Consider the following 72,089-nt stretch of genomic DNA (forward strand, 5'->3'; position numbering starts at 1 on the left):
CGCATCGGCTGACCAATTCCGGATCCAGAGGTGCCGCCTGGCGGCTACAGAGGATGAAATCCCCTTGGCTGTGGTCCGGACTAGGTCTGATGCAGCATCCGTGAGGAACGAGAGAGCAGACTCCATGTCTGCTGCTGGAGCGTTGTTCCTGACCTGTGACAACAGGAACGCGTCACCACAGTGCAGCAGGTTGCGATCCGCAAAGATAGAGCTGCCACCTCAAAGGTCTGTTTCAGGATGGCGTCCAGTCGCAAGCCTCCTTGAGGGCCACCCCCCACTCAACTGGAATGGTAGTGCGCTTGACCACAGCGCTAATCAAGGCGTCCACCTGAGGGCACGCCAGCAGGTCCTGGATAGCCGGTGCCAGGGGGTACATACCTGTCAGGGCCCGACCCCCTTTGAATGCAGCCGCCGGTGCCTCCCATTCTAAGTTGTTGTGCGGCTTGTAAAAATGGAAAATGGCGGGCGGTAAGATGAAGACCTTCCAGCAGGGGGTTCTGCGCAGAGGGTACTGTAGCGCTAGGATCTGTAACATCCAACTCCGCCAGGCACTGAGATACCAGGTCGGAGAGATCCTCCTTAGGGAAGAACCGCCTCATGGTTCTGTATCGCTCAATCCCGGAGGGAAGATCCCCCTCGTCCGGGGGTTCAGACTCGTCCAGTGAAACATCAGGGTCCGCCTGAACCGGACTGTCTGGAGGCGAGAGATCCTGCCCATGATAAGGGCGTGAAGGTCCAGGAACAGGATCCGCTGGAGCCGCAACCGCCGCAGCCTCAGCCGCAGCAGGAACAGCAGGGCCTGGACGGGAAGCTGTTTGCATCTGGACAAAAGCATGAAGTCCCTTAAAGAGATCCACCCAGGAAATGGAAGCAGTCTCTAATCGCCGGGGTACTAGGTCCCCCGGGATTCCAGGTTGGTCGAGACTGCCCGCTAAATCCGGGGTAGCCCCCGGGGAACTGTCAGCAAACCTCGGGTGAGACCGGTCCTGTCCCGAGGCTCCCACGGCCTCCTCACATTGGGCACAAAGGGAGTCTGGCTCTTCACTGTGCGTGGCTCTAAGCTGGCATGCGGAGCAGAGGCGAGGGCTTTAATGCCGGAGGCAGGAGGCGCCTCCGCTGAAGACGCTGAGGCGTTCTGTTCCATTGAAATATATGCGCAGAATAATAAGCGGCAGCAATATACGCTTAATATAACAGGCGCACAGTAATATGCGACAGCAATATACGCTTAATACAACAGGCGCTCAGTAGAACAGGCGCTTAATACTATGCGATAGCAATATACGCTGAACAGAACAGGCGCTTAATACAACAGGCGCATAATAATATACGGCAGTAATATATGCTCAATGGTATGCAATATGCTCTCAGCAATAAGCGGCAGCCATATACGCACAATGGTATGCAATCAATAATATGCGCTTAGTCATAGACAGGCGCCTATCATGGGCGCTCAATACCTGAGCAAGACCAACAAAATGGCGCCCTCCACGGCGTGCTGCCTACAAGCCACGCCGCCGATCCTCGATCTTCGGAGACCAAAAGTAAGAGATGTACGCCTTACCTGATCCTCGGCGCTTCCCGGCTGGAACCCAGGCGGTCTCCGGCTGCGGGGGTAGAGATCAAGTACCTTCACCGCCGCGTTTGAGGATATGCACCCACTGCCTCGTCCACGCCGGGACCGAGGCGCCTCGCTCGCCACGCCCGAGCCCTTCTCGCTCGGGGGCTATGTCCCTGCCGCGATTCGGCCACCGGACCGAGGTCTTACACGTCCGGGGGGATCACGGAAATCACCCCGGGAAGCTCAACTGGTGGAGGGACCGAGTGGTATCACCGCAGGAGCGCGGGGCTCGATGTTGCAGTAGAAATTAAGTAAGTAGAAGTAGATTGGAAACACGCTCAGCGAGCGTGCAGGCGCTCCAAACTGCTTTGAAGAGATGGAAATTACTGAGTTGCTACGCTTCCTGTGGGGGTATATGCACCCGTGCTGACGTCAGATCCGTCTCCAACTGCTAGCACGCGGATACTATCCCATTCGTTCTGAGTCCATCTGGCTACACGCCAGGAAACTTCAGTTTGCATTGGAACAAAGGTGTGAATCCCCTTGAAAAGTTCCACCCATGAGAGCGACGCAGGGTCCAAGCCGAGTGGCGCTGGTTCTTTGGGAGTCCCCGGCTGAGGAGGTGTCCCTCTGGGATTTACTAGGTCCGGGGCGTCGCCTGAGGAGCTGGTACTCGGCCCTGGGTGCACAAGGCATGGGCCTGGGTCTCCCAGGGCGTCCTCACACTGGGAACATAGGGCGTCGGCCGCCTCGCTCTGTGCGGCCCTAATGTGGCCTGCAGGGCAGAGATCTAGCGCTTTTAGCTCGGTTTCTGGTGGTGCCATAGTTGACTGCACGTAAATCTGAAGCGCTCGGGCCGTGTGGAAGATATGCGCATGGCTGTGCAACCCAAGAATTATTTATGCGCACAGCTCGCGGCGCGCGTAATCTGTGCGCCTCGCCTTTGCGCGTGTAGCTTATGTGCCCAAGGGATATGTGCGTGTACGTACGCGCACAAGTAGATTTGTGCGCCTAAAACCAACTTTGTGCGTTCGGTTGTGCGGCGAACAGAGCGGCGAATGAGGACAAGATGGCAACGGCGACCACACGGGCAAGATGGCGACCACCTCTGAGGGTCTCCACGTGGCAGACCCTTGGGCTAACCGGGGTCTGTCCCTGCTAGGGTGGATCAACCCGGTGGCGCTGGTCTCGTTGCTGACCTGCGCTTCTCCTCAATCCTCGGAGACCGGGTAACAAATGAGGATTTCTACCTTACCTTGTCTTCGGCACTTCCCGGCTTCGTTCCGGGCGGTCTCTGGCTGTGGGGGGAGAGGGTAAATACCTTCACTGCCGCGCTCGAGGATGCACCCGCTGCCTCTCAGCCGCGCCCGGGAAACCAGAGGCAAGGTTCCCCCCGCGATTCGGCCGCCGGACCGAGGCTCACTCACCTCCGAGGGACCACGGAAATCACCCCGGGAATCTCAACTGGGGGAGGGACCTGAGGGTATCACCTCAGGAGAGCGGGGCTCGTCTTCCGTAAGTATCTTTTCTTCTTAAAATTTGGATTTCTTTGTAGTTTAGTTCTAGCGCTCTGAGAGCGTGCAGACAGTCCCTAACTGCTTTGGAGACGGAAAATACTGAGGATCTGCACTTCCTGCAGGGGTATATGTAATAGGGGCTGACGTCAGATTGAAATCTGATCCGTCTCCAACTGCTAGCAGGATTACACTATATCCATTGGTCCTGAGTCCATCTGCAACACGCTAGGAAATCAAAATTTAAACACGGGCCGATACAGTACATTAGACGTGCATTTTCCGTTACCCCTTATACAGTAAGGGGCGGAAAACGTGCGTCCAACCTGCCGAACCTAATAGCGCCCTCAACATGCAAATGCATGTTGAGGGCGCTATTAGTCATTCCCGCACGATTCAGAAAGCTAAATGTGCAGCCAAGCCGCACATTTTGCTTTCAGAAATTAATTTCTTCGGGCACCAGGAAAGTGCACAGAAAAGCAGTAAAAACTGCTTTTCTGTGCACCCTGTGACTTAATATTATGGCGATATTAAGTCGGAGGTCCCGAAGGGTAAAAAAAGGAAAAAAAAAATTTGAAGCCGGCCCGCGGCTGTCGGGCCAAAAACTGGACACTCAATTTTGCCGGCGTCCGGTTTCTGAGTCCGTGGCTGTCAGCGGGCTCGAGAACAGACGCCGGCAAAATTGAGCGTCGGCTGTCAAACCCACTGACAGCCACCACTCCTGTCAAAAAGGAGGCGCTAGGAACGCACTAGTGTCCCTAGTGCCTCCTTTCGCCCGTTTCTATCACCAGGCCTAATTTAAGTACTGTATCACGCGCACAGGAGAGTGTCCTGAGCGTACGCCGAGAGAGCGGGCGTTTGCCCGCTCTCCTGCGGACTTTACTAAATCGGCCTGTTAGAGAGGTAGTATAGTTAGATAGTTCAAGCTAGTCCGGGCTAGAGATAGTATAATAAAAATTAAAATATAGATTACCTTTGTATAAAATCAGAAGTGTGAAATAGTTATGCTAACAGCTCTTGATTGGCTTTTTAAACAAGCCTAAGTTTTAATCCCCTTTTCAAATGATTTGATGTCAGCTTCTAATTTTAAATCCTGCGGAAGAGAGTTCCATAGTAGGGGTCCAGCAATACAGATAGTTCTTTCTCTTACATTATTTAGGTGGGCAATTTTGGGGGAAGGAATCTTGAGGCGCGAAAATTTCCCCAATTGCACTGCCAATAATACAGTGCACAAAGCTTCCATACAGAAATGAGTTACCCGCAAATGTCGATTGACTCCTTTGGGCCGAAAGGATCCCTCCTTTCTTGGTACGCCCAAAATAAATGGAATAGCGGTCCATGTTTTCTTGCAATTTGGGAACAATAATTACAGCCTTCAAGCCCAACAGCCTCCTTAAGTTAGTCTCCACTGCCACCCTCTCCCATAGGGAGTTGCAAGGAGAAACCATAAAGGCCTCTGGAGGAAAGCAAAGAAACACCAAAGTAAAGCCTTCTCTTATCACTTCCCAATGGCCCGATGTGATCTGGATCTACCTCTAAAATAAGCGAGATAGATGTCCGCCTATCTCTGCCCCAGCAGGTGAGACTGCAGATCTTCACTGTGAAGATCAAGGTGCACCGTTCCCGGAACCCGCATTCTTCCCAGGCTTTCTGGGCCAAAAGGTCAAGACTCTGAAAAGTCGCTCCCCTATAAAGAGGAATACACCTGTAGTCTCTAGTGTGGCCTCTTGCCCCAAAGGGACACGCTGCCTGCTTAACACTCTCTGGCAATATGAAGGTCCTGGGACTCCTCTAATCTAAATGCCATTTTCTCCAACTCACTGCAATAAAAGAGAACCCTTAAAGGGTAACGTCACAAGAGTGGACTTAGAAATTGTGTCTGCCGACTAATTTCCCAGTAACAGCTCATGCCTAGCCAATGTTACGGAAGCCATCCTTCTGGCAGTAGTGCAAACAAGGTCCCAGCCCGCATCAACTAAGGCAGCAGCTCCCAGTTTCATCACCACTTTGCTATTCGACTCTGCTTCATCAGTCTCCCAAGAGAAATGCAGACTAGCCTGAACCACCGGGGAACAACAAGAGGCAAATTGCAAATTCATCACAATGGCCTCAAAGGTTAAAGATTGTTTTAATTCTACTATCCTGAGCATCCTTTAGAGTTGCCATTCCTACCACCGGAATGGTGATCGGCTTGGAACGAAGGGGAACAGACCCACCAAAGTGTGCCCCCCTTCAAAATTCGCTTCTGGAGCACTCCATTCAAGGTCAATCAACTCTTGAGTTGCATCCAGGAGGGGAAGAAAAATAACGCTCCGTGTAGGGTGACCCAAAAGATCATCCCCAGCCACACCAAACGTCTTCAGATTCTGAGAAAACGGACTCAGCATCTCATCACTATGAAAGGATCGAAGAAGAGAGTTTTATATGTCTCTAATCCGGGGGAATTTCCCCTTCCTCTAGAGGGGAGAAAACCAATCCTCAGAGTCATCCTTATCCACATCCTCTTGAATACAATCAGGGACCACTGTGACAGACAAATGGGGACCTCAAGTATGCAACCCTGATTTCAAAGGTATCGCCTTTTCTGTTGGACGTCCCTGCAGAAAGGTCTGTAAGTCCGTGGAAAAAATTTGTACCCAGGAAAAGGTCGATGGGTCCATACCAGGCCCCATAGGCCTTAATTTGACAACCTCTGACTGAGCATGCCCTGGGTGTATCCTAGGGTTAACTGCTCTTCCTTTGGGGAATCCAGGAGCACTTTCTTCTGATTACACTGGCAGAGGGAAGATCAGACCTGAGGAGGGCTTTTGTCCTTTTGCTCCTCAGGGGAAATAGACCTTTGCAGAGGTTGTTGTCCCTAAGCCATTCTCCTTCTGCACCTCTACTTCCATCTGCTGGAGGTAGAGACTACTGAGTATAATCCTGTAGCATCAGCCTATATAGGGCCATGACATCAGAAAAGGAATCTGGCACTCTGCTTCCATCTGCTGGTAGGAGGGGAAAATCCTGCTTATGATGACTGATCTGGCAGGGCATAGAGGAATGATGAAGTTACATGAGCGTAAATGTTAGAAACGAGAGCTAGTCTGTGTGCTGGTGGCTGGGGCAGCAAGGGATGGGTCCTCTGAGCTCCAGAGACTGTGAGTTTAAATCTAGCTTAGGGAGGGGAGTGAAAAGTAGGTACTAGTCAAGCTTTTTGTAGATGTGAATCGGTTATTTACACTTTCGAAAAATAGAAGGACTAGGGGGCATTCCATGAAGTTAGCAAGTAGCACATTTAAGACTAATCGGAGAAAATTATTTTTCATTCAACGCACAATAAAGCTCTGGAATTTGTTGCCAGAGGACGTGGTTAGTGCAGTTAGTGTAGCTGGGTTCAAAAAAGGTTTGGATAAGTTCTTGGAGGAGAAGTCCATTACCTGCTATTAATCAAGTTTACTTAGGGAATAGCCACTGCTATTAATTGCATCAGTAGCATGGGATCTTCTTAGGGTTTGGGTAATTGCAGGTTCTTGTGGCCTGGTTTGGCCACTGTTGGAAACAGGATGCTGGGCTTGATGGCCCCTTGGTCTGACCCGGCATGGCATGTTCTTATGAAGATGGGGACACCCCTGTTGACTCACCTTCAGCTCCAGTCCTCCCTGTCTGAGGGGATGGAACATGGTAAAATCAGTAGGAGGCAAATCAGCTCAAGCATCCAGACAGTGCAGGCACAGATTCGCAGAAATCCCTAGCTGTAATGCCCTTACATGGGAAGCAGCACAGATCGCCAAGCGCTTAGACGTCTTTGTCAGCGGCACCTACCACCACGTTTTTCTTGTGCGTCCAAATAAAATACTCACCCTAGAATGTGCGCACTGAAGTATGCACTCAAGTCAGCTCTCCGTACACACTCAAGCAGGCTCAGTGCGTGGCTCAGTTACAAAAACACAGGCTGTGGCCTTGTGCGCACGAGTAGGCTCGCATGTGCCCGTCAATGTTACTACATCATCGCGCGGCGAGAATGCACAGAGTCAAGTGTGCAAAAACACTGCCATAGCTTATCACGCGGCTCATAGTGTCCAAGCCTGAGAGTGGGAGCTGGGCAAAGGCTGCTCAACCCATCAAGCCTGCGCCACCTCCGCACCTAACTAAACTCCCCAGAGAAGTGAACGAGAAGAAGGGAAAAGACGCCAACCACTCACGTCAAGGGAAGACTCTGATCCAAACTTACCTTCTCCCCCTCCTATGCCCACGGGAGTGGGAGGGGGTGAGACTGAGCAGGCACTGCAGGCAGCACAGGTGCAGAGCAATGTGAATTCTCCTCTGCTGTGTCCTGTGCTTTAGTCCCACTCCCTCCCACCCTGTCCCCTTATTCAACAGGAGTGAGAAGCTGGACCAGATTCAGATAAGGCCACAGGCTGGGATCCCAGGACTCAGGATTCAGCTGAGGGCAGAGCGGGGAAGAGGAAGGAGGCATCCTAGAGCCTAATCAGGGAGCTGTTAAGAGACTGATGGGGAGGGAAAGGAGGAAAATACTGAAAGGGATGAGGTGAAGAAAGGGGTGAATACTGATGATACAAGAAGAGGACACGGGAGAAGATAAATATTTTTGGAGATGAGGAAGGGGGTTGAATGCTGGGGGAGTATGAGAAGGTGAGGGGGATCCAGTATCCTCCCCCTTCTCCCTGAAATCAGCAATGCACATCTGGATTGTTGTGATAAGAGCCAGGGTATGGGGGTGCATGAGAGCCTTGTGGGAGGGGTAGACGTGTGTGGGAAGAAGAGGGGCTGAGTGTGGCCCCAGGAGACGGAGTGCACAAAAGTATTGGTGGTAACAGAGGTGTAGCCTAGGGAAGGTCTTGGTGGGCCAGGGCCAACCCACTTTTCCATCAGATCCATCCAATTTTCTTTGTGCATTTGCAAGTTTCCCTTAGGGCCAATTGGAAACAGTCAGCAGCTCCTCACAATCAGGCCGATACAGTAAAGCGCGGCCGCGGTTACCCTGTTTCTAACCTACTTTCTACTCACAATTTGGCTGCGTAAGTCTAACCCGCGATTCACTATCCGTTTTTATCAATCTTCACCGCTGCTTTAAATCGACGCGTATCCCTTTCCGCCCGTGGCATGTATATGAGATGTAAACGATCGGATTAGCTGTTCCCTCCCATACAGTAACGTGCGGCCCGATTATCACCTTTTTAACCAACTGTTTTGCCGCGTCTTTAACCCGCTAATTTACCGCCTACCCTGACCCTGGCGTTAGAGGGATGTGACAGCAACAGGCAGGCTCCGGTCAAATAAGTGGGTGGGTTGGAGCAAACGAGTAACATGGTGCGGCCTGGTCCTCCTACGCTCGGGCATCGGGGATTGCCAGTCCTCTCTCCCCCTCTCCCGAAGCAAGGCGCAGGGCGAAAATCGACTCAACATGTTATTAAAGCAAATAGAAATTGTAACAAAAGTAAACTTACTGCATGCTTCCAGCAGCCCCAGTCCTCTCTCCCCTCCTCCCGAGGCGCCCACCGCGGCTCCCCTGCCTCCCGGCTTCCAGCAGCCCCACCGGCGAAGGTGCATGAATGCACGTCCGATTTGGGAGCTCAAGCAGCGAAGGCGCATGAGCGCACGCCGTGACCTCGGACGTCCAAAATGGACGTGCATTCATGCACCTTCGCCGGCGGGGCTGCTGGAAGCCGGGAGGCAGGGGAGCCGTGGTGGGCGCCTCGGGAGGAGGGGAGAGAGGACTGAGGCTGCTGGAAGCATGCAGTAAGTTTACTTTTGTTACAATTTCTATTTGCTTTAATAACACGTTGAGTCGATTTTCGCTCTGCGCCTTGCTTCGGGAGAGGGGGAGAGAGGACTGGCAATCCCCGATGCCCGAGCGTAGGAGAACCATCCACTTCCTAGTACCTGTCATTTCACTTGTCATTTGAAATGACAGGTACCAGCGCACCCAGGATCCTGTATAGCGCTCTATAGAGTAAAATGGATTGCGCTTCATGGACGCGCTTTGGACGCGGCTTGCATTTGCATGCCATTTAAATACTGTATCGAGCGGTAGGTGATCCGAACTGTGCGCGCGGCAAACGAGCGGGCGCCCGGCACTGCCGCACTTTCTTACGCGCCCTTACTGTATCGGCCTGAATGTAGGAAGACTTCTTCCAGCAGAGGTGGAAGCTCTGGAAAGAATTTGCAAGGTAATTTGCAAGAAGGAGGCTGCGTGGTGGCAGGAAGATCACCAGCGCAGTGCCAGCAGCCTAAGCCTGGGTTAGAAGCATTGGGGAGAAATGATCAGCATCAAGCCTGGTGGAGGATGGAGTCTGACAGAGAGAGGCTGCTGGAGCTGGGGCATGGAGGGATGGGGGATGAATGTGAGGAAGCTGGGAAGGGCTTGGGGACAGGCTGGGTTGTAAAGAACGTCAGCTTAAAACATGCGTCTGTACGATGATGGCACTGTCTGTATGTGCTGCTGATAGGTACTGCAGGAGATCTCCATCCCAGGGCAAGTCTGACTCACTCATCCGGGGGTACCTGAGGGCTGCTAGATTCCCTCAGCTTGTTCACATCAGCTAATGCCAGTACAGTGACCGCTGCCATCCAGTCTGCCTTCTCCTAGGTTAGAGGTCAAGATTTCTGGAACACTGGATGTCTGGGTCTAGCCCTCACCCTAGACCTGATCCTGCTGATCCTCCACTAGGACTCCTGCCCCACTTCAGTAGCCCTGGATCATAATTCCCTCCCTAACATATAAAGCTTATGCTTACAAAGGAAAATAATCATGAAAGAGACTGCAAATAAATAAAGAACAAACTACACCCAGGAAGAGTTATCTGGGTTACTACAGGACAGGGATTTCTCCAACCAGACTAACTTTACCCAGGTAGCACTGAACATCAAGTCTCTCCAGCTAAACTTTACCCTACCCAGAGCACCTCCACCAGTTAAATTTTCTACAAATAATGAGCTATGAGCAACCCAAACAAAGTTTCACAGGAGAGTAGGGGGAGAAATTTGTATTTCCAGTTTTGTAAAGGCAACTAAAAAGTTACCCAGACAAGACTTTGGGAGCATCAAACTCTCAGTGTAAAAAGGCAAAGGTGAGAGGAGGAGGCAGAGGGGGAAGATAAAGAAATCACAGGAAGCAGAAACTGAGGAAGTCCTTAAGCAGGAGGAGCTGCTGCTGTATGAGGGGGAGAAGCAGGAAGAAGAGCCTGAGCGGATGCAGAGAAAAAGGAGCCCAAAGAATGGATTCAGTGAGAGGCTGGGGGGATGGGAACAGTCCCAGGCTGCATCCCCTGCCCCCCTCCTACCTGCTGAGCAGAAATCCCTGCAGCCATTCTCCTGCCCTTCTCAATCATCAGCTTCTCCCTTAATGGCTGAAGGTAGAGGAGGAAGGAAGAGGAGGAGAGCAAAGTAAGAAGTGCAAGTAAGAGGAAGGGGAAGCCGAGGCTGATGAATCAGCGAATTACAGCAAACCATACCCTGGGACTACACTTCCCACAATTCCCAGCCTCGGCTTCCCCTTCCTCTTACTTGCACTTCTTACTTTGCTCTCCTCTTCCTTCCTCCTCTACCTTCAGCCATTAAGGGAGAAGCTGATGATTGAGAAGGGCAGGAGAATGGCTGCAGGGATTTCTGCTCAGCAGGTAGGAGGGGGCAGGAGATGCAGCCTGGGACTGTTCCCATCCCCCCAGCCACTCACTGAATCCATTCTTTGGGCTCCTTATTCTCTGCATCCGCTCAGGCTCTTCTTCCTGCTTCTGTCCCTCATACAGCAGCAGCTCCTTCTGCTTAAGGAGCCTCTCAGTTTCTGCTTCCTGTGATTTCTTTATCTTCCCCCTCTGCCTCCTCCGCTCACCTTTGCCTTTTTACACTGAGAGTTTGATGCTCCCAAAGTCTTGTCTGGGTAACTTTTTAGTTGCCTTTACAAATCTGGAGATATGAATTTCTCCCCCCTCTCTCCTGTGAAACTTTGGGTTGCTCATAGCTCATTATTTGTAGAAAATTTAGCTGGTGGAGGTGCTCTGGGTAGGGTAAAGTTTAGCTGGAGAGACTTGATGTTCAGTGCTACCTGGGTAAAGTTAATCCGATTAGAGAAATCCCTGTCCTGTAGTAACCCAGATAACTTTTTCCTGGGTGTAGTTTGTTCTTTATTTATTTGCAGTCTCTTTCATGATTATTTTCCTTTGTAAGCATAAGCTTTATATGTTAGGGAGGGAATTATGATCCAGGGCAACTGAAGTGGGGCAGGAGTCCTAGTGGAGGATCAGCAGGATCAGGTCTAGGGTGAGGGCTAGACCCAGCCATCCAGTGTTCCAGAAATCTTGACCTCTAACCTAGGAGAAGGCAGACTGGATGGCAGCGGTCACTGTACTGGCATTAGCTGATGTGAACAAGCTGAGGGAATCTAGCAGCCCTCAGATACCCCCGGATGAGTGAGTCAGACTTGCCCTGGGATGGAGATCTCCTGCAGTACCTATCAGCAGCACATACAGACAGTGCCATCATCGTACAGACGCATGTTTTAAGCTGACGTTCTTTACAACCCAGCCTGTCCCCAAGCCCTTCCCAGCTACCTCACATTCATCCCCCACCACCAAGCTCCAGCAGCCTCTCTGTCAGACTCCATCCTCCACCAGGCTTGATGCTGATCATTTCTCCCCAATGCCTCTAACCCAGGCTTAGGCTGCTGGCACTGCGCTGGTGATCTTCCTGCCACCACGCAGCCTCCTTCTTGCAAATTAATTATATAAAAATTATTATATTGCAAATTCTTTCCACAGCTTCCACCTCTGCTGGAAGAAGTCTTCCTACATTCGGGCCAATACAGTAAACCACGCTTTCCCGGCGCACACACAGGCCACTTTCCTGTGTGCGCGATTCAGTAACCTAATTTATTTAAATTAGGGCCCACGGTAAAAAGAGGCGCTAGGGACACTAGTGCGTCCCTAGCGCCTCTTTTTTGACTGAAGCGGCGGCTGTCAGCGAGTTTGACAGCCGACGCTCAATTTTGCATTCGGTTTTCAAGCCGCAGGCCCATTTTAAATTTTTTATTTTTTTTTATTTTTAAGTTTTTTTAACTTTTGGGGCCTGCGACTTAATATCGCCATGATATTAAGTCGGAGGGTGCACAGAAAAGCAGTTTTTACTGCTTTTCTGTACACTTCTCCGGTGCTGGCAGAAATTAACGCCTACCTTTGGGTAGGCGCTAATTTCTTAAAGTAAAATATGTGGCTTGGCTGCACATTTTACTTACTGTATTGCGCGGGAATGACTAATAGGGCCATCAACATGCATTTGCATGTTGCGGGCGCTAATAGTCTCGGGGGGTAAAGCTAGCGTGTCGAAAACGCGCGTCCAAATGCTGGTTAACAGTGCGCTCCACCGGAGGGTTCTCATGCACTCCCATACCCTGGCTCTTATCACAACAATCCAGATGTGCATTGCTGATTTCAGGGAGAAGGGGGAGGATACTGGATTCCCCTCACCTTCTCATACTCCCCCAGCATTCAACCCCCTCCTCATCTCCAAAAATATTTATCTTCTCCCATGTCCTCTTCTTGTATCATCAGTATTCACCCCTTTCTTCACCTCATCCCTTTCAGTATTTTCCTCCTTTCCCTCCCCATCAATCTCTTAACAGCTCCCTGATTAGGCTCTAGGATGCCTCCTTCCTCTTCCCCGCTCTGCCCTAAGCTGAATCCTGAGTCCTGGGATCCCAGCCTGTGGCCTTATCTGAATCTGGTCCAGCTTCTCACTCCTGTTGAATAAGGGGACAGGGTGGGAGGGAGTGGGACTAAAGCACAGGACACAGCAGAGGAGAATTCACATTGCTCTGCACCTGTGCTGCCTGCAGTGCCTGCTCAGTCTCACCCCCTCCCACTCCCGTGGGCATAGGAGGGGGAGAAGGTAAGTTTGGATCAGAGACTGCAGAAAAGAAAACACCTGCTCTGCTCCCTTTTCAGCCCCTCCTCCTTCTGCACTCAGGCCAATCCACACAGGTGGGTAGTGCACCTCTACCAGCAGATGGCGATGGAGTAAAGCTGACATCCTGGACGTATAGCCCTGCCCTGACATCAGCTCTCCAGCATTCTCTGTCTCCAGCAGATGGTGGACATGCATTTCCCTACTGGGACTGCTTGTAGTAAAAAATAAGGAAAATTTAAGAAGAAAAGGACTTTGACAGCACCGCTTGTTCTCATGAGGTGATAACGATGGGTTCCTCCCTCATTTGAGCGCCTTTAGTCCTGCAGCTTTGTCAGGTGTGGACTAAAAAAAAAAAAAGGCGAAGCAGTTGAAGGATGTGGGAGACTCAGCAGTGAAGGCCTTTGCCCTCTCTCCTTGTATCTGGAGACCCAGTTGTTCTCTCAGCTAGGGAGGGCTGAGTTCAGGTAAAAACAAAAAAAAAAGAGAGAGTGGAAAGATGGTAGGGGGTTATATTTCTCTGTCTTCCTTACCAGGTCTTTCCTTGACGTGAGTGGTTGGCGTCTTTTCCCTTCTTCTCGTTCACTTCTCTGGGGAGTTTAGTTAGGTGCGGAGGTGGCGCAGGCTTGATGGGATGAGCAGCCTTTGCCCAGGTCCCACTCTCAGGCTTGGACACTATGAGCCGCGTGATAAGCTATGGCAGTGTTTTTGCACCCTTGACTCTGTGCATTCTCGCCGCGCGATGATGTAGTAACATAGACGGGCACATGCGAGCCTACTGGTGCGCACAAGGCCACAGCCTGTGTTTTTGTAACTGAGCCACGCACTGAGCCTGCTTGAGTGTGTACGGAGAGCTGACTTGAGTGCATACTTCAGTGCGCACATTCTAGGGTGAGTATTTTATTTGGACGCACAAGAAAAACGTGGTGGTAGGTGCCGCTGACAAAGACGTCTAAGCGCTTGGCGATCTGTGCTGCTTCCCATGTAAGGGCATTACAGCTAGGGATTTCTGCGAATCTGTGCCTGCACTGTCTGGATGCTTGAGCTGATTTGCCTCCTACTGATTTTGCCGACTCTGGTCCATCCCCTCAGACAGGGAGGACTGGAGCTGAAGGCAATTCAGCAGGGGTGTCCCCATCTTCATAAGAACTTGCCATGTTTGATCAGACCAAGGGTCCAACAAGCCAGGCATCCTGTTTCCAACAGAGTCCAAAGCAGGCCACAAGAACCTGGCAATTACCCAAACACCAAGAAGATCCCATGCTACTGATGCAATTAATAGCAGTGGCTATTCCCTAAGTAAACTTGATTAATAGCAGTCAATGGACTTCTCCTCCAAAAACTTATCCAAACCTTTTTTGAACCCAGCTACACTAACTGCACTAACCACATCCTCTGGCAACAAATTCCAGAGCTTTATTGTGCGTTGAGTGAAAGAATTTTCTCCGATTAGTCTTAAATGTGCTACTTGCTAACTTCATGGAATGCCCCCTAGTCCTTCTATTATTTGAAAGTGTAAATAACCAATTCACATCTACAAAAAGCTTGACTAGTACCTACTCCTTCCCTAAGCTAGATTCAAACTCACAGTCTCTGGAGCTCAGAGGACCCATCCCTTGCTGCCCCAGCCACCAGCACACAGACTAGCTCTCATTTCTAACATTTACGCTCATGTAACTTCATCATTCCTCTATGCCCTGCCAGATCAGTCATCATAAGCAGGATTTTCCCCTCCTACCAGCAGATGGAAGCAGAGTGCCAGATTCCTTTTCTGATGTCATGGCCCTATATAGGCCGATGCAGCAGGACTATACTCTGTAGTCTCTAGCACCGGCAGATGGAAGTAGCCGTGCAACAGGAGAATGGCTTAGGGACAACAACCTCTGCAAAGGTCTATTTCCCCTGAGGAACGAAAGGACAAAAGCTCTCCTCAGGTCAGATCTTCCCTCCACCAGTGTAATCAGGAGACAGTGCTCCTGGATTCCCCAAAGGAAGAGCAGTTAATCCTAGGATACACCCAGGGCATGCTCGGTCAAAGGTTGTCAGATTAAGGTCTATGGGGCCTGGTATGGACCCATCGTCCTCTTCCTGGGTACGAATTTTTTCCACGGACTTACAGACCTTTCTGCAGGGATGTCCAACAGAAAAGGCGATACCTTTGAAATCAGGGTTGCATACTTGAGGTCCCCATTTGTCTGCCACAGTGGTCCCTGATTGTGTTCAAGAGGATTTATTTATTTTTATTTATTTTGGGTTTTTATATACCGGCATTCGGGAACGCAGTCCCATCATGCTGGTTCACATAGAACAGGGGTGCATCATAAACATAAACTAAAAACAGTGGTGCGGAAAATGCAGTTACATATAACAGGGAGATTGGAACTTGGCAGAGAAAGAAGAGAAAGGACAGGTTATTAATTCAAACATGTAAACAATAATGGAGATGGTTAATCATGGTGTAATTGGAGATAAGGATTGGCGAGGATGAGATATATTAGTTTGAGTCCGGGAATGCTTGTATGAATATCCATGTCTTTAGTCTTTTTTGAAGGTTGAGATGCATGTTTCCAGTCTGATGTTAGAGGGGATAGAGTTCCATAACGGTGGAATGGCTGTAGAGAATGCCCGATCTCTTAGCGTGATGTGTCTGGTGGATTTGGGCGGTGGTACCTGTAGTGATCCTTTGTATGCATCTCTTGTCGGTCTTGACGAGTTATGTAGTTGGAGAGGGATCTGTAGGTCAATGGGAGCCAGTAGATGGATATTTTTGTATGTGGTAAGAATGGCCTTGTATATTATTCTAAAGTGTATGGGTAACCAGTGGAGGTTCTTTAAGATGGGGGTTATGTGATCCCTTCTCCTGGAGTTTGTCAGTATTCGTGCAGCTGCATTTTGTACCATCTGCAGCGGTTTGGTGTAAGAGGCGGGAAGACCAAGTAGGATGCTGTTACAATAGTCCAGTTTTGAAAAAATGATTGCTTGCAGTATGGTTCTGAAATCTTGGGCATGGAAAAGAGGTCTAATTCTTTTCAGCACCTGTAGTTGGTAGAAACAGTCTTTGGTTGTTTTGTTGATAGTAGCTTTGAAATTCAGACGATTGTCAATTAGGACTCCTAGGTCTCTCACTTGTGTAATTGTTGGTGTGTCTTGCTGTGTTGGGATGATGGTGCTGTTCTCAGAGGTGATGAGTAGGAGTTCTGTTTTGCCTGAATTTAGTACCAGGTTCAGGCTGGTGAGGAGGAGTTGAATTTTTTGAAGGCATGTGTTCCAGTAAGACAGCGTTTTTGCGAGGGAATCCTTAATGGGGATCAGGACCTGTATATCATCAGCGTACAGGAAATGTTTGAGGTTGAGGTCGGTGAGAAGTTGGCATAACGGTGTGAGGTAAATGTTAAATAAAGTAGGAGACAGGGAAGAGCCCTGTGGGACTCCTACTGATGAAGGGTGTTGTGAGGATTCTTTGTTCTGTAGCTTGACCTTGTATCCTCTATTGCTGAGAAATGATATGAACCAGGAGAGTGCTGTGCCTGATATACCTAAGGAGGATGTAGATAAGGATGTAGGATAAGGATGGATATACCTAAGGATAAGGATAAGGATATACCTAAGGATAAGGATAGGATATACCTAAGGAGGATGTAGATAAGGATGTAGATAAGGATGACTTTGAGGATTGGTTTTCTCCCCTCTAGAGAAAGGGGAAATTCCCCCGGATTAGAGCCATATAAAACTCTATTCTACCCTCCTTGCTGTGACTGATGAGAGACCTTATCCTCATATGGGAGCCTGGGAACAAGATCTGGGACTAACGTTAACTAAAAAAGACTGGCTTCATATATATAATCAAGCCCATCGGTGTTCAGTTTCAGCTCTCTACCAGGAAAATTGCTATAAAATGATAACACGCTGGTACCTCACTCCTCACCTTTTGCACCGACGGTACCCTCACTTGGATGCCCAGTGTTGGCGGGGCTGTGGCCACCCGGGGACTTTCTTTCACATCTGGTGGCAATGCCCGAAAGTAATGGGTCTCTGGACTGCTGTGGCAGCCTGGTTGGAGAGTATCTTGGGTGTGTCTGGAATATATGGGGCTAGCTTTATGCTTATTCACCATCCACCCGTCACCCTGCGAAAGAATCACATACTCTTCTGCAATCAAGTCTTTATTGCAACCAGATTGACAATTGCACAAGTATGGAAACAGGCAGCAGTACCCTCGCTGACGGTGGTACAGCATAAAGTTCATCTTTCTTGCAAGCTTGCGGCGATCATGGCGGATCTTCACGCGGACATCTCCAAGTTCCAGGATGTTTGGTCTCCTTATCTACATTGGGAACAGCAACAAACCTTCCCTTAATTTGGGTGGTGGCCTGAGCCCAACAGGTTCTACTCGCAGGATACCACTTGTTTTTCCTTTTTCATTTTTCATTTTCCTTTTTTTGATGTTATCACTTTTCACTGTAATGTCACTAACTCTGGACCTTGAACCCTGTTATTTTCAGAGCACATGGATGTAGGGGGGGGGGAGAGTCTCTCACTCTCCTTGGGAGGGGGGGAAAGTGGCACTGTTTCTGTATTTTATATGCTAAGCTATTGTGACCTATTGTGCTGCTTATATTGTATTCTCTTGATAACCTAATAAAATTATTAGTTACAAAAAAAAAAACCCTCTATTCTTCGATCCTTTCATAGTGATGAGATGCTGAGTCTGTTTTCTCAGTATCTGAAGACGTTTGGTGTGACTGGGGATGATCTTTTGGGTCACCCTACACGGAGTGTTATTTTTCTTCCCCTCCTGGATGCAATTCAAGAGTTGATTTCCCTTGAATGGAGTGCTCCAGAAGCAAATTTTGAAGGGGGGCACACTTTGGTGGGTCTGTTCCCCTTCGTTCCAAGCGGATCACCATTCTGGTGGAAGGAAGGGCAAATCTAAAGGATGCTTAGGATAGTAGAATTAAAACTATCCTTAAGTAGACCTTTGAGGCCATTGTGATGAATTTGCAATTTGCCTCTTGTTGTTGTTCTCTGGTGGTTCGGGCTAGTCAACATTTCTCTTGGGAGACTGATGAAGCAGAGTCGAATAGCAAAGTGGTGATGAAACCGGGAGCTGCTGTCTTAGTTGATGCGGGCTGGGACCTTGTTCGCACTACTGCCAGAAGGGTGGCTTCCATAACATTGGCTAGGCATGAGCTGTGACTGGGAAATTAGTCAGCAGACACAATTTCTAAGTCTACTCTCATTAAGTTACCCTTTAAGGGTTCTCTTTTATTGCAGTGAGTTGGAGAAAATGGCATTTAGATCAGAGGAGTCCTAGGACTTCATATTGCCAGAGAGTATCAAGCAGGCAGCGTGTCCCTTTGGGGCAAGAGGCCACGCTAGAGACTACAGGTGTATTCCTCTTTATAGGGGAGCGACTTTTCAGAGTCTTGACCTTTTGGCCCAGAAAGCCTGGGAAGAATGCGGGCTCCAGGAACGGTGCACCTTGATATTCACAGTGAAGATCTGCAGTCTCACTTGCTGGGGCAGAGATAGGTGGACGTCTATCTCGCTTATTTTTGAGGTAGATCCAGATCACTTTGGGCCATTGGGAAGTGATAAGAGAAGGCTATACTTTGGTGTTTCTTTGCTTTCCTCCAGAGGCCTTTATGGTTTCTCCTTGCAACTCCCTATGGGAGAGGGTGGCAGTGGAGACTAACTTAAGGAGGCTGTTGGACTTGAAGGCTGTAATTATTGTTCCCAAATTGCAAGAAAACGTGGCCCACTATCCCATTTATTTTGGGCGTACCCAGAAAGGAGGGATCCTTTCGGCCCAAAGGAGTCAATCGACATTTGCGGGTAACTCATTTCTGTATGGAAACTTTGTGCTCTGTATTATTGGCAGTGCAATCGGGGAAATTTTCGCGTCTCTAGATTCCTTCCCCCAAAATTGCCCACCTAAATAATGTAAGAGAAAGAACTATCTCTATTGCTGGACCCCTACTATGGAACTCTCTTCCGCAGGAATTAAGATTAGAAGCTGACATCAAATCATTTAAAAAGGGGATTAAAACTTGGCTTTTTAAACAAGCCTACCAAGATCTGTTAGCATAACTATCTCACACTTCTGATTTTATACCAATGTAATGTATATTTTTATTTTTATTATACTATCTCTACCCTAACTATACTACCTCTCTAAGTGTTTACATTTTGATTATTTAGCCTACTATTTAGTTTGCTATGTTACATTGTTTCATAATATAAATAATTATTTACTTCCATTCTTCTTTGGAAATGCAAATAATTTGAAATGATTATTTGCTAACTACTGTAAACCGATTTGATATGCTTGCATGAAAAGTCGGTATATAAGACTTATTAAAATAAAATAAATAAATACATCTGCTGCAGGTATTTCTGCATATTCCTATTTGCAGGGAACATCAGTGGTTCTTGAAGTTGCCATTCTAGGACGTTATGATCAGTGACAGGCCTTGTTCCTTGGACTGGCCATGGCACCCAGATTCTCTAAGGTCATGGTGCTAGCAGCGTCCTTAGCAAAAACGGCATCCTGGTTCACCTATATCTGGGTGATTGGTTGATTCAGGCCAGAAGCATGGGAGAGAGTCACCTGGCTCCTTGCAAGTTAGTCTCTGCTACAAGAAGGCTGGGTGGTGAACTTGGCTGAAAGCGGTTGTTACACCCTTCTCAGACATTGGAGTAGCCCGATATTTGTTGTGATACGAAGCCGGGCAGAGTATTTCTGCCAAAGAGTCGTATTAGAAGTCAATTGCTCGAGTTTAAACCCAGAAAAGGGCCTTTCGTCCAACAGAGTGCTTTTTGTTTCTTCAGAATCTGGGTTTGATGGCAGCCACCTTTGAGGTTGTCCCCTGGGTGAGAGAGCACATGAGGCCTCTTCAAAGCACGTTGCTTTCTGGTGGAGTCTGCAGTCTCAGGACTGCATGGTGAGGCTTCGCTTTCCATCTGAAGGAGGGATATTCCTGTGAAACGCTAGAAGGGTTAGTGCTAATGACAGATGCAAGCCTTCAAGGTTGGGGGGCTCACTGTCAGGAGTTGTGGGTGCAAGGTCGCTGGAACACCGAGGATCATCAGTGGAGCATCAATAGTTTGGAAGCTCGTGCAGTTCGACTGCCATGCCAAATGTCCTTCGAGTGTTTAGAGACTCATGCGGGCAGCATAATTTCGGACAATGTGGCAACTGTGGATTTCATTCATTATCAGTCTAGAACCAAACCTCACAATTGACAGAGGAGATAGATGTTGCTCTGCCATAGCATGAGCACATCTTTTAGAAATATTAGCCTGCCAGATTACTGGAAAGGGCAATGTAAGGGCCGTCTTGCTCAGGGTTCCAAAGTTCTTTAGACGAAGAAGGGATCTGAAAGTTGTTGGATCGATGCTCTTATTCAGGCATGACTGCGGGACAGTTTTCACATCATGGCCAATAATGGGCATGATTGTTTGAAAGATTGCGATAGAAACCCTGCTTCTGGTGGCAACGGATTTGGCCCGATAGCTGTGGTATGCTGATCTGCAGTGGCTGCTGGTGGGCAGGCCTCTTAGGCTACCTCCCGGGAAGGATGTATGGCTGTAGGGACCCATTCTACATGACAATCTGCGTCGATTTTCTCTTACACTTTGGCCCTTGAGAAGACTCAGGTTATTGAGTTAATCAGTTAAAATTAAAAAGTTAATCAGTTAAAATTAAAATCAGGTTATTGAGTTATCAGTTAAAATTAGCAATTCTCAAACCTCTACTGAAAAAACCGAACGCCTCACCGATGGACCCAGCTAACTTCCGGCCCATCGCAAACCTACCCCTGATAGCCAAACTGATGGAAAAAGCGGTCAATAAGCAACTATCAGAATACCTCGAAGAACACAACATACTAAACACCGAGTCACTTCTGCTTTCTCTCACAGACACCATCCTATTAAACCTAGAGAAAAAACAATCATACCTACTGATACTTTTAGACTTATCCTCAGCTTTTGATACTGTAAATCACACAATACTCATAGACCAACTATCAAACATAGGCATCAAAGGTACAGCACTCAGCTGGTTTAAATCCTTCTTGAGCAACAGGTTCTACAAAGTCAGGATAAACAACAAGGAATCTCAGCCGGTCCTTTCAGACCAAGGTGTACCTCAAGGCTCCTCACTCTCACCAACTCTCTTCAATATCTACCTCCTCCCTCTCTGCCAACTACTCTCCAACCTCAAGCTCACCTACTACCTCTTTGCGGATGACATACAGATTCTCATCCCAATCACTGATTCACTCCAAAGAACATCATCCACTGGAAGGACTGCCTACAATCAATCAAGCACCTACTTTCCAGCCTCAACCTAGTCCTGAATGCCAACAAAACAGAGATGCTACTTATTTCCCATAACTCTCGGATCAACACTGCAATTCCTACGCTATCCACCACCTCAAACATGGATTTCGCCCCAGATGTCAGAGACCTAGGAACCTGGCTGGACAACCAACTAAACCGAAAAAAAATTATAAACACCACCACTAAAGACTGCTTTTATAAATTACAAGTCCTTAAAAAGCTAAAACTTCTCCTTCACTTTAACGACTTTCGCCTAGTTCTACAATCCATCATCTTAACAAAACTCGACTACTGCAACTCCATCTTACTCTGACATCCCCACTAATAGCATCTTAACAAAACTCGACTACTGCAACTCCATCTTACTCAGACTCCCCATTAATAGCATCAAACCCCTACAGATGGTTCAGAACGCCGCTGTCAGAATTCTCACAAACACCAATAAAAGAGATCATATCACCCCTATTCTCCGCAATCTACACTGGCTACCCATCAAATACAGGATTCTTTTCAAAACCCTCACCACAAAGCGATACACAACATTGCGCCCATCACATTAGACACAACTTCGAGCACACACATCTTCTAGACCCATCAGAAGCGCCTGTAAAGGCTCACTTTATGCACCTCCAGCAAAGTCACTATTAAGAAAGAGAGCACTATCAACTGCAGGTCCTCACCAATGGTACTCACTTCCCCCAGACCTACGCCTTGAACCTAGCCTACTGGAGTTTAAAAAAAAATAAAAAACCTGGCTCTTCAGCCAAGCGTTCCCAGACACGTGATGTAACCAGGTTGTCTAAATTTGATATATAATCATTCAAGCCCTCTAATGCCAACTCTTGACAGGCGGTACCTCCCCCTCCCCCCCTTGCCGTCCGCCTATTCATCTCTCCTTCCTCCCCCCCCCCCCCATCTACCTGGCTTCCCATTCCCCCTACCCCTTTGTTCAATTATCTACAAGTTAAACCTCTAGCGAGCTTCTTTTCAATCTCAAAAAAAAAAAAATGTACTTAAGCATGCACCTATAACCCTAGGCAATCTTCGGCCTAATTATTAATTGTTATCAATGTAATCATCATTATTATTGTTTTATTTTGAGACCCACTGTTAAATCGTTATATGTATAGTTTTTGGAGACTCATGGCATACTGTTTCATGTTCATGTTTATGTTAATTGCCTTGTTTTATGTAAAAAGCCCTGGTCAGGTAAGTCCCGGGCGAGCTGCCGTTCTTTGTAAACCGGATTGATTTGTATCTCATACAGGAATTTCGGTATATAAAAATTAAAAATAAATAATAAATAAATAAATATTGAAGCATGGTTATTCTGCTGCAGTGCTTTCACGTTGCATCAGGCTAAAATAAAAAAATATGTATATTTCTATATCTCGGGCTTATGTGAGAGTTGGGTGAGTTTTTGAGGCCTTGTGTGAGGAGCGAGGTTCTCAGCCTCTCAAAGTGGAAATTTGATTAATTTTGGAATTTTTCAGGACAGATTGCTTAAAGGCTTGGCCCTTAACTCCTTGAAGGTTCAAGTGGCAGCACTCACCTGTTATAGGAGGCGAGTTCTTGGTGGGTTTTTGTCTCCCCGTCCGGATGTTTCTCGGTTTGTGAAGGAAGTTACCCTTACCCCTGCATTAGAGGCAGGGGTAAGGGTAGGCGGCAAACTTTCCCCCAGCCCCCGCTCACCTGCCCTGGCTGCGTCCATGGGTGCCGGTCTCCGGGGCAGCCCCAATCCTCTCTACCCTCCTCCCGAAACAACTTTAACCAAAAGAAAACCTAAAATCCCCTCTTCCCGAAGCAAGGCGCAGGGCGAAAAGCGACACGACATGTAAAGTGTAACCAAAGTTAACTTACTTTCCTTGCAGCCCTCTCTGCCCTCCTCCGGAGACGCGCACAGCGGCTCCCCTGCCTCCCGGGGGCAGCCTGTGACGAAAGCAGCCCCGCCGGCGAAGATGGATGCCCGTAGTGCACTGGCGCTCAAGCCAGCATGAGCATGAACGCGCGTGCGTGACATCACTGCGTACATTCATACGCTTTCGCTGGCTTGAGCGCCCAAATGGACGGGCCCCCAAGCCAGCGAAAGCGTATAAACGCATGCCCGTTCATGCTCATGCTGGCTTGAGCGCCCGTGCACTATGGGCATCCATCTTCGCCGGTGGGGCCGCTTTCACCGCCAGCTGCCCCCGGGAGGCAGGGGAGCCACGGTGCGCGTCTCCGGAGGAGGGCAGAGAGGGCTGCAAGAAAAGTAAGTTAACTTTGGTTACACTTTACATGTCGTGTCGCTTTTCGCCCTGCGCCTTGCTTCGGGAGGAGGGGATTTTAGGTTTTCTTTTGGTTAAAGTTGGGATCCACTTCCTGGTACCTGTCATTTCAAATGTCATTTGAAATGACAGGTACCAGCGCACCCAGGATACTGTATAGGCGCTTTATAGCGCCTATACAGTAAAATGGAATGCGCTTCATGGACGCGCGTTGGACGCGGCTTGCATTTGCATGCCATTTAAATACAGTATCGAGCGGTAGGTGATATAGACTGTGCATGCGGAAAACGCGGGTGCACCCGGCACTAACGCACCTCTTTCTACCGCTCCTTACTGTATCGGCCTGTATGTGATAAAATTCAATTCAAATAAAATAAAATTTCTTTTCCTCTAAGGAAGGCAGGCTGATCCACAATCCACCCTCAGCTGCCATCTTGCTTTCAGTTTGTCTTCTAGGTACGGATGACGCTGAGTATTATATCTGTTACTCCTTTCAGGATTGGTAAGTGTCATCACCAGCTCCTTAGCTTAGTAAATGTTAGCTCTTTTGACTGAGGTCAGAGTTCTCAGTTGGTTGGAAGTATGAGCAGTTTGTCCACAGTTTGGCTTTTCCAGAGAATACTTGCGGGCTGATGTCGGGACAGGCCTGTATGTCCTTCACATCAGCTTTTACTCTGTCTCCACCTGCTGGTAGAGGTGCATAACCCATTTTTGTAGATTGACCTGGCTGAATGCAGAAGAAAGGAAATTATCAGGTAAGTATTAATTTCTCCTTTCCTTTTCCCTGCAGATAAGGAAACCAGATTTGGGGCATGATCCCTATGTGCCCATGGTTTACAACACCCCTGAATACAGAATTCGTACATCACAATGGGAGATATGTCACTACCCAGGACACCAAACTCTTCCTGCCCTGTTAGGATTTAGCACAGTGAGTCCTCCTGATGGAATAGAACCAGATGTTCCTGATGTTCTGGATAATGCTCTTATAGCTTCCTTTTTATTATAATGTGATTTATCCACACAATGACATTTCATTTTCTCTGTCTCTGGTATTAGAGAATATTTTTCAGTTTGATTTGAAAGCCCTGGGGTCTATGGAGGAAACTGATTCTAGGGGCAATAAATCTGGCATTTCCTGGGGAAGAAGGTCCTGGTGCCCTCTTTTCAATGATAAAATGTTAGGAGAATAAATCCAGCTGAGATCTAATGCACCCTGAGCCCCTCCACGTGTCTGAGTGTTTCTGATTTGTGTTTCAGGTGCGGGTGACGTTTGAGGACATCGCTGTCTCTTTCTCCCAGGAGGAGTGGGGGTATTTAGATGAAGGGCAGAAGGAGCTTTACAGGGAGGTGATGAAGGAGAATTATGAGACCCTCATCTCCCTAGGTAAAAATTGCATTATCTGCATGTTTAGTGGACTCGAGGGCTGATTTACTGAAGGTCGTTTGTGACTTTCCTCCTGACTCCAGCTCCAGCATTGCTCTGTCTCTGAGCTGGCACCTGAGATTGGTTGTTTGTCTCTTTTCACGTGAGACCGGCCCCTTGTGAATCAGTCTAGGAATTTATCTCAGATGTCTTACATGAGGCACTTGCTGGGGAGCATCCACAAAGATTCTCATGGGACTTGATTGAGCCCTCAGCAGGAGGCCCAGGCTACTGATCCCACCTGCCCGGATACAGAACTGAATGGGCCAAATTTTAAAAGCGTTACTGGCACTAAAAGATGAATACGTGGCCGCACGTGAGCGACATTTATTTATTTATTTGAGTTTTTTTCTATACCGGCATTCGTGATAAGTATCACATCATGCCGGTTTACAATAAACAGGGGGGTGTGATAATAGGTTACAATAAAAAAGAACAAATAACAAGTGCTGAGCGAAAATAATTGCAGTTAGAATAAAACAGGGAAATGTACAACTAGGAGCAGAGAAAGGTGATAGGAATTTAAAAGAATACATTTACCAAACTTTAACAAAAAACATTTACAGAATTTATGGCAATTGCTGGGTTGTGTCATTTGCAATGTTATAATTTCATGAATTTCATGAATGTTATGAATTTTGTAATTTCATCAGTGTTATGATTTCATGAATGTTATGATTTCATGAATTTCATGAATGTTATAATTTCATGAATTTCATAAAGACATGAATTTCAAAAGCTGCTAATTACTTGCTTGTGCTAAAAAAGGGGCGGGTCCAGCAGTTCAGTGTGTAAATCCGGCAGCCGCTGCTCGTGGCGCACTGTTAGCTGCGTATATTTTCTGCTGCTCCTGAAGAGGTATAAGTCTGCAGAAATCACTTTTTAGGACTAACACGATAGGGTGAGGGGTCTTGCTCAACTGGGGGGGGAGTACAGGATGAAGAACTAGAAGGGTCTGGATGACCATGAGATAGACTGGGCAAACTGGTGGGCTAATGGGTAAAACTGGGAATGGCTTTAGCCTGAGCGTGCTTTAAAATCCTCTTCCCTGTACACGTTAAAGCAGACAAATTCTTAAGGAAGAAATGTGCTTTACATCTGCTCGAGTACACATGCTAGGCGTATTTACATCATACACATGTACTTGTGCACGTGATTTAAAACTCCAGCGTAACTTTGCTCGCTCGCTCCCACGTGCACTTACGGTCGCGTGCATTCTTGTTTTACAATTAGCTGAACATGAACAACAGGATACAAGAGGCCTGAGCTTGCTTCATGACTGTCATTACCCCGTGACATACTTAGCCATGCGCTGATATAATAGGGAGGTTTCAGCTTGTCTGCATACTTCTAGCTGTCTCATGGCCATTTTTCCCTTCTCTCCTACCTACTGATCCATTCTCCTTCCTCTTCTTGATGATAACCCTACCCAATCTCATTCCCCACTTCTGTCCCTTGGGAAGATCAGGTGCCTGTCAGCCTCCCATATTCTCCAGCTCCTCGGCCATTCTGTCTTCTGCCTTGTCCATTGCTTTACAAAGTTTTCTTCCTCTCATTAAGCCATCACCTCTCACCCTAAGAGTCTTTACTGTCATCAGACCTGCTCTTCCCTGGATATCAATCTCAGTCCTGTCCCCCTGTGGTAACTCTCATCCAACCCCCAGTCTCCTCCCTATTCTCTTCCTCTCAGGTTTTATCTATGGAGTATCCGCTCTGTTCCCAGCAAGCTCGCCTACATTCCTGACCTCTTATCTCTCATTCTCTACTTCTTCTGTGTTTATCCCGCTGTTATTTTTTATATTCTGTTACAGTTTTCATCTCCAATACTTCCGTGAGGTAATTCCAGGCATCCACCACACTTTCTGTGAACAAAAAATATCTCTTGATATTATTCCTAGTCTCCCCCCTTGGAACTTTATATCATGACCTTTGCTCTACAAATTATTTTCCATTCAAAAGACGTTTACTTCTTGAGCATTATTACCTTTCAGGTATGTAAGTGTCTCTATCGTATCTCCCCCTTTCTCCTCTCCTCTAGGTTATACATATTTAGGAGCTCATCTCATAAGGCTTTTGGTGCAAACCCCATTGTTAGAATTTTTTCATGGTCACCAGTGGTTGGTCCGAAATGCACAGCTCTATCACTGTGTGACACTGCCCAAGCAGTGATTATAGGATCCAAAACCCAGATGCATTTGCATGGTCACTAATGCATGATTAATGTCTTCTTCTATCACCAGCAAGTGATGAGGTCACACAGCACCTAAAGGAGGAGAATCGAGAAGAACATCCTATGGGAGAAGGACTGATCCCAAGAGAATCAGGAAATGTCTTTGAGAGTTTTTCACAGGGGACTGAGAGGAGCAACACCAGGAATAGTCAGCAGGAGTCAGAAAAGCAGAGAGACCCTGCAGGAGGCTCACAGGATAGAGTCACTGCATGTGAGATGGAGGTCAAAGTCATCCCTGAGCACCAGAGACACGTGAGCACAGAGAGCCCCTTCCAGAGCACTAACAGTGATCAAAGGACTTCTGCTCTTCACCAGAAGGAGGGGGAAAGGAAGAAATCCTTTCTGTGTGACTCCTGTGGTAAAAGCTTCGGTAAAGAATCGCGTTTAATATTGCATCAGAAATCCCACCCACTCCAACCACTATTTCTATGCAATAAATGTGGGAAAAGATTTAGTCAGAGGAAAAATCTAAAAGTGCACCTAAACACACATGAAACAGAGAAACCCTTTCCATGCAATATTTGGAGGAAAAATTTAATTAGTAAATATAAGCTAAACTTACATCACAACCTCTACACTAGAGAGACACCAATTAGAGATAGTACGGGTGGGAAAAGCTTCATTAGCCAGAATTTGCTAATCTCTTACCAGAAAATCCACACCTGTGAGAGACCATTCTCGAGCACTAAAGGTAGAAATTGTTTTGTTAGGAACAAAAACCTCACACAACACCAGAAAATCCACACTGGAAACAAACCATTTACCTGCACGGAGTGTGGGAAAAGCTTCCATCGTAAGGATATGTTAATGTTTCACCAGCGCATCCACACAGGAGAAAGACCATTCTCCTGTACTGAATGTGGAAAACGTTTCATTAGCAAATCACGCCTCTCCCAACACCAGAAAATCCACACCGATGAAAGACCATACCTGTGTATTGAATGTAATAAAAGCTTCCGTAGGAATGGTGCCCTCACCAGACACATGAGTATCCACACAGGTGACAGACGATTCTCATGTAGTGAATGTAATAAAAGATTCACTGAGAAGAGTGCCCTCACACGTCACATAAGAATCCACACAGGGGAGCGACCATTCTCATGTAGTGAATGTAATAAAAGATTCACTGGGAAGTGTGCCCTCACACGTCACATAAGAATCCACACAGGGGAGCGACCATTCTCTTGTAGTGAATGTAATAAAAGATTCCCTGAGAAAAGGGTCCTCACCAGACACATGAGTATCCACAAAGGTGACAGACGATTCTCATATAGTGAATGTAATAAAAGATTCACTGAGAAGGGTGCCCTCACAAGTCACATGAGAATCCACACAGGAGAGAGACCATTCTCCTGTACTGAATGTGGAAAACATTTCATTAGCAAATCACCCCTCTCCCAACACCAGAAAATCCACAGCGGTGAAAGACCATACCTGTGTATTGAATGTAATAAAAGCTTCCCTGAGAAGAGTGCCCTCACCAGACACATGAGTATCCACACAGGGGAGCGACCATTCTCATGTAATAAATGTAATAAAAGCTTCCCTATGAAGGTTACTCTTAAAAAACACATGAGAATCCACGCAGGTGAGGGACTATTCTCATGTAGTGAATGTAATAAAAGATTCACTGTGAAGAGTACCCTCACAAGTCACATGAGAATCCACACAGGTGAGCAACTATTCTCCTGTACTGAATGTAATAAAAGATTCACTAAGAAGGGCGCCCTCACAAGTCATATAAGAATCCACACAGGGGAGCGACCATTCTCATGTACTGAATGTAATAAAAGATTCACTATGAAGGGCACCCTCACAAGTCACATAAGAATCCACACAGGGGAGCGACCATTCTCATGTAATAAATGTAATATAAGCTTCCCTATGAAGGGTACTCTTAAAAACCACATGAGAATCCACGCAGGTGAGGGACTATTCTCCTGTAGTGAATGTAATAAAAGATTCCCTGGGAAGAGTAACCTCACACGTCACATGAGAATCCACACAGGGGAGCGACCATTCTCATGTACTGAATGTAATAAAAGATTCCCTGAGAAGAGTAACCTCAGAAGTCACATGAGAATGCACACAGGTGAGCGACCATTCTCCTGTACTGAATGTAATAAAAGATTCACTAAAAAGGGCACCCTCACAAGTCACATTAGAATCCACACAGGGGAGCGACCATTCTCATGTAATAAATGTAATAAAGCTTCCCTATGAAGGGTACTCTTAAAAACCACATGAGAATCCACGCAGGTGAGGGACTATTCTCATGTAGTGAATGTAATAAAAGATTCATTGAGAAGGGTGCCCTCACAAGTCACATGAGAATCCACACAGGTGAGCGACCATTCTCATGTAGTGAATGTAATAAAAGATTCCGTGAGAAGGGTGCCCTCACAAAACACATGAGAATCCACACATCGGAGCGACCATTCTCATGTACTGAATGTAATAAAAGATTCATTGAGAAGGGTGCCCTCACAAGTCACATGAGAATCCACACAGGTGAGCGACCATTCTCATGTAGTGAATGTAATAAAAGATTCCGTGAGAAGGGTGCCCTCACAAAACACATGAGAATCCACACATCGGAGCGACCATTCTCATGTAGTGAATGTAATAAAAGATTCACTGTGAAGAGTACCCTCACACATCACATGAGAATCCACACAGGGGAGCGACCATTCTCATGTAGTGAATGTAATAAAAGATTCGCTAGGAAAGCTGCCCTCACAAAACACATGAGCATTCACACAGGGGAGCGACCATTCTTATGTAATGAATGTAATAAAAGATTCCCTGAGAAGAGTACCCTCACAAAACACATGAGAATCCACACAAGGGAGCGTCCATTCTCATGTAATGAATGTAATAAAAGATTCCCTGAGAAGAGTACCCTCACAAAACACATGAGAATCCACACAAGGGAGCGTCCATTCTCATGTAGTGAATGTAATAAAAGATTCACTCAGAAGGGTGCCCTCACAAAACACATGAGCATTCACACAGGGGAGCGTCCATTCTCATGTAGTGAATGTAATAAAAGATTCATTCAGAAGGGTGACCTCACAAACCACATGAGAATCCACACAGGGGAGCGTCCATTTTCATGTAGTGAATGTAATAAAAGATTCACTCAGAAGTGTGCCCTCACAAACCACATGAGAATCCACACAGGGGAGTGTCCATTCTCATGTGGTGAATGTAATAAAAGATTCACTCAGAAGGGTGCCCTCACAAAACACATGAGCATTCACACAGGGGAGCGACCATTCTCATAGAAAAGATAGAAATATAGAAATGACTTTAAAAATTGTTGGCATAAGTGTCTCCGGTATCTGTAATATTTGTAGAACATAAGATCTAAACAGTTGTTAAAGCCTTTTACATTAATACAAATATTGGTACCGTAGAAAAAGAGCAAACACAGGTAGTTGAACAACAAATAAAAATAAAATCTGGGGAGCAAAAGAATAATGAGCAATCATTGGACCTATCAGACTTCTTAGAAAAATCTCAGGATGAATTAGTAATTGAGAAGAGAGGTAATATGTTAGTCACCTTAGCCTTTATTACTGATAAAGAAAATATATTAAGATACTTTTTTCGAAATAGATTGAAAACGTTCTACGGTTATAAAATTTGGATATACCCGGATATAGTTAAATCAACGCAACTTAGGAGGAAAAGATTCCTTGCTTTGAGGCAAACTGTACTTGAGAGAGGAGGGCACTTCTTGCTTCGTTATCCATGTAAGTGTATTGTTAAGATGAAAGGGCAAACCTATCACTACACTGATCCTGTACATCTCAGTGCACTTGTGGGATTAGATAAGTCGGGGGGAAATTAGATAGAAAGGGGAACCAGCTTACCTTACCTATAAATTTGTTTCTTTTTTATAGTAGATTGCTCCAAAAATTACACTGTTCTCTTTATTTTTTGCAAAAGTTTACAGAAAAGTGGAAGTTAAATATAATTAGTTTAACAATTTGTATTGATAGGTTTTTTTTTTTCCTGTTCCTCTTCTGTATTTTTTGCCAATACAATAGTTATATTTATGTATTGTATTTAAAAATTGATAAATAAAGAATTAAAAAAAAAAAAAAAGAAATATAGAAATGACAGCAGAAAAAGAACAAAAAGCCCATCCAGTCTTCCCAGCAAGCTCTCGCACTTATTTTCCCATAGTTATCTGTTTCACCGACCACCAAGTTCAGGGCCCTTGTTGGTAACTGCTTGATTCCAATTTCCTGCCAGCCCCTGCCATTGATGCAGAGAGTAATGAAGGTTTTCTCACACTCAGTACAAGACAATTGTCTCTCTGCTGTGGATTTTCTGATGCGAGTTTAATATATTATTATGCATCAAGATTTTCTCACACTCAGTACAAGACAATGATCTCTCTCCTGTGTGGATTTTCTGGTGTGAGATTAGTATCTAGTTATTAATGAAGCTTTTCTCACACTCAATACAAGACAATGGTCTCCTGTGCTCTGGAGAAGCAATAAGTAGTAAAATAAAAATTAGGGAAAGGTAGGTTAGGTTTAGGGGTGGGGAGGAGAGGAGTAGGGTACGGGGGGAAGTGTAGGTAGGGGGCTAGGGAATTCTCTTCCAATTTGCTCCTTAATAAACTGGGAGGGAACTGGGGGAAGGCCTGATAGTCGGATGTATATTACATAGTTTGGCCTCCTGTGCATGCCACCCGCACAATGCGCATGTTTTAAATTTGGTACGTCCATGTGCATGCACCAGGAATCACATGCACATGGATGGCCATGTGCTGCTTTGAAAATCTACTCCTAAACGTATGTTTAGCATGGAAATTTGCCCACATTCAGGTCATGTAAATGGTTTGTAGTGGGGCAAATGGATTTTCATGTGTGTTTTGAGAAATGATGCTTCGAAATAAAGGACCTTCCATTTTAATGCATGAGAATGTCCTCTGCTATGTGTGAATTTTCATGGGTTTTCTGAGATCACCCTTCAGTGTGAAGCTTTTACTACATTTAGTACATGAGAATGTACTGAGGCAACTCCAACATTACTCTCTGCATCAACGTTACTGATGCAACCCCAACATTACTCTCTGTATCAACAGTACTGATGCAACTCCAACATTACTCTCTGCATCAACGGTACTGATGCAACTCCAACATTACTCTCTGCATCAACGGTGCTGATGCAACTCCAATATTACTCTCAACATAAATGGTACTGATGCAACTCCAGCATTACTCTCTACATCAACGGTACTGATGCAACTCCAACATTACCCTCTGCATCAACGGTACTGATGCAACTCCAGCATTACTCTCTGCATCAACGGTACTGATGCAACTCCAGCATTACTCTCTGCATCGATATTACTGATGCAACCCCAACATTACCCTCTGCATCAATGGTACTGATGCAACTCCAGCATTACTCTCTGCATCAACGGTACTGATGCAACTCCAACATTACTCTCTGCATCAACGGTACTGATGCAACCCCAACATTACTCTCTGCATCAACGGAACTGATGCAACTCCAACATTACTCTCTGCATCAACGGTACTGATGCAACTCCAACATTACTCTCTGCATCATCGGAACTGATGCAACTCCAACATTACTGTCTGCATCAACGGTACTGATGCAACTCCAACATTACTCTCTGCATCAACAGTACTGACGCAACCCCAACATTACTCTCTGCATCAACAGTACTGATGCAACTCCAACATTACTCTCTGCATCAACGGTACTAATGCAAATCCATTGTCTTGTACTGAGTGTGAGAAAACCTTCATTGATAACTTTATTTATTTATTTAGAACTTTTTTATACCGACATTCATGGAAAAATACATATCACATCGGTTTACAGAGAAACAAATTATTGGAATAACATTACATAGAACAGCGGTTACATCGAACTGGGACCAGAGATATTAAATACAAACTGCTAACAAATCATTTAAATAACGTACAAGTATGAAATAGAACTGAACTGAACACTACCTTCTCTTTTTTTTTTTTTTGTATTTAAGGTTTTTTATTGAACCTACAAGCATGTACATTCCAAACGTTGAATGCAATTGTACACTGAGTATGCACTTGTAACTGGAATAAACAAAGCATGTACAGTCCAAACTTCGAAAGTAATTGTAAACAGAGTATGCACTTGTAAATTGAATAAACAAAGCATGTACATTCCAAGTGTCAAATGCCATTATTAACTGATTATGCACTTGTAAATTGAAGAAACAAAGGGAACAGCCGGGCCCGGATATGAGAAATAGTAACACAGTTCTAAATAGTCCATACCGGCGTTCCCCACCCACAGGTTATGCATGGTTCATTTAACTATTATACCCAGCCCCCCCACCCCCCAATGCTTCACACGTACACGAAGACAATTCGAAAGGAAATATACAAATGAGGCTTATGCCAAGAGAAGTAAAGAAACCAACTCAATAGGCCCTGGACAAACAGAACTAGATGGGGACCATTCCAGGGTCAAAATAATATTCAAGTCACCGGAGCCCCAGACACCTGGGTAAGCCAGTGTTGATAGGGAAGCCAAGTTCTCTTGAAGTGGGACACTTTCTTGTGTTTATACGCCGTAATATGGGATAATCTATAGATCCTCCGAACTTTACACTGAATGTCCTCTATTGTAGGGAGGCAGGGGGATTTCCACAAGCGCGCTATCTCACAGTGGCTGGCTGTAAAGACATAATGGGCTAACTGATTAGAAGGCTGCGACATTCCAGAAATCGCCCGACCTAACAGCCCGTTGGCAGGAGTAAAAACAGGACTGCCAGGAAAGAGAGCACTGAGCCATTGATGCACCTTCCCCCAAACCACCTGAACGTGGGGGCAGGCCCACCACATGTGGAAAAAGTGCCCTCCTCTATACAGCCTCGCCAACAGGTATCTGGATAAAGAGGTATATATTTATGCAATTGGGAAGGACACCTATACCAGCGGTTATAACAGCTTATAGGAGTTTTCAATAAGAGAAGCCGCAATATACCCCCTACCCAGATTCTGAAATATCAAATTCCAAGTTTGAGGGGACCAGCTAACCTGTAGGTCCTGTTCCCAAGCCCGTTGGAATGGGAAAACAGTGGTGTCCTGTAAACCTAATATGCGACACAATCGGGACAAGGTTCTAGTACAGCCATGCGCCCTCTCACACAGTTGTTCAAAGTCTGACTCACCCTGGACCAAATGGGTAGCAAGCAGGTTAGTCTTAGCAAAGTGCACTAATTGAACATAGGAGTACCTGGCCGACTCCGGTAAGTCATAAACCCGCTGGAGATCAGCAAAAGGGCGCAAAGAGGAGGAGCCCCAAATATGACCCCATATCTTGATGCCCCGTCTCCTCCATTCGGAAAAGCCAGCACTCTCAAATCCCGGACAAAAATCTTTATTAAATTAAATATGCGTATTGACATGATATGCCCTAGTGCCCACTAAGGAAGCACCATAACGGTGCCATAACTGGAACAAACATGCGTGTAGAAGGGGGCAGAACAGAATCGAGGTCTACCAGCCATGTGTGTTTAGGTGCCAAATAAAACTACTGAGTGGTATATCCCCGATAAGTTCCTGATTAAAAAGCACCCATTGGCTTGGGACGTCTAGTCAGGTGCAAATCCACTAATTTTTTAAACTGAGCTGCTCTAAAGTAGCGGAGGAGATGCGGCACTCCCAAACCTCCTTTACGTTTAGGCTGATGAAGGATTTGCCGCGCCACCCGTGGCCGACGTCCCGCCCAAATAAAATGCATGCAACGCCGTTGCCACTGTTTTAACATTGATACTGAGACTGGGATAGGGAGCGTCTGAAAAAGATACAATAATTTTGGAAGAATAGTCATCTTAAAAAACAGCCATTCTTCCCAGCCACGAAATCTGGTATCGGTTCCATTCCTCCATGTCCTTAGATAGTTTATTCCATAGAGGAGTTATAGTTAATGGAAAGCAAATCCTGAGTTGCACTTAATTGAACCCCTAAGTATTTAATTTGGGATTTGGCCCATTTGAAGGGAAACAACTCCTGGAGAAGATTAACCGATCTGGGATGTAAGTTAATATTGAGGATCTCCGATTTGTCCCAGTTAACCGTGAATCCGGACACCCGCCCAAAAGCCTCCATCTCTTCAATTACACAGTCGAGAGAAACGGCTGGGTCAGTAAGCGTGAACAAGATGTCATCAGCATACAACGCAAGTTTTGTGGTAAAATCCCCCACAGTCACTCCAGAGATATTGTCATTGCTACGGATGTGGATGGCAAAGGGCTCCAAAAAGATAGCAAAAAGGAGAGGGGAAAGTTGGCACCCCTGCCGAGTCCCCCTGCTCACCGTAAGGGGGCGGAATAACCACCATTAATCTTCAAACACGCCCGGGGGGGAATTATAAAGCTGACCCAACCATTGCAAATATGAGGCGCCAAAACCCATAGTCTCCAAGGTGTGAAAAAGATAAGGCCAATGCACGCGGTCAAAGGCCTTGTCCGCATCAATGGACAAAGCCACTGTCGGAGTCCTATGTCTTTGGGCATACCATATAGTATCAATAATTTTGTGGACATTGTCTGCGGTGGTTCGACCTGGAATAAATCCTGCCTGGTCGACCCCTACCAATTGCGAAATAAAGCAATTTAATCGATTCGCCAAAATTTCTGCGAGAAGCTTCACATCAATGTTCAGCAGGGAAATGGGCCTATACGACCCACAAACAGAAGGGTCCCGGCCAGGTTTGGCTAATAAAGTAATCCCAGCCGTATTAGTCTGGGCAGGCAAGGTAGACCCAGCCCGCAAGGAGTTAAAAAACTTCAATAAGGTGGGAGAAAGGGCTGTTGCAAATCTTTTATAAAACCGGGGTGTGAACCCGTCGAGGCCAGGCGATTTTCCCACCTTCAGGGAATTAATAGCTTCTTCTAATTCAAGGGCCGTAATTTCTTTATCGAGAAATTGTCTTTGGGCGGAGGTCAGCTGGGGAAGAGGTATCCGAGAGAGGTAGTCCTTAACTGAGGCCGCCTGTATGTCGGTTGCCCCCTTATATAACGTTGAATAAAAGTTGTGAAAACAATGCCTAATGGCGGTGTTATCGGTGAGAAGTCCCCCCGATTCGTCCTTAATTTTGGAAATGTGAGTCTGAGCCTGCTTCCTTTTAAGACTATGAGCTAAGTAACGGCCAGCTTTATTCCCGCCCTCAAAAAATTGCTGTTGGGCCAATTCCAATTGATGGGCTAGCCGTGCGGAGTCTAAAGCCTCAATTTTACCCCGCAGCTCCTGCATCTGACCCCGCAGGGCTCGGGAATCCCCCCCCCCGCATATGAGCCCGCTCCAACCCAGCCAGCTCCGTCAACAAAATCTGGCGGTCCCGCTCTCGTAGCCGCTTGATGTGGGCTGCCCGCGCTATGCAGGACCCACGTAAAACACATTTCAAGCATTCCCATAGCGCCCCGTCCCCCACCTCTCCTGTATCATTGAGGCTAAGATAATCCTGGATTTCCTGAGATAACTGTTTCTGGAAAAGATCATTCTCCAACAGAGAATCATTCAGCCGCCAAAAACGTTGGCCGGTATCTGACTGACCCACCGCTAGTTGGAACCAAATGGGAGCGTGGTCAGACCATACTTTAGGCTCAATCTCTACAGTTTGAACAGCATTAAGTTTAATCTTATCAATCATAAACATGTCTAACCGTGAATAACTGTTGTGTGGGGCGAAAAATAAGTATAAACAGCGAGATGTGGGAAATCGGGAACGCCAAATATCCACCCCAGCTGTAAGAGTGAGAATCTTCTTTAAGGCTTTCCGTGCAAGGGCCGGGTCAGCGCTAGACCCAGTCGAATTATCCAAGCGAGGATTAAGCGTGAGATTAAAGTCCCCTCCCAAAATAACACTACCCGATGCATGGGTTGCCAGCATTTGGTATAGCTGCATATAAAATGCTTCCTTCTGAGAAGTGGGACCATATACAGAGCATAAAGCATAAGGTTCCCCGCCCATCATGACATTAATGAGTAAAAATCGCCCCTGCGAATCAGCAAAGGTATTCCGCACCTCAAATTGAATATCTCTGTGGAACAGAATACCCACTCCTGAATATTTAGAATCAGGGGTCGCTGCAGCCCAAAATTGCTTCGGGTATTTATCTGAACGCAGTAGGCCCTCATATCTCTTACGCAGGTGGGTTTCCTGCAAATAAATGATCCCGGCAGAGAGACGCTCTGCCTCCTGGTATAAGAATTTTCTCTTCCTGCCAGAGTTTAAACCCTTAACATTAAGGGAAAGAAAGGTAATCGTGGCCATAAGTTTCAGATCCTTTCACCGCGCACCACCAGCGGTGACCAGCAGTATACACCAGATGGACCTAGCTTCTCCCAGGATAGGGCCATAGAATTCCCCGATGCATGTGGGCCCAGGAGCACATCAAGCCCTAGCAACCTCATCACCCCGTTTGTAGTGTGTACCCTGTGAAGCAAATACCCCCGACCCCCCACCCCCACCCCCTGAGTACCCTGGATGGATTCCCACCCGCCAGGAGAAAAGTAGGGAGGAAGTTACCATGCCGGAGAGCGGTGCCTCCCATCCCCCCAGAGCGCCCCATCCTGACACTTTTAACATTATCTGAGAAAACTGAAACTGCGATCATCCAAACCAGTACCAAATCCTACAGTCAAGGTAGGGAAAAACTTTAGAAACGAAAGTCTGGTAAACCGGTCCATGAGGAACAAAACAAACAGGCCATCCAGAAAGTTCAGGTGCCTGCTGCCTCCACCCCAACTTCACTGGCATTCCTGCGGAGCCGACGGCCTCCCTTGTTGACACGTTGCCATCTCGGTGCGGCAGGTTTCACTTGAGAGGTTCCTATGGCTGTCGTCGTCGGTAAGTCCACCGGGAGTCCCAGTTCTTTTAGAACTTGTACCGCTGCATCTAAAGTACAGACTTTGTGGGACTTCCCTTCCACCTGAAACCACAGGCTAAACGGGAAAAGCCATCTGTAGCGTATGGATGCCGTGGTGAGGGCCGACGTGACCGGTCGGAAGGAAAGGCGCTTGCAGAGCGTGCTAGCTGCCAAATCGGCATACACAGAGATTTCGTTGCCTTCCCAAATCCAGACGCGTTGGCGCCTGGCGGCTGCCACAACTTCTCTTTATACACAAACGAGTGGAACAGACCACAACATCGCGGGGGCCGATTCCCAACCCTGGGACCCAGAGATCTATGCGCACGTTCAACTTGCGGATCAGTTGGGGTGCTACCATCTTCAGTCGCCGAACCTTCGAGAATCAAAGAACAAATTTTTGGAATTATAAGGGCACAGTCCTGGTACTCCTCCTTCTCCGGGATTCCCTTGAAGCGGAGATTGCAGTGTCTGGACCTGTTCTCCAGGTCTTCAAGTTTGTCCACGAGATCCATCTGCGCAGATTGCAATCCGGCCACCTCTGTCTGTTGCAGCTGCCAGCGTTCCTCCTGGTCATCGAGCCTCGTGTCCGCCTCATCTAGCCGCCTGCCTAGGGCCGCGTGGTCCTCCCGCATTTCTTGCAGCTTTTCTGCAATCTCCGTTTTAAATATTTTGATGTCTCTCCGCAGCTCCATAAACCAGGAGCGCATCTCCGAACGCAGAGGACGATCCGATTCCAGGAGCTCCGGGGTGGTCCCCTCAGTCTCGGAGTCCTCCGTCTCGGTTGCCGCCGCCGCCATTTTAAATTCAGTGGGGTCCGAGGCGTCACTGCCTTTAGTATAGGAGTATTTTTTAAAATCGACCGGTTTTTTCCTTTGTGCCATGCTCCTGCCGGTATCCGCTGCTGAAATCGCTAAAAGCGATGCGATTCGGGGGGTTTTTCTCAGGTTTCGCTGCTTAAAACGCTCCGGGGGCAGAGAGCTCCGCTAAAACCCTCCCGGCATGGGAAGTGACGTCACTTCCTCATCTGAACACTACCTTCTCTGATGACTCAGAGATACTTCAATGGCAGGGGGAGGATAGGATCTTGTTTGCGGGGGGGGCGGGGATTTCTTATAGAAGTAGGTTAGTGAAAAAGATTACATCAGATGGGGAAAATAATAGTAGGTAGACAAGAGGATTACAACCGGAGACTAAGAGACTGCTGTTTCTCTAATAAGTTTACATGCTTTCGCTAGGGATGAGGGTCAGGGTCACGAGGAGGGGAGAATGGGTAGAGGATACACCGATCAGTGATAAAAAGACTAGTAAATGTGGGCTAGTAATTGGCTGAACCTGCCAGCAGGAGAGAGGCCCTATCCAGAGTCAATACCAGTCCTGTCATTTTTTTTTGAAGGTCAATGGGCAGGGTTCCTGACAGAGGACCTGCTGTAGATAGGGCACATTTCCTTAGAGAGGTCTGGGGTAGGGGGGGGGGGGCATACATAGTTCCTTTGTAAGCTGTTCTTAGAGGCCTAGATGACGTGTGGAGTCGAAGAGGGCTGGTTAAATTAAGAGGGGTTAGATTGTGCATTGATTTGTGGATCATCATGAGGACTTTGTGGAGAATTCTGAATTTGATGGGGAGCCAATGCAGATTTCGAAGAAAGGGGGTAATATTATGCTCTCCTTTGCTGGTGTTGGTCAGAATCCTAGCGGCAGAGTTCTGTAACATCTGGAGGGGTCTGGTGGTGTTAGCTGGGAGTCTGAGAAGGAGAGAGTTGCAATAGTCAATTTTTGAGAAGATGATAGATTGAAGTACATGTGGTAGTCCTGAAGGTGGAGGAGGGGTCTTAGCTTTTTTAGGATTTGTAACTATATACTAATCTCGCACCAGAAAATCCACAAGGGAGAGAGACCATTGTCTTGTACTGAATGTGGAAAATATACACGAGTGAGTCCCACCTCTCACTACACCAGAAAGTCCACACTGGAGTCCTGAGTGGAGGAAAACCTTCCTTGCTAAGTTTACATTAATCTCACACAGGAAAGTTTAAACAGAAGAGAGACCATTTTCATTTATTGAGTGTAATAAAACATTCTCACAGAAGACACATGAAAATCCACACAGGGGAGACATGAGATCATCCCCAATAAACCCTGGCATACAAATGAGGTTCATTCTGATCAAGGTCTGCACAAACAAACTCATATGGAGACCCTGCCCCGAGAGAGACCATTCTCATGCAATAAATGTAGAAGATGCTTCATTAGGAACGCTCGCCTCTCTCCACGCCAGAAAATGCACACAGGTGACACATGATGACATTTAAAAAATGATGCAAAGACCAAGACAATGTGCCAGAACGAAACAGAAACTGTTTGAATTATACTGAGTGCCACGGGTCTGATGCATGGAGACGTTCCCTGTGCATAGAACTCCCCATGGACTCCAGCAGGAAATTCCCTTTCACACAATGCGAGTGCTAAGAGGGCATTAGCAGTGAATTGGGGAGACTAAGATCAGACTCAGCCAGGGCCACTTTCACCCAGCAGTCTCCTCCATCTCTCCTGTCCCATTAATCTGATGCTGCTGCAGCTTTACTCCTTGTTGGCTGATGGGAGGGGAGTCGCATGCTGCCTCCTCGCTCTGGCCATGCTGACCAATGCACGCACATCTCTACCTTCTTCCAGCCCTCGCAGGACCATGCAAGAGCAGCATGAGGCTACTTCCTCCTTCTGACCCTTGCAGGCTGCTGCCAGTGTGGTGTTAAGGGCTTTGTGCTATGGGCAGAGCTGGTACAAGAGTATTAAATACCCTAAGTGAACCTTCAGCCTTGTAACCCTTTCTCCCAAAATAACTTCAGGTTCATAGACCCTGCCCTGAGATAATTATATTCATTATGAAACCCAGCACCACCACCTCAGTACAATCCTGTAACAATGGGTAGTTTTAAATATGAAACTTTGCTTTATAAATATAAACATAATACAAATATGTGTCAGAAATCATGTCAGCATCTGATGAAGGGCTCAGCTGAAATTTTTTTTTTTTTGGACGGGGGTTAGACAAAGGTTGCCAACTTTTCCACAGACCAGGATTTCACACTTGTGTACTGGGTGCCTCTCCTTATTTGCATGCATTTACATATATTTACCCCTCAGCCCCTGAATCTGCCTCCTCTTTCACTCTTCTGTCTGTTCCTTGTGCCACCACTGTCTCTTCCCTCTCTGCTCTGTTTTATCTCTCTCCCTTCTCTGTCCTCTCTGCCCTTCTCTCTCCCTCTTCTGTCCCCTCTGTTTCTTATCCTCCTCCAGGCCCTTTTCCCTCCTCTGTGTTTCTCTCCCTCCTACATCCCATGTGCCCTCGCTCTCCCTCTCCCCTCCATTCCTTGTCACTGCTCTGTTTCCCCCTTGTTATGGGATCATTTTGCTTGAATCTCACTCTTGATGAACTCAGAGCTACAAACAGAGAATGAACAGAGGCGTGTAGAGAACCAGTTCTGGGCCAGTGTAATTCAGAACCGCTTAACCCAACTTACAAATATGCAGGGATGCAGAGGACTGTGCCTGACATCTAATCCCTCACACGATTGCTTTCTGCTGGCAAAAGATAAGGTGACCTCTGACACAATCCACTTTCAAGGTGTCTCTTACCATGAGGCTGTCCAGTAACACAGCAAAGCAATAGATAAAAGGACTGACCCAAGCAAGCAAGAGAAGACCGATGGACTGAGGCGCTGCCAGCCTGCACTTCTCTGCACTGGACTGTTTACCTAAGAGATATGTCAGGCCATATTATTATTATTCCTATTATCTAATGTATATCCTGATTGATTTCCTTCTCTGATTATTGTAATCAGCCCTTTAGTGTTATTTGTAGCAATCCCCTTTGTCTAATTATTCCTATTAGCTAATAATAAATCCCTACCTGGCACTCAGGTGTTCTAACTCAATGTGTGTGTCTGAGAGAGAGGGAGGAGTATTAAGGTAAGCCTTGTCAGTTACTGGTGCAAGCCCTGTCAGTCACTAATATAAGGGGAGTGATCCTAGTCTCAGTCTGAATCTGGAACACCCCTCCCTCTCATTCCCACCCCCACTGCCTCTCTGTTTCCCCTGTGGATTAAGCAGCTCTCTGCTCTCACCTCCCAGCACTCAGTGGAGCTGACTGTGAGGACTTTTACTGCTGGGCTGCCAGAGATGCAGAATTTAGTGCAGCTGGGAGCTGCTGCCAGTGAGGAGGGGAAAACTGAGCAATGGTCCCACCGGTTCTCCCTACACTTCCAGTCACAGCAGGGGAGGTGAGGAGGGGGCCTCAGGAAGGTTGCAGAGAGCTGTGCTAGCTGAGCTCCCAACCCCTGTCCTTCCCACTCCCATCTATAAACTGGAAGTGTCACATGCACATGAATTTTAGTGTCTAGTCAGTTCTCAGCAGACATTGTAGAGGTCCATATAAAGCTGGATTGTCTGTTAAATACAGTGGGGGTACAGAGAGGATCGGATCACCTTGCTGGGGGCTGGAAAGAATCAGTAAGTACTGCTTGCGGACATTTTTTAAACTTAAAAGTATTGGGGGGAACTAAACTATTGGGGTATATTATTTAGTGTGCTTGGTGTTTTATTTTAAATAGGTAGTCAGAAAGTCAGGCAATATTGACTGGGTAAGTGAAACATCAGGGCATGCTAGAGAGATAAAGTTCCTAGATGGAATAAAAGACAGTTTTATGGAGCAATTAGCTCAGCAACCCACTAAGGAGGGAGCAATTTTAGATCTAATTCTCAGTGGAGCACAGGATTTGGTGAGAGAGGTGACGGTGGCGGGGCCACTTGGCAATAGTGATCATAATATGATCAAATTTAAATTGAGTGGAAGGGGAAGAGTATGTACATCCACTGCTCTAGTGCTAAACTTTCAAAAGGGAAACTGAAAAATGAGAAAATAGGTAGAAAAAAACTGAAAGGTGCAGCTACAGGGTTAAAAAATGTGCAACAGGCAGGCATTGTTAAAAAATACCATCCTAGAAGCACAGACCAGATGTATTCCATGCATTAAGAAAGGTGGAAGGAAGGCAAAAAGATTACTGGCATGATGAAAAGGTGAGGTGAAAGAGGCTATTTTTATTAAAGATCTTCATTAAAAAATTGGAAGAGGATCCTTCAGAAGAAAATAGGATAAAGCATAAGTATTGGCAAATTAAATGTAAGACATAGATAAGACAGGCTAAGAGAAAATTTTAAAAGAAGTTGGCCATAGAGGCAAAAACTCACAATAAAAATGTTTTAAAATATATCCAAAGCAGGAAGCCTGCAAGGGGGTTGGTTGGAACATAGATGATCAAGAGGTTAAAGGGGCACTTAGAGAAGATAAAGCCATCGCGGAAAGATTAAACGATTTCTTTGCTTCAGGGTTTTCTGAAGAGGATGTTGAGAGAGACCCATTCCGGAGAAGGTTTTCATGGGTGATGATTCTGATCAACTGAACCAAATCACGGTGAACCTGGAAGATGTGGTAGGCCTGATTGACAAACTGTTGGAACACAGCCAACATGGATTTACCAAGGGAAGTCTTGCCTTACAAATTTCCTATATTTTTTTGAAGGGGTGAATAAACATGTGGAGAAAGATGAACCGGTAGATGTGGTGTATTTGGATTTCCAGTAGGTGTTTTTGCAAAGTCCCCCATGCGAAGATTCTAAGAAAACTAAAAAGTCATGGGATAGGAGGTGATGTCCTTTTGTGGATTGCAAGTTGTTTAAAAGACAAGAAACAGAGTAGGATTAAATGGTCAGTTTTCACAGTGGAAAAAGGTAAACAGTGGAGTGCCTCTCGGATCTGTACTTGGACCTGTGCTTTTTAATATATTTATAAATGATCTCAAAAGGGGTACGACGAATGAGGTAATCAGATTTGCAGATGACACAATATTATGTAGAGTAGTTAAATCTCAAGTGGATTGTGATGAATTGCAGGAGGACCTTGTGAGACTGGAATATTGGGCTTCCAAATGGCAGATGAAATTTAACATGGACAAGTGCAAAGTGATGCATGTAGGGAAAAATAACCCAAGCTGTAGTTACACAATGTTAGTTTCTATCTTAGGAGTTACCACCCAGGAAAGAGATCTAGGCATCATAGTGGATAATACATTGAAATTGACAGCCCAGTGTGCTGTGGCAATCAAAAAAGCAAACAGAATGTTAGGAATTATTAGGAAAGGAATGGAAAATAAAACAGAGGATGCCATAATGTCTCTATCACTCCATGGTGATATCACTCCATCTTCCTTGCAGCTCAGATGCTTGGATATTGTTTCTGACATAAAGAGCCACTCCTCCCCCTTTCCTATCCTCTCTGTCCTTCCTTAACAAGTTATAGCCCGGTATTGCCGTATCCCAGTCATGAGATTCTGTGAACCACGTCTCCGTGACAGCAACAACGTCCAAGTCTGCCTCCACCATTAGGGCTTGCAGCTCTGGGATTTTATTACCCAAACTACGAGCATTTGTGCTCATAGCTTTCCAGCTTTCTTCATTCAGGTTACTGCTGTTACTGGACTCCTTTTGTGACCTCTTTAGTTGAGTTTTGTTATCCACTTTTCCCTTTGCATTTGTGCAAGGGAAAGGATTAGTGCCTCTGATGACAGAGTCATCCAGCACAGTGAGCTTTTTTTTTTGTTTGTTTCTGATCTGCAATTTCCGTATGTATTGGGTTTCTTCTCTCTTTTCAGATAACACTTCAATCTTTTTCTCAAGAACTTCTTCAGTATTTAGTACAGAGAAGGCATTTTGTACTTGTTGCACTTGATACAGTGTGTGTCTCCGGATCACAGGTCTAATTCTTCCAGAGCCCACTGTAATACTGTGTTTTGAGTTCCTTAATGGCCTGCGTGAGTGGTGGGGGGGTTAGAGTTGTGGGCTGCACAGCTGTCAATAACGGGTGACTGTGGTTCACAGGTCTTATCCTTCCTGAGCCCACAGTAAATCTTTTTCCTTCACTTTTGGTTATTCAGAGGTAATGGGAAATTAATTCCTGAATAATGTAAAGTGGCTGGGACTTTCTTTATTGAAGCTAATTCAGCTTTAACTTCAGCCAGTTCCTTTTCCAAGGTAGAGAGATCTGAACAAATGGGGCAAGCCTTAAGTTTCCATATGATTACCCTCAATATAAAGGCTCCACAGCAGTTGCATTGGATATAGTCCTCATTTTTGTAAATTGGATAGATAACACTTAAGGAATTACCAAATTACCAACCTATAAAGGTGACAAATTATGTATGCAGGCAGATTATATCAGAAACAAAACCCCAGGGGTGGTTTAATAAAAAGCTACAAGAAGCCATTGCCATGCATATATTACAAGGTTACATCTGGATGCTGCAGCCTGGTGTGCAGCATCAGCTCCTGCTCTCAGTGCTGAGCTGAGTGGGAGAGGGCAGCAGTCAGAGCCAGCTCAATCCCCAGGATCCCTCTCTCCCTTCAGTTACCATTTTGCTTATTATAAATGAAACTTAGCTTACTAACAGCTCGATACTGTAACGTGCGGTTGGAGATTCCCCGTCTGTAACCCGCTGTGGGCGCACAATTCGGACACGTAAGGCAATCCTGCGATACAGTCTCCAGTTTCACGTGTCCTTAGCGCTTCTTGAAACCGACCCGTAACCTTTTCCGCACGCAGCATGTATATGATATGTAAATGAACGAATTAGCTATTTAATGAACGAATTAGCTATTCCCCTCCGATACTGTGACGCGCGCTCCAATTATCTCCTTTGTAACCCGCTATTTTGCCGCGTCCTTAACCTGTTAGTTTACCGCCTACCCTCTACCTGGTGTTAGTGTGGTGTTCGAACAGCTACGTACCGGACTGCACCATGGACGACCTCCATATATACTAACATTTGCAGCGTAAAGTTGTTACATATATATATATATATATATATATATATATATATATAAATACTTTGTCACTTTCCGAATCCCCCATCTCCACATGGGCGGGCATGCGGTCATCGAGGCGGCGGGAGCCGGCGGACGCCCGTTCATCCAGGCGGCGGCGGGAGCCGGCGGGCGGGAGCCGGCGGGCGGGTGGGCGCTCGTTCGATCCAGGCCGCGGCGGGAGCCGGCGGGCGGGTGGGCGCGCATTCATCCAGGTGGAGGGAGCCGGCGGCGAAAGTGGCCTCCGGCAGCCCCCGCCGGCAGTGAATGAATGCACGCCTGGGTACGCCCGTGCGATTTCGGCGCTCAAGGCAGTCACATGCCGTGACGTCAAGCGTCGTGAAGTCACGCCTTGAGCGCCGAAATCGCACGGGCGTACACAGGCGTGCATTCATTCACTGCCGACGGGGGCTGCCGGAGGCCACTTTCGCCGCCGGCTCCCTCCGCCTGGATGAACGGGAGCCCACCCGCCCGCCGGCTCCCGCCGCCGCCTGGATCGAACGCACGCCCGCCGGTTCCCGCCAGTAAGTTTACTTTTTTTTGACACTTTATTCCCTTTTGTTTTAATTTTCGCCCTGCACCTTGCTTTGGGAGGGGGGGAACCATCCACTTCCTGGTACCTGTCATTTCAAATGTCAGTTGAAATGACATTTGAAATGACAGGTACCAGCGCACCCAGGATACTGTATAGGCGCTGTATTAAGCGCCTATACAGTAAAATTGGTTGCGCGGGCCTAACCCTTCCCTAACGCTTCGCAGACGCGGCTTGCATTTGCAAGCAATTTACATAGAGTATCGAGCGGTATGTGAGCAGGACTGTGCGTGCGGGGAACGAGTGTGCGCCCGGCACTGCCACACTCTTTCTAACGCGGCCTTACAGTATCGACCTGCCAATCAGCGAATTACAGCAAACCATGCCCTGGGACTACACTTCCCACAATTCCCAGCCTCGGCTTCCTCTTCCTCTTACTTGCACTTTTTACTTTGCTCTCTTCCTCTTCCTTTCTCCTCTACCTTCAGCCATTAAGGGAGAAGCTGATAATTGAGAAGGGCAGGAGAATGGCTGCAGGGATTTCTGCTCAGCAGGTAGGAGGGGGCAGGAGATGCAGCCTGGGACTGTTCCCATCCCCCCAGCCTCTCACTGAATCCATTCTTTGGGCTCCTTATTCTCTGCATCCGCTCAGGCTCTTCTTCCTGCTTCTCCCCCTCATACAGCAGCAGCTCCTCCTGCTTAAGGAGCCTCTCAGTTTCTGCTTCCTGTGACTTCTTTACCTTCCCCCTCTGCCTCCTCCTCTCTCCTTTGCCTTTTTACACTGAGAGTTTGATGCTCCCAAGGGCTTGTCTGGGTAACTTTTTAGTTGCCTTTACAAACTGGAGATATGAATTTCTCCCCCCTCTCTCCTGTGAAACTTTGGGTTGCTCATAACTCATTATTTGTAGAAAATTTAGCTGGTGGAGGTGCTCTGGGTAGGGTAAAGTTTAGCTGGAGAGACTTGATGTTCAGTGCTACCTGGCTAAAGTTAATCTGGTTGGAGAAATCCCTGTCCTGTAGTAACCCAGATAACTTTTTCCTGGGTGTAGTTTGTTCTTTATTTATTTGCAGTCTCTTTCATGATTATTTTCCTTTGTAAGCATAAGCTTTATAGGTTAGGGAGGGAATTATGATCCAGGGCAACTGAAGTGGGGCAGGAGTCCTAGTGGAGGATCAGCAGGATCAGGTCTTGGGTGAGGGCTAGACCCAGCCATCCAGTGTTCCAGAAATCTTGACCTCTAACCTAGGAGAAGGCAGACTGGATGGCAGCGGTCACTGTACTGGCATTAGCTGATGTGAACAAGCTGAGGGAATCTAGCAGCCCTCAGGTACCCCCGGATGAGTGAGTCAGACTTGCCCTGGGATGGAGATCTCCTGCAGTACCTATCAGCAGCACATACAGACAGTGCCATCATCGTACAGACGCATGTTTTAAGCTGACGTTCTTTACTACCCAGCCTGTCCCCAAGCCCTTCCCAGCTTCCTCACATTCATCCCCCACCCCTCCATGCCCCAGCTCCAGCAGCCTCTCTCTGTCAGACTCCATCCTCCACCAGGCTTGATGCTGATCATTTCTCCCCAATGCCTCTAACCCAGGCTTAGGCTGCTGGCACTGCGCTGGTGATCTTCCTGCCACCACGCAGCCTCCTTCTTGCTAATTACCTTGCAAATTCTTTCCAGAGCTTCCACCTCTGCTGGAAGAAGTCTTCCTACATTCAGGCCGATACAGTAAGGGCGCGTAAGAAAGTGCGGCAGTGCCGGGCACCTGCTCATTTACCACGCACACAGTTCGGATCACATACCGCTCGATACAGTATTTAAATGGCATGCAAATGCAAGCCGCGTCCAAAGCGCGTCCATGAAGCGCAATCCATTTTACTCTATAGAGCGCTATAAAGGATCCTGGGTGCGCTGGTACCTGACATTTCAAATGACATTTGAAATGATATGTACTAGGAAGTGGATGGTTCTCCTACGCTCGGGCATCGGGGATTGCCAGTCCTCTCTCCCCCTCTCCCGAAGCAAGGCGCAGGGCGAAAATCGACTCAACATGTTATTAAAGCAAATAGAAATTGTAACAAAAGTAAACTTACTGCATGCTTCCAGCAGCCTCAGTCCTCTCTCCCTCCCTCCCGAGGCAAAAGGAGGTGCTAGGGACACTAGTGCGTCCCTAGCGCCTCCTTTTTGACAGGAGCGGTGGCTGTCAGCGGGTTTGACAGCCGACGATCAATTTTGCCGGCAGCTGTTCTCGAGCCCGCTGACAGCCACGGGCTCGGAAACTGGACGCCGGCAAAATTGAGTGTCCGGTTTTTGGCCTGACAGCCGCGGGCCGACTTCAAATTTCTTTTAAAATTTTTTTACCCTTCAGGACCTCCGACTTAATATCGCCATGATATTAAAGTCGCAGGGTGCACAGAAAAGCAGTTTTTACTGCTTTTCTGTGCAGTTTTCTGGTGCCCGAAGAAATTAGCGCCTACCTTTGGATAGGCGCTAATTTCTGAAAGCAAAATGTGCGGCTTGGCTGCACATTTTGCTTTCTGAATCGCGCGGGAATACCTAATAGGGCCATCAACATGCATTTGCATGTTGAGGCGCTATTAGGTTCGGCGGGTTGGACGCGCGTTTTCCGCCCCTTACTGTATAAGGGGTAAGGGAAAACGCGCGTCTAATGACGGGTTAACAGTGCGCTCCGTCGGAGCGCACTGTACTGTATCAGCCCGTAAGTGTTTAAATTTTGATTAATTAGCCTACTATTTAGTTTGCTATGTTACATTGTTTCATAATATAAATAATTATTTATTTCCTTTCTTCTTTGGAAATGCAAATAAGTTTAATGATTATTTGCTAACTACTGTAAACCGATTTGATATGCTTGCATGAAAAGTCAGTATATAAGACTTATTAAAATAAAATAAATAAATACATCTGCTGCAGGTATTTCTGCATATTCCCATTCGCAGGGAACATCAGTGGTTCTTGAAGTTGCCATTCTAGGACGTTATGATCAGTGACAGGCCTTGTTTTTTGGACTGGCCTTGGCACCCAGATTCTCTAAGGTCATGGTGCTAGCAGTGTCCTTAGCAAAAACGGCATCCTGGTTCACCTATATCTGGGTGATTGGTTGATTCAGGCCAGAAGCATGGGAGAGAGTCACTTGGCTTCTTGCAAGTTAGTCTCTGCTACAAGAAGGCTGGGTGGTGAACTTGGCTGAAAGTGGTTAACAGCCTTCTCAGACATTGGAGTAGCCCGATATTTGTTGTGATACGAAGCCGGGCAGAGTATTTCTGCCAAAGAGTCGTATTAGAAGTCAATTGCTCGAGTTTAAACCCAGAAAAGCGCCTTTCGTCCAACAGAGTGCTTTTTGTTTCTTCAGAATCTGGGTTTGATGGCAGCCACCTTTGAGGTTGTCCCCTGGGTGAGAGAGCACTTGAGGCCTCTTCAAAGCACGTTGCTTTCTGGTGGAGTCTGCAGTCTCAGGACTGCATGGTGAGGCTTCGCTTTCCATCTGAAGGAGGGATATTCCTGTGAAACGCTAGAAGGGTTAGTGCTAATGACAGATGCAAGCCTTCAAGGTTGGGGGGCTCACTGTCAGGAGTTGCGGGTGCAAGGTCGCTGGAACACCGAGGATCATCAGTGGAGCATCAATAGTTTGGAAGCTCGTGCAGTTCGACTGCCATGCCAAATGTCCTTCGAGTGTTTAGAGACTCATGCGGGCAGCATAATTTCGGACAATGTGGCAACTGTGGATTTCATTCATTATCAGTCTAGAACCAAACCTCACAATTGACAGAGGAGATAGATGTTGCTCTGCCATAGCATGAGCACATCTTTTAGAAATATTAGCCTGCCAGATTACTGGAAAGGGCAATGTAAGGGCCGTCTTGCTCAGGGTTCCAAAGTTCTTTAGACGAAGAAGGGATCTGAAAGTTGTTGGATCGATGCTCTTATTCAGGCATGACTGCGGGACAGTTTTCACATCATGGCCAATAATGGGCATGATTGTTTGAAAGATTGCGATAGAAACCCTGCTTCTGGTGGCAACGGATTTGGCCCGATAGCTGTGGTATGCTGATCTGCAGTGGCTGCTGGTGGGCAGGCCTCTTAGGCTACCTCCCGGGAAGGATGTATGGCTGTAGGGACCCATTCTACATGACAATCTGCGTCGATTTTCTCTTACACTTTGGCCCTTGAGAAGACTCAGGTTATTGAGTTAATCAGTTAAAATTAAAAAGTTAATCAGTTAAAATTAAAATCAGGTTATTGAGTTATCAGTTAAAATTAGCAATTCTCAAACCTCTACTGAAAAAACCGAACGCCTCACCGATGGACCCAGCTAACTTCCGGCCCATCGCAAACCTACCCCTGATAGCCAAACTGATGGAAAAAGCGGTCAATAAGCAACTATCAGAATACCTCGAAGAACACAACATACTAAACACCGAGTCACTTCTGCTTTCTCTCACAGACACCATCCTATTAAACCTAGAGAAAAAACAATCATACCTACTGATACTTTTAGACTTATCCTCAGCTTTTGATACTGTAAATCACACAATACTCATAGACCAACTATCAAACATAGGCATCAAAGGTACAGCACTCAGCTGGTTTAAATCCTTCTTGAGCAACAGGTTCTACAAAGTCAGGATAAACAACAAGGAATCTCAGCCGGTCCTTTCAGACCAAGGTGTACCTCAAGGCTCCTCACTCTCACCAACTCTCTTCAATATCTACCTCCTCCCTCTCTGCCAACTACTCTCCAACCTCAAGCTCACCTACTACCTCTTTGCGGATGACATACAGATTCTCATCCCAATTACTGATTCACTCCAAAGAACATCATCCACTGGAAGGACTGCCTACAATCAATCAAGCACCTACTTTCCAGCCTCAACCTAGTCCTGAATGCCAACAAAACAGAGATGCTACTTATTTCCCATAACTCTCGGATCAACACTGCAATTCCTACGCTATCCACCACCTCAAACACGGATTTCGCCCCAGATGTCAGAGACCTAGGAACCTGGCTGGACAACCAACTAAACCGAAAAAAAATTATAAACACCACCACTAAAGACTGCTTTTATAAATTACAAGTCCTTAAAAAGCTAAAACTTCTCCTTCACTTTAACGACTTTCGCCTAGTTCTACAATCCATCATCTTAACAAAACTCGACTACTGCAACTCCATCTTACTCGGACATCCCCACTAATAGCATCTTAACAAAACTCGACTACTGCAACTCCATCTTACTCAGACTCCCCATTAATAGCATCAAACCCCTACAGATGGTTCAGAACGCCGCTGTCAGAATTCTCACAAACACCAATAAAAGAGATCATATTGCCCCCTATTCTCCGCAATCTACACTGGCTACCCATCAAATACAGGATCCTTTTCAAAACCCTCACCACAAAGCGATACACAACATTGCGCCCATCACATTAAAGACACAACTTCGAGCACACACATCTTCTAGACCCATCAGAAGCGCCTGTAAAGGCTCACTTTAATCACCTCCAGCAAAGTCACTATTAAGAAAGAGAGCACTATCAACTGCAGGTCCTCACCAATGGAACTCACTTCCCCGAGACCTACGCCTTGAACCTAGCCTACCGCAATTTAAAAAAACCCCCAAAAACCTGGCTCTTCAGCCAAGCGTTCCCAGACACGTAATGTAACCAGGTTGTCTAAATTTGATATATAATCATTCAAGCCCTCTAATGCCAACTCTTGACAGGCGGTACCTCCCCCTCCCCCCCTTGCCGTCCGCCTATTCATCTCTCCTTCCTCCCCCCCCCCCCCCCCATCTACCTGGCTTCCCATTCCCCCCAACCCCTTTGTTCAATTATCTACAAGTTAAACCTCTAGCGAGCTTCTTTTCAATCTCAAAAAAAAAAAAAAGTACTTAAGCATGCACCTACAACCCTAGGCAATCTTCGGCCTAATTATTAATTGTTATCAATGTAATCATCATTATTATTGTTTTATTTTGAGACCCACTGTTAAATCGTTATATGTATAGTTTTTGGAGACTCATGGCATACTGTTTCATGTTCATACTTATGTTAATTGCCTTGTTTTATGTAAAAAGCCCTGGTCAGGTAAGTCCCGGGCGAGCTGCCGTTCTTTGTAAACCGGATTGATTTGTATCTCATACAGGAATTTCGGTATATAAAAATTAAAAATAAATCATAAATAAATAAATATTGAAGCATGGTGATTCTGCTGCAGTGCTTTCACGTTGCATCAGGCTAAAATAAAAAAAAATTGTATATTTCTATATCTCGGGCTTATGTTAGAGTTGGGTGAGTTTTTGAGGCCTTGTGTGAGGAGCGAGGTTCTCAGCCTCTCAAAGTGGAAATTTGATTAATTTTGGAATTTTTCAGGACAGATTGCTTAAAGGCTTGGCTCTTTACTCCTTGAAGGTTCAAGTGGCAGCACTCACCTGTGATAGGAGGCGAGTTCTTGGTGGGTTTTTGTCTCCCCGTCCGGATGTTTCTCGGTTCGTGAAGGAAGTTACCCTTACCCCTGCGTTAGAGGCAGGGGTAAGGGTAGGCGGCAAACTTTCCCCCAGCCCCCGCTCACCTGCCCTGGCTGCGTCCATGGGTGCCGGTCTCCGGGGCAGCCCCAATCCTCTCTACCCTCCTCCCGAAGCAACTTTAACCAAAAGAAAACCTAAAATCCCTTCCTCCCGAAGCAAGGCGCAGGGCGAAAAGCGACACGACATGTAAAGTGTAACCAAAGTTAAATTACTTTCCTTGCAGCCCTCTCTGCCCTCCTCCGCAGACGCGCACCGTGGTTCCCCTGCCTCCCGGGGGCAGCCGGCGGCGAAAGCGGCCCCGCCGGCGAAGATGGATGCCCGGCGGCGAAAGCTGCCCCCGCCGGCGAAGATGGATGCCCGTAGTGCACGGGCGCTCAAGCCAGCATGAGCATGAACGGGCGTGCGTGACATCACTGCGTACATTCATACGCTTTCGCTGGCTTGAGCGCCCGTGCACTACGGGCATCCATCTTCGCCGGCGGGGCCGCTTTCGCTGCCGGCTACCCCCGGGAGGCAGGGGAGCCGCGGTGCGCGTCTCCAGAGGAGAGCAGAGAGGGCTGCAAGAAAAGTAAGTTAACTTTGGTTACACTTTACATGTCGAGTCGCTTTTCGCCCTGCGCCTTGCTTCGGGAGGAGGGGATTTTAGGTTTTCTTTTGGTTAAAGTTGGGATCCACTTCCTGGTACCTGTCATTTCAAATGTCATTTGAAATGACAGGTACCAGCGCACCCAGGATACTGTATAGGCGCTTTATAGTGCCTATACAGTTACATGGATTGCGCTTCATGGACGCGCGTTGGACGCGGCTTGCATTTGCATGCCATTTAAATACAGTATCGAGCGGTAGGTGATATAGACTGTGCATGCGGCAAACGCGAGTGCGCCCGGCACTAACGCACCTCTTTCTACCGCTCCTTACTGTATCGGCCTGTATGTGATAAAATTCAAATAAAATAAAATTTCCTTTCCTCTAAGGAAGGCAGGCTGATCCACAATCCACCCTCAGCTGCCATCTTGCTTTCAGTTTGTCTTCTAGGTACGGACGAAGCTGAGTATTATATCTGTTACTCCTTTCAGGATTGGTAAGTGTCATCACCAGCTCCTTAGCTTAGTAAATGTTAGCTCAGAGTTCTCAATTGGTTGGAAGTATGAGCAGTTTGTCCACAGTTTGGCTTTTCCAGAGAATACTTGCGGGCTGATGTCGGGACAGGCCTATATGTCCTTCACATCAGCTTTTACTCTGTCTCCACCTGCTGGTAGAGGTGCATAACCCATTTGTGTGGATTGACCTGCCTGAATGCAGAAGAAAGGAAATTATCAGGTAAGTATTAATTTCTCCTTTCCTTTTCCCTGCAGATAAGGAAACCAGATTTGGGGCATGATCCCTATATGCCCATGGTTTACAACACCCCTGAATACAGAATTCGTACATCACAATGGGAGATATGTCACTGCCCAGGACACCAAACTCTTCCTGACCTGTTAGGATTTAGCACAGTGAGTCCTCCTGATGGAATAGAACCAGATGTTCCTGATGTTCTGGATAATGCTCTTATAGCTTCCTTTTTATTATAATGTGATTTATCCACACAATGACATTTCATATTCTGTGTCTCTGGTATTAGAGAATATTTTTCAGTTTGATTTGAAAACCCTGGGGTCTATGGAGGAAACTGATTCTAGGGGCAACACAGAGAACAAATCTGGCATTTCCTGGGGAAGAAGGTCCTGGTGCCCTCTTTTCAATGATAAAATGTTAGGAGAATAAATCCAGCTGAGATCTAATGCACCCTGAGCCCCTCCACGTGTCCCTGAGTGTTTCTGATTTGTGTTTCAGGTGCGGGTGACGTTTGAGGACATCGCTGTCTCTTTCTCCCAGGAGGAGTGGGGGTATTTAGATGAAGGGCAGAAGGAGCTTTACAGCGAGGTGATGAAGGAGAATTATGAGACCCTCATCTCCCTAGGTAAAAATTGCATTATCTGCATGTTTAGTGGACTCGAGGGCTGATTTACTGAAGGTCGTTTGTGACTTTCCTCCTGACTCCAGCTCCAGCATTGCTCTGTGTCTGAGCTGGCACCTGATATTGGTTGTTTATCTCTTTTCACGTGAGACCGGCCCCTTGTGAATCAGTCTAGGAATTTATCTCAGATGTCTTACATGAGGCACCTGCTGGGGAGCATCCACAAAGTTTCTCATGGGACTTAACTGAGCCCTCAGCAGGAGTTCCAGGACTACTGATCCCACCTGCCCGGTTACAGAACTGAATGGACCAAATTTTAAAAGCATTACTGGCACTAAAAGATGAATACGTGGCCGCACGTGAGCGACATTTATTTATTTATTTGAGTTTTTTTCTATACCGGCATTCGTGATAAGTATCACATCATGCCGGTTTACAATAAACAGGTGGGTGTGATAATAGGTTACAAGTGCTGAGCGAAAATAATTGCAGTTACAATAAAACTGGGAAATGTACAACTAGGAGCAGAGAAAAGTGATAGGAATTAAACAATACATTTACCAAACTTTAACAAAAAACATTTACAGAATTTATGGCAATTGCTGGGTTGTGTCATTTGCAATGTTATAATTTCATGAATGTTATGAATTTTGTAATTTCATCAATGTTATGATTTCATGAATGTTATGATTTCATGAATTTCATAAAGACATGAATTTCAAAAGCTGCTAATTACTTGCTTGTGCTAAAAAAGGGGCGGGGCCAGCAGTGCAGTGTGTAAATCCGGCAGCCGCTGCTCGTGGCGCACTGTTAGCTGCGTCTATTTCCTGCTGCTCCTGATGAGGTGTAAATCTGCATAAATCACTTTATAGGACTAACACGATAGGGTGAGGGGTCTTGCTCAACTGGGGGGGAGTACAGGATGAAGAACTAGAAGGGTCTGGATGACCCCGAGAGAGACTGGGCAAACTGGTGGCTAATGGGTAAAACTGGGAATGGCTTTAGCCTGAGCATGTTTTAAAATCCTCTTCTATGTACGCGTTAAAGCAGACAAATTCTTAAGGAAGAAATGTGCTTTACATCTGCTCGAGTACACATGCTAGGCCTATTTTACATCATACCCACGTACTTGTGCAAGTGATTTAAAACTCCAGCGTAACTTTGCTCGCTCGCTCCCACGTGCACTTACGGTCGCGTGCATTCTTGTTTTACAATTAGCTGAATATGAACAACAGGATACAAGAGGCCTGAGCTTGCTTCATGACTGTCATTACCCCGTGACATACTTAGCCATGCACTGATATAATAGAGAGGTTTCAGCTTGTCTGCATACTTCTAACTGTCTCATGGCCATTTTTCCCTTCTCCCCTACCTACTGATCCATTCTCCTTCGTCTTCTTGACGCTAACCCTACCCAATCTCATTCCCCACTTCTGTCCATTGGGAACATCAGGTGCCTGTCAGCCTCCCATATTCTCCAGCTCCTTGGCTATTCTGTCTTCTGCCTTGTCCATTGCTTTACAAAGTTTTCTTCCTCTCATTAAGCCATCACCTCTCACCCTAAGAGTCTTTACTGTCATCAGACCTGCTCTTCCCTGGATATCAGTCTCAGTCCTGTCCCCCTGTGGTAACTCTCATCCAACCGCCACTCTCCTCCCTCTTCTCTCCCTCTCAGGTTTTATCTATGGAGTATCCGCTCTGTTCCCAGCAAGCTCGCCTACATTCCTGACCTCTTATCTCTCATTCTCTCCTTCTTCTGTGTTTATCCCGCTGTTATGTTTTATATTCTGTTAGTTTTCATCTCCAATACTTCCATGAGGTAATTCCAGGCATCCACCACACTTTCTGTGAACAAAAAATATCTCTTTATATTATTCCTAGTCCTCCCCCCTTGGAACTTTATATCATGACCTTTGCTCTACAAATTATTTTCCATTCAAAAGACGTTTACTTCTTGAGCATTATTACATTTCAGGTATGTAAGTGTCTCTATCGTATCTCCCCCTTTCTCCTCTCCTCTAGGTTATACATATTTAGGAGCTCATCTCATAAGGCTTTTGGTGCAAACCCCATTGTTAGAAGTTTTTCATGGTCACCAGTGGTTGGTCAGAAATGCGCAGTTCTATCACTGTGTGACACTGCCCGAGCAGTGATTATAGGATCAGAAACCCAGATCCATTTGCATGGTCACTAATGCATGATTAATGTCTTCTTCTATCACCAGCAAGTGATGAGGTCACACAGCACCTAAAGGAGGAGATTCAAGAAGAACATCCTATGGGAGAAGGACTGATCCCAAGAGAATCAGGAAATGTCTTTGAGAATTTTTCACAGGGGACTGAGAGGAGCAACACCAGGAATAGTCAGCAGGAGTCAGAGAAGAAGCAGAGAGACCCTGCAGGAGGCTCACAGGATGGAGTCACTGCATGTGAGATGGAGGTCAAAGTCATCCCTGAGCACCAGAGACATGTGAGCACAGAGAGACCCTTCCAGAGCAATAACAGTGATCAAAAGACTTCTGCCCTTCACCAGAAGGAGGGAAAAGGGAAGAAATCCTTTCTGTGTGACTCCTGTGGTAAAAGCTTTGGTAAAGAATCACATTTAATATTGCATCAGAAATCCCACCCACTCCAAACACTATTTCTATGCAATAAATGTGGGAAAAGCTTTAGTCAGAAGAAAAATCTAAAAGTGCACCTAAATATACATGAAACAGAGAAACCCTTTCCATGCAATATTTGGAGGAAAAATGTAATTAGTAAGTATAAGCTAAACTTACATCACAACATCTACACTGGAGAGAGACCATTTACAGATAGTAAGGGTGGGAAAAGCTTCATTAGCCAGAATATACTAATCTCGTACCAGAAAATCCACACCGGTGAGAGACCATTCTCGAGCACTAAAGGTAGAAATTGTTTTGTTAGGAACAAAAACCTCACACAACACCAGAAAATCCACACTGGAAACAAACCATTTACCTGCACGGAGTGTGGGAAAAGCTTCCGTCGTAAGGCTAAGTTAATGTTGCACCAGCGCATCCACACAGGAGAGAGACCATTCTCCTGTACTGAATGTGGAAAACGTTTCATTAGCAAATCATGCCTCTCCCAACACCAGAAAATCCACACCGATGAAAGACCATACCTGTGTATTGAATGTAATAAAAGCTTCCGTAGGAAGGGTGCCCTCACCAGACACATGAGTATCCACACAGGTGACAGACGATTCTCATGTAGTGAATGTAATAAAAGATTCACTGAGAAGAGTGCCCTCACAAGTCACATGAGAATCCACACAGATGACCAACTATTCTCTTGTACTGAATGTAATAAAAGATTCACTGTGAAGAGTGCCCTCATAAGTCACATAAGAATCCACACAGGGGAGCGACCATTCTCATGTAATAAATGTAATAAAAGCTTCTATATGAAGGGTACTCTTACAAAACACATGAGAATCCACCCAGGTGAGGGACTGTTATCATGTAGTGAATGTAATAAAAGATTCGCTGTGAAGGGTACCCTCACAAGTCATATGAGAATCCACACAGGTGAGCGACTATTCTCCTGTACTGAATGTAATAAAAGATTCACTAAGAAGGATGCCCTCACACGTCACATAAGAATCCACACAGGGGAGCGACCATTCTCATGTAGTGAATGTAATAAAAGATTCCCTGAGAAAAGGGTCCTCACCAGACACATGAGTATCCACACAGGTGACAGACGATTCTCATGTAGTAAATGTAATAAAAGATTCACTGAGAAGGGTGCCCTCACAAGTCACATGAGAACCCACACAGGTGACCAACTATTCTCCTGTACTGAATGTAATAAGAGATTCACTAAGAAGGGCGCCCTCACAAGTCACATAAGAATCCACACAGGGGAGCGACCATTCTCATGTAGTGAATGTAATAAAAGATTCACTAATAAGAGCGCCCTCATAAGTCACATAAGAATCCACACAGGGGAGCGACCATTCTCTTGTAGTGAATGTCATAAAAGATTCCTTGAGAACAGTACCCTCACTAAACACATGAGAATCCACACAGGGGAGCGCCCATTCTCCTGTACTGAATGTAATAAAAGATTCACTGGGAAGAGTAACCTCACAATTCACATGAGAATCCACACAGGGGAGCGACCATTCTCATGTAGGGAATGTAATAAAAGATTCCCTGAGAAGGGTGCCCTCACAATTCACATGAGAATCCACACAGGGGAGCGACCATTCTCATGTAATGAATGTAATAAAAGATTCCTTGAGAAGAGTGCCCTCACACGTCACATGAGAATCCACACAGGGGAGCGACCATTCTCATGTAGTGAATGTAATAAAAGATTCACTCAGAAGGGTGACCTCACAAGACACATGAGCATTCACACAGGGGAGCGACCATTCTCATAGAAAAGATAGAAATATAGAAATGACGGCAGAAAAAGAACAAACAGCCCATCCAGTCTTCCCAGCAAGCTCTCGCACTTATTTTCCCATAGTTATCTGTTTCACCGACCACCAAGTTCAGGGCCCTTGTTGGTAACTGCTTGATTCCAATTTCCTGCCAGCCCCTGCCATTGATGCAGAGAGTAATGAAGGTTTTCTCACACTCAGTACAAGACAATTGTCTCTCTGCTGTGGATTTTCTGGGGTGAGATTAGTATATAGTTATTAATGAAGGTTTTATCATGCTCAATACAATGGTCTCTCTCCTGTGTGGATTTTCTGGTGTGAGATTAGTATATAGTTATTAATGAAGTTTTCTCACACTCAGTACAAGACAATGGTCTCCTGTGCTCTGGAGAAGCAATAAGTAGTAAAATAAAAATTAGGGAAAGGTAGGTTAGGTTTAGGGGTGGGGAGGAGAGGAGTGGGGTACGGGGGGAAGTGTAGGTAGGGGGGTAGGGAATTCTCTCCCACTTTGCTCCTTAATAAACTGGGAGGGAACTGGGAGAAGGCCTGATAGTCGGATGTATATTACATACGGGTCGATACAGTAAGGCTGCGTTAGAAATAGTGCGGCAGTGCCGGGCGCACCCTCGTTTGCCCCACGCACTGTTCTGATCACATACCGCTCGATACTCTATTTAAATTGCTTGCAAATGCGTCTGCGAAGCGTTAGGGGAAGTGTTAGGCCCGCGCAACCGATTTTACTGTATAGGCACCAGGAAGTGGATCCCAACTTTAACCCATGAAAACCTAAAATCCCCTCCTCCCGAAGCGGCTCGACATGTGCCAACTTACCTTTTGTTGTTTTTCAGCCCTTTCAGCCTTCTCTGCCGTCCTCCAGAGGGGGGGCAGCCGGCAGTGCACGGTGTTCCCTTACCCACCCTCCCCACCCCCGTCCTGGTTCTCCTGGCTCTCGCTGATGTTCTAGCAGGTACTCCAGCTCGACTTCTGGCTGACAGCTACCCCCTCCTCCCCCCCCCCCCCCCCAAGACTGCTGAGTTACGGCCTTGAAACCGAAGCGAGGGTGCAGCCAAGGTGAAAAAAAAAGACGTCACGCCCGCCCGTCTCTGTGCTTTCACCGTCTATTTGGGCGCTCATGCCAATGAGGGGGGTAAGCTGTCAGCCAGAAGTCGAGCTGGAGTACCTGCAGGAGCATTGTTGAGAGCCAGGAGAACCGGGACCTGGGGGGGGGGGCCGCTTTCGCCGCTGGCTGCCCCCCCTCCGGAGGACGGCAGAGAAGGTTGAAGGGGCTGAAAGCAACAAAAAATAAGTTGATAACATGTCGAGTAGCTTGGGGAGGAGGGGATTTTAGGTTTTTAGGTTTCCTTTTTGGGGGAAAGTTTGCTGTCTACCCTTACCGCTGCCTCTAACGCAGGGGTAGGGGTAGGCGGTAAATTAGCAGGTTAAACGCGCGGCTAAACTCCAGGTTAAAAAGGCGATAGTCGGAGTGCGCGTTACTGTATGGGAGGGAATAGCTAATTCGATGGTTTACATCTCATATACATGCCGCGTGCGGAAGGGGTTACCCGGGGATTTAAAGAGGCGGTGAGGATGGGTTAAAGGGGATAGTGTATCGCAGGAAGGACTAACGCGGCCGGAAAGTGAGTAGAAAGCGGGTTAGGAGCGGGGTAACCGCGGCCCCACTTTACTGTATCGGCCTGATAGTTTGGCCTCCTGTGCATGCCACCCGCACAATGCGCATGTTTTAAAATTGTTACGTCCATGTGCACGCACCAGGAATCACATGCACATGGATGGCCATGTGCTGCTTTGAAAATCTACTCCTAAACGTATGTTTAACATGGAAATTTACCCACATTCAGGTCATGTAAATGGTTTGTAGTGGGGCAAATGGATTTTCATGTCTGTTTTGAGAAATGATGCTTCGAAATAAAGGACCTTCCATTTTAATGCATGAGAATGTCCTCTGCTATGTGTGAATTTTCATGGGTTTTGTGAGATCACCCTTCAGTGTGAAGCTTTTACTACATTTAGTACATGAGAATGTACTGAGGCAACTCCAACATTACTCTCTGCATCAACGGTACTGATGCAACTCCAACATTACTCTCTGCATCAACGGTGCTGATGCAACTCCAACATTACTCTCTGCATCAACGGTGCTGATGTAACTCCAACATTACTCTCTGCATCAACGGTACTGTTGCAACTTCAACATTACTCTCTGCACCAACGGTGCTGATGCAACTCCAACATTACTCTCTGCATCAACGGTACTGATGCAACTCCAGCATTACTCTCTGCATCAATGGTACTGATGCAACCCCAACATTACTCTCTGCATCGATGGTACTGATGCAACCCCAACATTACTCTCTGCATCAAAGGTACTGATGCAACCCCAACATTACTCTCTGCATCAACGGTACTGATGCAAATCCATTGTCTTGAATCGAGTGTGAGAAAACCTTCATTAATAACTATATACTAATCTCACACCAGAAAATCCACACAGGAGAGAGACATCTTGTACTGAGTGTGAGCAAACCTTCATTAATAACTATATACTAATCTCACACCAGAAAATCCACACAGGAGAGAGACATCTTGTACTGAGTGTGAGAAAACCTTCATTAATAACTATATACTAATCTCACACCAGAAAATCCACACAGGAGAGAGACATCTTGTACTGAGTGTGAGAAAACCTTCATTAATAACTATATACTAATCTCACACCAGAAAATCCACACAGGAGAGAGACATCTTGTACTGAGTGTGAGAAAACCTTCATTAATAACTATATACTAATCTCACACCAGAAAATCCACACAGGAGAGAGACATCTTGTACTGAGTGTGAGAAAACCTTCATTAATAACTTTATTTATTTATTTACAACTTTTTTATACCGACATTCATGGAAAAATACGTTACGTCCATGTGCACATTCATGGAAACATTCATGGAAAAATTTATTGATCTACGTTCTTTTGTTCAATAATTTGTTGATTGTTTAATGTTACGCTGCACGTTCTCTGTTCAATACTTTGTCTATTGTTTAATGTAACGCCTTACCGGCGACAGTTTTGTTATATGGAAACCGACTTGATTTGATATGTATATCGAGAATGTCGGTATATAAAAACCCTAAATAAATAAATAAATAAATAAATAAATAAATATACATATCACATTGGTTTACAGCGAAACAAATTATTGGAATAACATTACATAGAACAGGGGTTACATCGAACTGGGACCCGAGATATTAAATACAAACTGCTAACAAATAATTTAAATAACGTACAAGCGTGAAATAGGACTGAACTGAACACTACCTTCTCTGATGACTCAGAGATACTTCAATGGCACCTCTTACTACACCAGAAAGTCCACACTGGAGTCCTGAGTGGAGGAAAACCTTCCTTGCTAAGTTTACATTAATCTCGCACAGGAAAGTTTAAACAGAAGAGAGACCTTTTTCATATAATGAGTGTAATAAAACATTCTCACAGAAGACACATGAAAATCCACACAGAGGAGACATGATATCATCCCAAATAAACCCTGGCATACAAATGAGGTTCATTCTGATCAAGGTCTGCACAAACAAACTCATATGGAGACCCTGCCCTGAGAGAGACCATTCTCATGAAATAAATGTAGAAGATGCTTCATTAGGAACGCTCGCCTCTCTTCACGCCTGAAAATGCACACAGGTGACACGTGATGACATTTAACAAATGATGCAAAGACCAAGAAAATGTGCCAAAACGAAACAGAAATTGTTTGAATTATACTGAGTGCCAGGTGACTGATGCATGGAGGCGCTCCCTGTGCATAGAACTCCCCATGGACTCCAGCAGGAAATTCCCTTTCACACAATGCGAGTGCTAAGAGGGCATTAGCAGTGAATTGGAGAGACTAATATCAGACTCAGCCAGGGCCCCTTTCACCCAGCAGTCTCCTCCATCTCTCCTGCCCCATTAATCTGATGCTGCTGCAGCTTTACTCCTTGTTGGCTGATGGGAGGGCAGTTGCATGCTGCCTCCTCGCTCTGGCCCATGCTGACCAATGCACTCACATCTCTACCTTCTTCCAGCCCTCGCAGGACCATGCAAGAGCAGTAGGGATGTGAATCGATTTTGAACGATTAAAATTATCGTCAGATAATTTTAAAATCGTCCTAAATCGTTAGAGTGCACGATACAATACAAATGCCCCCGATTTATCGTCATGGGCATTTGTATTGTATCGTTAAATAGGGCACGGGAATTATTTGGGGGAGGGTGGGAAAACCGGCACACCAAAACAACCCCTAAACCCACCCCGACCCTTTAAAACCCTCCCGAAACCCCCCCCCCCAAATGTTAAATTACTTGGTGGTCCAGTGGAGGGGGGTCCCGGCGCGCTCTCCCGCTCTTGGGCCATCGGCGCCATTTTGGCTGCCACTAATTAAAATGGCGCCGATGGCCCGATAAAAAAAAAACCCCACCTGACCCGTTAAATCGACCCCCCTTAGCCTCCCCCACCCTCCCGACCCTTTTTTTTAGGGAGGCCCGCGCTGCTAAAAAAAACAACCATCTTTATGGCGCCGGCCATCCAGTGTTCCTACCATGTGACAGGGGCCGGCCAATGGCACGGATATCCTGTCACATGGTAAGGGCAAAGGGGCATCGGCGCCATTTTTTTTTAGAACAGCTGATGCCTGGGAACGGGAAATCTCTCCCTGAGGCCCCCCTGGATCTCTCCTCTCCCCGAGGCCCCCCTGGATCTCTCCCCGAGGCCCCCCTGCACCACCAGGTAATTTTAAAAGGTTTTGGGGGGGTCGGGAGGGTGGGTTCGATTTAAAGGGTCGGGTGGGTTGGTTTTTTTTAGCGGCGCGGGCCTCCCTAAAAAAAAAATTAGCGATGTGAATTGGAATCGGAAACGATTCCAATTCACATATCTTAACGATCAGATTCCCCCCCCCCCCCCCCCCCCCGGCCGAATCTGATCGTTAAGATGATCTGGCACACGATTCACATCTCTAAAACAGACATTAACATATGCCACTCTTAAAACTTATTATATTGTGCTTTCATGTATGTGTTCGTCAAATAGAGAAACATGAAGGAACTGAAGATAAGCTATGTATGGAAAGGCTGATGTAAGTACTTACAAATTCAAGATCTAATCGACCATGAATAGAGAGAGTCGACGGTACCAGATATATATTTTTTTCCTCCTAAACAAGGCTTTCAAATAGGAAGAGGCCTGATGAGATACTTCTAAATAAATTCAAAATGATAAAGACATTTTCTCAAGATCATATTAAAGCTTCTATTACTCAGCTGCTAGAATTTTGACTGGGAAAAAAAAAGAATGACCACATTACATGAACACTCGCCGAATTACACTGGCTTTTAATTGAACAAAGAATTCAATATAAGGCTTTATGCATAATTCACAAACTAATCCACGATGAAAAAGCTGACTGGCTTAACACTGCACTGCGCGTACACGTCCCACAAAGAAACCGGAGATCTGCTAATAAGGCTCTACTAACTGTCCCCTCTGTCAAATCAGCACGCCTCACGCAGGTAAGGGAAAGAGCACTATCACTGGCTGACCCCGTGCTATGGAACACCATGCCACTCGAAATAAGGCTGCAGAGAATTTGAAAATATTTAAAACCAATCTGAAAACCTGGCTCTTTAAAGAATCTTTTTATAAAGATAAAGAAAAGGAGAAAAACAGTTGATTGATAAGGACACACCAAACTAGAAGTTGTTACTTGTAACCTACAAATGCATATTAATGTTAAATTCAAACCGCCTAATATGTTCCCAACAGACAAGCTTAACTTACACACATAGTCTATATTGTAATGAATTGTTACCGTGCTATGATGGCACATGACTAATTTGTAATCTATACCACTCATATTTTCATTATCGTGCCTTGCTGTAAACCATTGTGATGGTTATCTAACTTAACGACGGTATAGAGGAGTTTTTAAATAAATAAATAAAATCAACCTATGTTTTTACAGTTTATAGAGTTATGCAATATAATATTATCCGCATTGCAAAGAGCACTCATTGCAAGGGGAGGAAAGAAGTAGCAGTGCCCAGAAAGGGAACACCGAAGGGGTGAGTGATGAATTAAAATAATAATAATAATCAAAGTATTCTTAAAGGAGAGACATTAGCAGCAGTGGGATTTAAACCCATGTCTCCAAAGGAGACTGGAGCCTAAATCCAGTGCCTTAGACCGCTCGGCCATGCTACCCAAAAGTTTAATGCAGGTGACCAATGGAATGCCTGATACGTTGGATGAGACACTGCAATGTCATGCGGAAAACCGTAGGGCAGTGGTTCTCAACCTTTCTAATGCCGTGACCCCGAAATACAGTTCCTCATGTTGCGGCGACCCGCCCTCGCAGGGCGAGGGCGGGGCGAGGGCGGGGTGAGGGTGGGGTTTTGGTCACATGGGGGCGGGGTTATGGATGGGGTTGGATTTTAGTGCATACTTATTTATTATGACATTTATAAACAGAACCACCATTCCTCATAAAACAATAAAATTAAGAAACATAAAGCATCAGTTATAATAGTAAAACCATACTAATAAAAGAATATTTTAAAATTACTGATAAATAGAATTTCTATTAATTAAAATCATATACATTTTTATAATTTCCCACACACCAATAATATTTCAAAACAGCACATATATCAAATAACACACAATAATTAAAACTAATAAGGATTTTAAAAAGCCCCTGCTGTCCATACATGGGAGCTCTTGATTTCCAGTCACCCTGATATTGTCGAGGATTAGGAGGTTATCCTCTCTCTCTCACACATACACTCACATGTCCATTCTCTCTCACACATACACTGTCACATACATACACATTCATGCTCTTATACCCACCATAACCTCTCACTCTCACAGACACTGATACACTCTCAGGGTGTAAGACACTCTCTCCCCCCCCCCCCCCCCCCCACTCACACACACTCTTACTCCCCTGGATTTTCTCATACACACTCATGCTCTCACTCTTACTGGCTCCCTCAGAGCCTCTCAGATAAAACTCTATGCAGCAGAAATAATGCTGAATGTTGAGAATTGTGTTATGCAGACTAATCTGGAAAATGCACTAATTTCTACATGAGTCATAATGAATCAGTCCTCAGCTGCAGCCTTCAATTGATTATCCTGGCTCCCTTTATGTTTGCCAAATACAGTTCATGTGTAACAGCAATCCTAATTCTCCACCAGATCAAGCTGATTTCACATCCCACTTCATACTTTGTCACCTCCAGCTGAGTCAAACAATTAATCTAATTACTGCCACTGCTGCCACGTGGCTATTGGGGAGGCACTGATTGCTGCTATTGGCACTGAAGCCCATTCTGCTGCCTCCTGTGTGCAGGCCCCGTGGGTTTCCACTTCCTCCATGTTGATCTCGTACATTGTGAGATCCGCCATAGAGAAAGTGCTACTCTTGCACATTCCCAAAGATTACATGTGCCAATCAGTAAAAAGTATTTTTTTTTACATCTGCTTCCCTTTCTAATTTTTTGCCATTTCCTTTTATATTGCCTTTTTTTCTATTTCTTTTCTCTCCACCTGTCTTCTTCCCTCAAACACACAGTCAGGTTCTCATTCTCACATGCATTTCTCTCTCACAGGCTCTCACTGGCACAGGCTGTCTGAGTCTCACACACAGTCTCTCTCACACCCCCACATGCTGCCTTGCTCAAGCACAGGCTCTCACTGTCACATGCTGTCTCTTTCACACACACAGAGGCTCTCACATGCTGTCTCTGCAAACACACACAGTCTCTCAACTCATCTCATACTCGCACACACCTCTCTCTCACCTCTGGGCCTCTTCTTTACGGGTTGCCACAGGATGGGCTCTGCAGTGGCCCTAGTCTTCCCGGCCCCGCTGCTCCTCTTCTGCACGCGGCTGAAGCGCCTCTTCTACCCACGCGGCTGACGCGCCTCCTCCTTCCTCCCCATGCGGCTCCGGCAACATTTGTCTTCCGGGGCAGGGCGGGCAGGAAGGAAGTAGGAGGAGCACCTGCAGTGGCTGATACACCTCCTTCCTGCCTGCGCGGCTCCAGCAACATACGTCACTGCGACGCGCTAGCTTTTTGGGCCATGTCTCTTCCCTTTTGGGGTTGGAGGAGGCAGGTCGCCAGCTTCGCCCCGCCTCCCCGCAGCAGCCGCGGCGCCGCGGACCGGCAAAAAACCCCAACGGCCCGGTACTGGTCCGCCGACCGGTGGTTGGGGACCTGCTTTAGGCGACCCCTGCGTTTTGGTCATTCGACCCCCGCCGGGGTCGCAACCCACAGGTTGAGAACCGCTGCCGTAGGGTAAGTACAAGGAATCGCTGGGTAATTCACTAATCTTCAACAGCACTGCGTTGAATAAACAGAAGCTTGAAATAAGCTAGAAGCATTGTATATCTAAGCAAAAAAGAAGAAAAATTCTGTTACTCACCTTGGAAAGGTGTTAAGGTAGTGTGATTTCGTTTGCTTAGTTACCAACATTTGTTAATCAAGAGAGCAGTGAGTCACTCTGGCTGACTGGAGTGTTAAGGTTGTGCATTGATTTGATTAGGTGCCATTATTTATTAATCAGAGCAGCGGTGAGTCACTCAGGAGGACAAGTAACTGTAGGGTAAATCTCCAAAGGAACTGCTTTGAACTGAGATACCTTAGTAGCACAGTATATATTGCAAGGCAAGAGCTCAGTAACCCACAATCCAGTGGGAGCACTGAGAGGAGAGGATAACCTTGCTGGTGGCAGAAAGGAATTAGTTTTGGTTGCAAAATGTATTTATTTATTTATTTATTTAAAATCTTTTCTATACCTTCGCTAAGTTATATACCATCACAACGGTTTACATGTAGACACAAAGATTAAAGCAGGTGAATGCGTACACTAGAACATTCTAACAGGTGCCAAATAGATTTGGTTACAATATATCATAAAGGACAATCGAATGATTAGTGATGTAGGTCCTGACCATGTGTACCTGTAAGGTACTAATCACAGGTAAAAATTCACAGTCTCTGTGTTTTACTACTACATTAGTTTGTGAAATAGAGTTATTTTTACTGTCATGCTCATTTTGAGAATAGTGCTGTGTGCTGGTGCTCTTCTGCCTATTCCTGTGCATTTTGTATTCTCCGTTCTCTTTGGAATAAGCTTGTTTAAAAAGCCATGTTTTCAAACTTTTTTTTAAAGGTTTTGAGATCTCTTTGTAATCTGATCTCTAGGGACATTGTGTTCCATAGTGTGGGGCCTGCTAAAGATAAGGCCCTTTCTCTCACTTGAGTTAATCTCGTTGTTTTGACTGAAGGAATGGTTAAGACTGCCTTGTTTGCTGATCGAAGGTTTCTGTGTGGGACATGTACTCGTAATGCTGTGTTTAGCCACTCCACTTTTTCATCATGTATTAGTTTATGTATGGTACATAAGGCTTTGTATTTTATTCTGTGTTCTATGGGTAGCCAATGTAATTACGCTAGAGTTTCACTTATATGGTCCCTCCTTCTTTTTCCAGTTAGTATTCTGGCTGCTGTGTTTTGTAGTATTTGAAGTGGTCTTAATGTTGTATTGGGGAGTCCTAGTAAGAGTGAATTGCAGTAGTCCGTGCTGGAAAAGACTGGTGCCTGAAGTACTGTTCTGAAATGATCTGGTGTTAGTAGTGGTTTTACTCAGGTGCTAGAATTTTGACTGGCAAAAAAAAGAATGACCACATTACAGGAACGCTCGCCGAATTACACTGGCTTCCAATTGAACAAAGAAAGAGGATGGAAAAATGGAGCACAGAATAAAGGAAGGAAAGAAAAGGAGAAAAGCAAAGTTTCATTAATAAAACTCTCTCTCCCTCACTCCTACAATCTTCACATACTCTTTCTAAGTAACACAGGTAAAGAAATGATATTTCTGAAAGCCAAAGGATGACTTTTATTAAAAGCATGATTTCAGGTCTAATCAGATGCGTTGCATTGGCTGGGAATAGAACCCAGGTCAACTGAGCTAATCTGTTCTCTCAAGATTTTTCCACATCTAATTTCTGCAATGATTTATGAACCCTTCTTTTAAAAATTCATCAAATTTAGAGTAACCCTTTTCACCATATTTTGTTCTTTTAACAGTTGAAATAACATTTCTCCTCAGTCCCGTATCACATGCCGAATCTGTCTGATACCCAATCTATCCCACTTCTGGACCTTGATTGCAGGGTAAAAAATCAACGTTCCCCTGGATGGGCAGCAGACGAGAGACTTCAGGAGAGCGTTCATGGATGCTTAAAAACTGCGGCCAGGCCCATTGCAAGGGAGCCACTAAAACCTTGTTATGAATATTAGGGATGTGAATCGTTTTTTGACGATTTAAAATATCGTCCGATATATTTTAAATCGTCAAAAATCATTAGAGGCGATATTTAATAGGAATTCCCCCGATTTGTCGTCAAAAACAGATTTTTTTTTTTTGTAGAACAGATTCTACAAAGTAAAAATCAACAATGAAGAATCGCACCCTATCAAATCAACCCGAGGAGTACCACAAGGATCATCTCTCTCTCCTACGCTATTTAATATTTACTTGCTTCCACTCTGCCACTTACTCTCTAACCTCAAGCTAAAACATTATATTTTCGCAGATGACATTCAGATTCTCATGCCCATCACAGAATCACTACAAAAAACTTGGGCGCATTGGAATATCTGCTTACAAACCATCAACTCTCTCCTATCCAGCTTGAACCTCATACTTAATCCAAACAAGACAGAAATCCTCATCATCTCACCAGACGAAAATCACACCCCTTCCAACTTTCAAAGCGTAACTCAATTCTCATATCCAAACACTAACCTATCCACCTCCGTCAGAGACCTGGGGGTGCGTCTCGACAACAAATTTAACCTAAAATCCTTCATAACCAACACAACCAAAGAATGCTATTTCAAACTCCAAGTGCTGAAAAATCTCAAACCTCTTCTTCACTTCAGTGACTTCCGGCTAGTAGTCCAGTCTTTAATTCTGTCTAAGCTGGACTACTGCAACTCACTACTGCTTGGTCTCCCAGCTATATCCACCAGACCATTACAGATGGTGCAGAATGCAGCAGCAAGGCTACTCACCAACACTAATAAAAGAGCCCACATAACACCTATTCTTCACAGCCTACACTGGCTTCCTATAAAAGCTAGAATCACCTACAAGACACTATCAATGATCCACAAGGATTTAATGGGCATCGCCCACCTAAATCTAAATTCGCATCTCCGCCTCCACACATCTCAAAGACCCATCAGGCACAACTACAAAGGTTCCTTATATGCTCCCCCGATCAAAACCACATTAACAAAACGAGCACTCTCAACAGCCGGACCCACACTCTGGAACACACTACCGCCAGAGCTACGCCAAGAGACCTGCCATCTAACTTTTAAGAAAAATCTAAAAACGTGGCTTTTCAGGCAATCATATACAGAGTCACAAGTCTACCTAGACACCGGCCAAAAAGAAAAATAGCCCAATCACCAGATCCTAGTTTCACCTATACCCCCTTCAAGACCCAACCACGTCAGATCTGAACTTCTCACCTGATTAAGACCTCTTCTCTAATTCATCAGCCTTCCTTAACTCATGCATTTCTCGCATTTTTTGCACATCAACATGGTTTATGTTCCCTCATATCACAATTTAGTCTACCCTTTAATTTTTTCTAGATATTTATTCTCGCTTTAAACATGCCGAACATTTACCCACGTCCTGTTGACGAGTAACTTTTATTATTATCTATGTAATATTTAATTTATTATTAATATCTATACGTTATAAGTTATATGCTATATGTTATTCGTTATATGTTAAGAAACGCTGTTCCATGTAACGCCTTATGTGCGAAAGTTTTTGTTCTATGTAAACCGACCTGATTCGATACTTGTATTGAGAATGTTGGTATATAAAAATCCGAAATAAATAAATAAATAAATAAATAAAAATCGTAAATCGGGGGAAGGGGGAGGGGAAGGGGGAGGGCGGGAAAACCGGCACACTAAAACATCCCTAAAACCCACCCCGACCCTTTAAAATAAATCCCCCACCCTCCCGAACCCCCCTAAAATGTCTTAAATTACCTGGGGTCCAGTGGGGGGGTCCCGGTGTGATCTTCCACTCTCGGGCCACGAGTGCGTTGATAGAAAATGGCACCAGCGCTACCTTTGCCCTGTCATATGACAGGGCAAAGGTAGCACCGGCGCCATTTTGGTTCCTGTCCCCGAAGTCACGAGCGTAGAAGATCGCTCCCGGACCCCCGCTGGACCCCCAGGGACTTTTGGCCAGCTTGGGGGGGCCTCCTGACCCCCACAAGACTTGCCAAAAGTCCAGCGGGGGTCCGGGAACGACCTCCTGCACTCGAATCGTGTTGCCGTAATGAAAAATGGTGCCGGCCATACGGCCGTACGGCGCCATTTTTCATTACGGCAACACGATTCGAGCCAGCGGCAGATGAAGCCCTGCAGTGCTGCTGGTGTTTTTCCTG

At 46.0% G+C, this 72,089-nt stretch overlaps 2 protein-coding genes and 1 non-coding gene across 4 annotated transcripts; 2 read left to right on the top strand and 1 right to left on the bottom strand.

Moving 5' to 3' along the window:
• The first annotated feature begins 24,919 nt into the window (after nt 1-24,919).
• LOC115083736 (gastrula zinc finger protein XlCGF57.1-like) lies at nt 24,920-29,622 on the top strand. Its single transcript, XM_029587731.1, has 3 exons — nt 24,920-24,975; nt 27,255-28,076; nt 28,581-29,622. The coding sequence occupies exons 1-3, from the start codon at nt 24,942-24,944 to the stop codon at nt 29,465-29,467; spliced, it is 1,743 nt and encodes a 580-aa protein (XP_029443591.1). The 5' UTR covers nt 24,920-24,941; the 3' UTR covers nt 29,468-29,622.
• Nucleotides 29,623-47,097: 17,475 nt separating this feature from the next.
• LOC115083735 (oocyte zinc finger protein XlCOF6-like) lies at nt 47,098-59,970 on the top strand. Of its 2 annotated transcripts, XM_029587730.1 has the most exons (3): nt 47,098-47,158; nt 54,505-55,112; nt 57,334-59,970. In XM_029587730.1, the coding sequence occupies exons 2-3, from the start codon at nt 55,079-55,081 to the stop codon at nt 59,520-59,522; spliced, it is 2,223 nt and encodes a 740-aa protein (XP_029443590.1). In that variant the 5' UTR covers nt 47,098-47,158; nt 54,505-55,078; the 3' UTR covers nt 59,523-59,970. The 2 variants fall into 2 exon arrangements, with proteins under 2 accessions (XP_029443590.1, XP_029443589.1); XM_029587729.1 differs by lacking the exons at nt 47,098-47,158; nt 54,505-55,112 and adding an exon at nt 55,119-55,468.
• A 5,744-nt stretch (nt 59,971-65,714) lies between these two features.
• Nucleotides 65,715-65,797, bottom strand: TRNAL-UAG. Its single transcript has one exon. It is a non-coding gene; the product is annotated as a tRNA-Leu (tRNA).
• Between the last annotated feature and the right edge of the window lie 6,292 nt (nt 65,798-72,089).

This window comes from Rhinatrema bivittatum, chromosome 2 (assembly GCF_901001135.1).
Source record: "Rhinatrema bivittatum chromosome 2, aRhiBiv1.1, whole genome shotgun sequence".
NCBI lineage: Eukaryota > Metazoa > Chordata > Amphibia > Gymnophiona > Rhinatrematidae > Rhinatrema > Rhinatrema bivittatum.

What these genes read in the sequence shown, in the direction of transcription:
- LOC115083736 (XM_029587731.1), top strand. Translation starts at nt 24,942, where the DNA reads ATGAAGGAGAATTATGAGACCCTCATCTCCCTAG. An exon ending in TGAGACCCTCATCTCCCTAG is followed by an intron (nt 24,976 to 27,254) that starts GTAAAAATTGCA and finishes TTCTATCACCAG; the next exon opens with CAAGTGATGAGGTCACACAG. An exon ending in TCACCAGCGCATCCACACAG is followed by an intron (nt 28,077 to 28,580) that starts GAGAAAGACCAT and finishes GAATCCACACAG; the next exon opens with GAGAGAGACCATTCTCCTGT.
- LOC115083735 (XM_029587729.1), top strand. Translation starts at nt 55,414, where the DNA reads ATGGACCAAATTTTAAAAGCATTACTGGCACTAAAAGATGAATACGTG. An exon ending in AGATGAATACGTGGCCGCAC is followed by an intron (nt 55,469 to 57,333) that starts GTGAGCGACATT and finishes TTCTATCACCAG; the next exon opens with CAAGTGATGAGGTCACACAG.